Below are 72,089 nucleotides of genomic sequence, written 5' to 3'. Positions count from 1 at the left end.
ATACGACTAATTGCGTCATTCCAATTCATAACACAATCCTCGTCACCGAGGCTCGACCTTATAATCCATAACGACCTGCATCATCATAACCACGCCCACTCGCATAAATTAATACGATTATCTCTCGAATCAGCATAATTTAGGTGCATAATTACACTGATTAACATAATTTCGGATAAATTATGCAAATATCAAATTTCATTTAATTTTCATTATTTTCATCAATTTTCATAACACCTATATATACAACAGCTCACGCGAAAATGATTTCTGTAAGACGAAGGTACTTAGAAAACCCACTGATTATACTCTTTTAGAAATAGATTTTTACCCTTTTATCTGGCACGAAAACTAACACCTTTATACAAGGGATCATGTTTGCAAGAACCACAACACAAGCAGTCAAAATGCAAACAAAAAGAGACAACTCTGATAATGACATGCACTGTCCTAGAATTTGATTGGTCCACACCCGAGACGGCTTTTCTTAGAGCCTAGTCTCCACTGGTGTTGGACCAGAAGACGCCAAAAGGCGTACAACTCAAAAACAGCGCACTATCAGAGTATTGAGAGCTCGGGGTAAGCATTTACATTATGAGACCTCCTTTGCCAGTAGCAAGATATAATAACCATAACACAAGCAGACTGCTTGTGTTGTGGTTATTTCACACATCATCCCTTGTATAAAGGTGTCAGTTTTTGTGCCAGATAAAAGGGTAAAAACCTATTACTATATCTTGCTACTGGCAAAGGTCTCATAGTATACTCTTTAATATAAGTGTTGTGTCCTTAACTAATCACACGGAGAAGTCTGGTTGAGGCAACGCGTTTCTTATAACAACTCTTTCGAACTCGGCTCTACACACTACTGTAACACGAAGGGGTACGGCCCCCTCCACGACGATAGCCTCCGGGAGTGACAGCCTCCCTTCTATCGCAGCCTGCACACTCCGGGCTCTGCTACCCACGGGTCCCTTAGCCCGGCGTTAAGGGAGGACTGGACGACCCGTCCCAGCCAGGGCACGGGAGCTCACCTCTGGTCCACTACAACCCGGCTCTAACAAGAGCCTCGGTTGAGGGTCCCCAGGTGCTGGTCCAGTCTTCAAGTCTTCGGATGTCTTCAGGCTTGAGTTGGTGAACACTGCCCGGCCCGTCCAGAGGGCCGGGCTTTTAACCCCAGGACGGGGTCACCCCTCCCCTCCTGACCCCCCCCCCCCCTCCTAGAACCTTCTGGAAGATCTTATCTTAAGGGGCCTTAGGGACGGGTGGGGGGTCAGGGGTGTTAGTCTCCGGTCACGGGGGGGGGGGGCGGGGGTTTAACCTTTGGTCGACCCCTACGCACCTCGCTCTCTCTCTCGGCTGCTCCCTGTTGACCCGTGAACGTGGTGGCAGGTCAGCTTACAGCGCCTTGTTATGGCGCTTACGCACAACTTCGTGACTAACGCTGCACGTTCCGTCGTTTTCATGCAGAGGGCGCTACAAACCTTCGCGCCCCCTGCATGAACGACGGAGGTGCAGGGACAGACGTTCCATCGCGTTGGAATCGATCTGCAGACGGCGGTCTTCTCGCACGACCAGCTCTGTGTCACCTCATCTCGATCCCGCGATCCCAACCAGGTGAAAGTCCGCATCGAACCGAACCCCCGGCAAGGCCATCTACTTAACAACGAGAGAAAATTCACACGAAATGTCGTTTTAAATGAATAAGCTTTTAATGAAGAAATACAATCATCTAATTCAAAACATAATACAATTCAAAGTTATTTCAAAACTTCCAAATGGAGCATCAGGTGCCTGCGTAGAGGCGTCGTTCATGTGCAATTTTTTTTCGTTACTTTCCTGGCCCCAGGCCGTAAATGGTTGTGAGGGGCGCCGCAGGCGGTCAGGCTTGCTTCATGCCTCGGTTGTGAGCATCCAGACGTTAAATCAGCAAGGAGCATTTCTAGTCCTAGTTAGACAAAATCTACGTCAACACGTAACACAAAATTATAATTCGTGTTGTCGAGAATGTATCTCCTCTACGTGTAACTAATGAATGATCCGAGTGTGCTCCCTATTTCAAAGACAATGAGTTGCTCCAGAGGGAGATGCTTCCTGAAAACACAAAAATACCTTTTGCCCTGTATCACAAGAACAATGCGTCTCACCTGAGTTGTCTGTACAGGTTACATCCAAAGCACACACTTTGTCCTAACATGACTTATTTCATGTATGACCCTTATTGACAAAATGTTACATGTACGCACACAATCAGACAAGTATTCATTCTAAATTATTGAGTCATTTTAACAAAATTGTATTAAATTTTGATTTAAAGCTTTCGTGACTGCAGTAATTCATATTCTTAGTTTTTTCGGTAAAGTCACGTTGAAGAGAAACAACAAAATAATAAAATATATATAAAACAATAAAAAAATTCTCACGACGTTTCGACCATAACTCAAACGGTCATCTTCAGGTGTGTTGGTTTGCATAAATTTATTTTTAAACGGCGCATTTATTTAATTATAAAAAAACGTTGGCGTCACGCGCAGCGATTTGGCAGTTTGCCCAGGACTAGTCCATCTATTTTTTTTAAAGAGGAGGGGGGAGACGAAATTTTTTATAATGTATGCTGTCTGAAAGCCACTGTAAGCGTGAACAATCAATTAAGAACTGAAATGGTTTATCAAATCTTTCCAATGATTGCTAAGATAGAATCCATCTTCTCGGTTGAAATTGTCTCTGTGCTTGTAAATGTGGATAGCCTCATGAACGAATCTCTCATGGAAGCCAGATGGCTTACAAAGAACCTCTGTCTTGGAAAAGTCAATGGCATGTGAGCCTACTGAATTAGAACAATGATCTGCTACAGCCGAGGTGTTGGTCCTACCGTGTTTAAGGTCTGCTTTGTGTTCACGAATGCGGTCCGAGACATGGCGTTTGGTTTCTCCAATGTAACTACTACCACAGAGGCAACTTAGTTTGTAGACACCGGGTATTGTATGTCCGGAATCACATCTTTTACAGACGGAACCAGATCACGGATTTTATGTAATGTGTTGAAATGGACCTGGATCTTGTGTTTATTCAAGATTTTGGAGATCTTTTTTGTGATCCCAGCAATGTAGGGTAAAGTGATGGTTTTGAAAGGCTCCTCAAGAGGGTTCTTCTTCATGGTTTGAGTGATAGCTTTGCGGATTGTATAGTCGGAGTAACCATTAGCCCTAAGAGCTTGGTGTACGTGCTTGAGTTCACTGCTTATGTGTTCCTGGTCGGATATGCATTGGGCTCTATGATACAGAGTCTTGATGAGAGAATTCTTCTGTGATGGATGGTGGTGGGAATCCGGTTTCAGATAAGCATCCGTATGGGTAGCTTTCCTGTAGACAGAGTGGCTCATTGAACCATCAGGTCTCTTTTTAATTAGGACATCCAAAAAAGGTATCTTGCCATCTATTTCGACTTCCATGGTAAATCTGATGGCTGGGTGTATGGAATTGATGTGGTCGAAGAATTGGTCTAGAGCAGGCCGGCCATGTGGCCAGATGACAAAAGTGTCATCCACATACCTCTTCCATAAGGTTGGGCGCAGAGTGGCAGTCTGGATGGCGTCAGTCTGAAATTTCTCCATGAAAATGTTAGCTATAACTGGAGAAAGGGGGGAGCCCATTGGGGTGCCCTCAGTTTGTTTGTAGAAAGTTCCATTCCAAGTGAAGTATGTATTGGTTAAACAGTGTCTCACCAGGGGGGGTACCTCAGTGTTTAGTCCTTGATGAACCAAGTCTTCAATGATTGCAATGGTGTCAGGTACAGGAACCTTGGTGAATAAGGAAACTACATCAAAACTGACAAGCAGGTCGTCTGGGGACAGGGAAATGCCTTTGATTGTCGATACCAGGTGAGTAGAATTTAGTACCGCAGAGGTGGTTTTTCCAGTGAAAGGTCGCAGTATATCAGTAAGAAAATGTGCCAGTTTATAGGTGGGGGAGTTGATAGTAGAGACGATGGGACGAAGGGGTGTATCTTCTTTGTGTATCTTTGGAAGGCCATATAATCTTGGTGGTCTGGCAGCAGAGGGTTTCAACGATAACTCTTTGGTCTGATCAATTAATGCTGTTGAATTAGATGATTTTGTTCGTTTTGAAGGCCGCTTGTGTTGTGGCCGAAATGTCGTGAGAATTTTTATTGTGCTATTTTATTTTATCAATTATTTTATTCTCATTCTACGTGACTTTACCGAAAGAACCAAAGAAGATGAATCCTTGCAGTCACAAAAGCTTTAAATCGAAGCCTCCCTTCTATCGCAGCCTGTACACTCCGGGCTCTGCTACCCACGGGTCCCTTAGCCCGGCGTTAAGGGAAGACTGGACGACCCGTTCCAGCCAGGGTACGGGAGCTCACCTCTGGTCCGCTACAACCCGGCTCTAACAAGAGCCTCGGTTGAGGGTCCCCGGGTGCTGGTCCAGTCTTCAGGTCTTCGGATGTATTCAGGCTTGAGTTGGTGAACACTGCCCGGCCCGTCCAGAGGGCCGGCCTTTTATCCCCAGGTCGGGGTCACCCCTCCCCTCCTGACCCCCCCCCCCCCACCTCCCTGAACCTTCTGGAAGGTCTAATCTTAAGGGGCCTTAGGGATGGGTGGGGGGTCAGGGGTGTTAGTCTCCGGTCACGGGGGGGGGGGGGCGGGGGTTTAACCTTTGGTCGACCCCTAAACACCTCTCTGTCTCGGCTGCCCCCTGATGACCCGTGAACGTGGTGGCAGGTCAGCTTACACCGCCTTGTTATGGCGCTTACGCACAACTTCGTGACGAACGCTGCACACCTACGCGCCCCCTGCATGAATGACGGAGGCGCAGGGACAGACGTTCGATCGTGCTGGAATCGATCTGCAGACGGCGGTCTTCTCACACGGCCAGCTCTGTGTCGCCTCATCTCGATCCCGCGATCCCAACCAGGTGAAAGTCCGCATCGAACCGAACCCCCGGCAAGGCCATCTACTTAACGACGAGAGGAAATTCACACGAAATGTCCATTTCAATTAATAAGCTTTCAATGAAGAAATACAATTATCTAATTCTAATGAGTGTTGTTGTGGAGAATGTATCTACTGGATGTGCTCTGCCTTGTAACCGAATACAAATCTGTACCAAAAATGCATTCCAAATGTGCTCTTAAAATTACCTCCTTGCTATGAAGCAGATCAACAGACACGACATCTTTCATTTATCGATCTCTCCACGAAACAAAGGAATGTTTTACACAAACTATAACTAGCACAGCCTTCTGGGAGTGCATCATTGATTCAGTGCAAGCCACATGTGGACCCTTATTGGTGCACAGCGTCTCAACAGCAGCCGGGCTTGCTTCAACCGTTACGGACATCCAGACGTTAATCAGCAAGGACCATTTCTTGTCCTAGTTAGACAAAATCTACGTCAACACGTAATACAAAATTATAATTCGTGTTGTCGAGAATGTATCTCCTCTACACGTAACTTTTGAGTGGTATGCCTTGTAACTGATGAATGATCCGAGTGTGCTCCCTATTTCAAAGACAATGAGTTCATCCAGAGGGAGATGCTTCCTGAAAACACAAAAATACCCTTTGACCTGTATCACAAGAACAATGAGTCTCACCTGAGTTATCTGTACAGGTTACTTCCAAAAAACAATTTGTCCTAACATCACTTATTCAATGTTTGATCCTTATAGACAAAATGTTACATGTAGGCACTCAATCAGACAAGCATTAATTATAAATTATTGAGTCATTTTAACTAAATTGTATTACTGCACTGAAATATGCTGTATCAGGTTACATCGTATGAACATGAAGATATTTACAAAAATACACACCGTCTGCTTAACAGTGTATGTACAACATATTATTGTGTCATTCAAAACGAGTAGGCCATTGCATGCTGGCGTTTGGGTCAAAATTGATCAGATTCTAAACATTACCCACAAACTCCACAACTGAGATGCCACATTAACCATCGCCCCCTACTGACAGGCTCTTGTCCACATGCAGGCCCGTGCAGGACCACCACCTTGTGCCACACAGGGGCAGCTGCTACTTGGGCATGCTCTTCGAGTGTTTGAGACGAGATACGACACAAAACTCCGAGTTGCCGAGGCGATAAAGCAAGCACCATATAAATGCAATTATGATAACATAGTCAACGCTTCAGAGCTTATTGGCTTTCGCTCCTGGTTAGAGATCTACCCAACCCACAGGTCCACAAAGACTGGCCACTGTTACGCTGCAGGTTGATCCTAGGAATTGAGTGTTCAACTTCACATTCTTGTCATTAAAGACCTGTGACAAAGGTGCATCTATTGGAGCGACATAGTCTCCAGCTTACACATCTGTAGTGTTGTAAGGACGAGCAGACTTCTTTAGGAGGCACACTGTTTATTGTATTATTTACTTATACAACGCTTAACACACACAGAGGGATATTCGGTCCCCTCACCCGATACCCTAGGGAGGTACAGCCTCCGGACCTGGCGGGACTCACACGTCTACCGCTAACCTCCTTGATACCTAAGGAGGTACAACCTCCGGACTTGGCGGGACTCACACGTCTACCGCTATCCTAGTCCTCCGGCTAGGACCTAGGGGAGGCTATCTGACCCACCGCTGGCCCGGTGGGTCCTGACCACTGGGTATGCCGAGCCTTAGCCCTTAGAAGGGCTGGGAGGCTGGTCCAGGGTCCTAGCTAGGCTTCAGCCCAGTCTTCTGTCTTCGTGCAGGGAGAGAACTCCTCGAGGTCCGTTGGGTCACCCGTCTTATACCCCTTCGTGGCCAGGTAGAACCAATCATACATTCCCACGTGGAACCGTCTGATTGGTTCGCACCAAACCCTGGCCACGATCCGTTTCACCTCGACTGACCCCAACCGTTGTACCCAGGGGTAATGCTGCACCGCCCTGGTGGCAACGCGGGTTACGCAACAGCGCGTAGTTAACACCTCTACACATCTACCGGGTCTCCATTTGACATTGTATTGTCTCGGAGGAAGTCCACCCACACCTCCACTTCCACAAACTGCTGGGAGTTGCCTCGCTCTGCCTCACAGTCAGAATTCTCCTCCTGCTTCACGTTTCCTCCATCGATGTGAAGGTCCGATTTTGGAGTTGAATCTTCATCTTCACATTTCACCTTCACTTCTTCGCTCTTCACCAACACTTCTTCACATTTCACCTTCACCTCTTCGCTCTTCACCATCACTTCTTCACATTTCACCTTCACCTCTTCATGTTTCACCTCGATCCCTTTAAAAGTGTCCAAGCTGGGATTTTCTTCCAGTTCTTGTTTCATGAGGGATGGGCTCATTGCGGCACTTTGACTTTCACAAGCTGATTTCAGACTCCACTCCTTGTGGATCTTCTGCTGCTTTTGAGATCTCTGGTGTACATAAAGATTTGATGAATGTGCAAATGCCTTCCCACACACACTGCACTTGAAGGGTTTCTCTGCTGTGTGTGTTCTCTGGTGTACATGAAGATTTGATGAAAGTGCAAACACCATCCCGCACGGAGTGCACCTGAAGGGTTTCTCTCCTGTGTGTGTTCTCTGGTGTGTTACAAGAGCAGATGAACGTGCAAACGCCTTCCCACACACACTGCACTTGAAGGGTTTCTCTCCTGTGTGTGTTCTCTGGTGCCGTGTCAAGTCTCCAGTACGACCCGTGTTGTTTGCACGCCGGTCGCATTCATGCCTTTTTGCACCGAGCTGCGCCGAGTGCCTTTGCTCCATCAAACAAATTCTGCAGAGGAAGCAACAGAGGAAGCGTCAGCTGCAGAGAGAAAAAAAAATATCCACACAATCTACACGTCAGTATCGATGCACATACACAGTCACACGTGACTTACATGTCTATACTTATTCATATATTCATGTTGTAGTGAAAAAGCGTCCCAAATTCATCACACGGGCTGTTATGGCACACAATGCGAGGGCAAATGTCATAAACGTGCCTGGAAGCCCTCGTATCTTCAAAATGAATGTTAACCCAAAACTCCGAGCACACAATTTCGGCTGTCTGGCTTCAAAAGGAATATTTATAAAAGCTAAATTCAGGTGACATAGCAAAGGGTGTGGAAAATAATACTATTTGTGTTATGCAGAAATTCATAAATGTTCAATCACAACTTAGAGGTGTGAAGCCAGGCACGGATGTCCTTGAATGCTGGGATGAACAGTTCCGACTTCAGCTGCACGTTTGCTGTGATAACTTCCTGACTACATTCTTACAAAGAGTTCCAGAGGAAAACTAAAATAAACTGTTTTGATACAACCTCCGTGCTCAATACAGTTAATAGACTTTACTGAAAATGGACTCTTCACACTGTCACACACTGGCATGGTAAACAGTTGGTGGTGTGTCCAGACGCATGCCTGGCCACCTTCATCCACTCAGTATTAATGCTTCCTTACTCCACCAAGTAATTAATTGAAGATCAATCAACATCGCTGAGGCTGCGTGTCTCTCTCTCCATGTGGTGAGATGTTAACTACCTCTCCTGGCATACAGGAAGTCGTGGGTACGAACCCGACCCTGACGCTTGCTGTATATTTGGAGTTTGCGTGTCTCTCTCTCTCTCTCCCCGTGGTTGCGTTGATTTCCCTCTGGATCCCACTCCACATGCAGAGAGTTTTCATGCAGGAGGCGTTGCAAACCAATGCGCCCCCTGCATTAATGACGGAGGCGCAGGGACAGACGTTCGATCTGCGGACGGCGGTCTTGTCGCACGGCCAGCTCTGTGTCGCCTCATCTCGATCCCGCGATCCCAACCAGGTGAAAGTCCGCATCGAACCGAACCCCCGGCAAGGCCATCTACTTAACGACGAGAGGAAATTCACACGAAATGTCGTTTTCAATGAATAAGCTTTTAATGAAGAAATACAATTATCTAATTCAAAAAAATAATACAGTACAAAGTTGTTTCATTTTCAAACTTCAAAACGGAGCATCGGGAGCTTGCGTGGAGGCGTCGTTCGTGTGCAATTCTTTTCGTGACTTTCCTGGCCCAAGGCCGTAAATGGTTGTGAGGGGCGCCGCAGGCGGTCAGGCTTGCTCCAACCCTCGGTTGTGAACATCCAGACGTTAATCAGCAAGGACCATTTCTCGTGCTAATTCGACAAAACCTACGTCAACACGTAATACAAAATTATAATTCGTGTTGTAGAGAATGTATCTCCTCTATGTGTAACTTTTGAGTGGTATGCCTTGTAACTGATAAATGATCCGAGTGTGCTGCCTATTTAAAAAAACAATGAGTTGCTCCAGAGGGAGATGCTTCCTGAAAACACAAAAATACCCTTTGACCTGTATCACAAGAACAATGAGTCTCACCCGAGTTATCTGTACAGGTTACTTCCAAAACACACACTTTGTCCAAGCATCACTTATTCAATGTTTGACCCTCATAGGCAAAATGTTACATGTACGCACACAATCAGACAAGTATTAATTCTAAATTATTGACAGGAATATTAACAAAATTGAAATACTGCACTGAAATATACTGCATCAGGTTACATCGTACTAACAAGAAGCTATTTTAAAACATACACACCGTATGCTTAACAATGTATATACAACATTCTATTGTGTCATTCAAAACGAGTAGACCATTGCCTGCTGGCATCTGGGTCAAAATGTACCAAATTCTAAACATTACCTACAAACTCCACAACTGAGATGCCACATCAACAATCACCCCCTACTGACAGGCTCTTGTCCACATGCAGGCCGGTACAGGGCCACCACCTTGTGCCACACAGGGGCAGCTGCTACTTGGGGATGCTCTTCGAGTGTTTGAGACGAGATACGACGCAAAACTCCGAATTGCCAGAGGCGATAAAGCAAGCACCATATAAATGCAATTATGATAACATAGTCAACGCTTGGGAGCTTATTGGCATTCGCTCCTGGTTAGAGATCTACCCAACCCACAGGTCCACAAAGACTGGCCACTGTTACGCTGCAGGTTGATCCTAGGAATTGAGTGTTGAACTTCACATTCTTGTCATTAAAGGCCTGTGACAAAGGTGCATCTATTGGAGCGACATCGTCTCAAGCTTACACATCTACCGGGTCTCCATTTGACTTTGTATTGTCTCGGAGGAAGTCCACCCACACTTCCACTTCCACGAACTGCTGGGAGTTGCCTCGCTCTGCCTCAGTCAGAATTATCCTCCTGCTTCACGTTGCCTCCATCGATGTGAAGGTCCGATTTTGGAGTTGAATCTTCATCTTCACATTTGACCTTCACTTCTTCGCTCTTCACCATCACTTCTTCACATTTGACCTTCACTTCTTCGCTCTTCACCATCACTTCTTCACATTTCACCTTCACTTCTTCGCTCTTCACCATCACTTCTTCACATTTCACCTTCACTACTTCGCTCTTCATCATCACTTCTTCACATTTCACCTTCACCTCTTCATATTTTACCTCGATACCTTTAAAAGTGTCCAGGCTGGGATTTTCTTCCGGTTCTTGTTTCATGAGGGATGGGCTCATTGCGGCACTTTGACTTTCACAAGCTGATTTCAGACCCCACTCCTTGTGGATCTTCTGATGCTTTTGAGATCTCTGGTGTACATGAAGATTTGATGAATGTGCAAATGCCTTCCCACACACACTGCACTTGAAGGGTTTTTCTCCCGTGTGTGTTCTCTGGTGTTCTACAAGAGTACATGACTGTGCAAACGCCTTCCCACACACACTGCACGTGAAGGGTTTCTCTCCCGTGTGTGTTCTCTTGTGTGCTACAAGAGCAGATGAATCTGTAAACGCCTTCCCACACACACTGCACTTGAAGGGTTTCTCTCCCGTGTGTGTTCTCTTGTGTGCTACAAGAGCAGATGAATCTGTAAACGCCTTCCCACACACACTGCACTTGAAGGGTTTCTCTCCCGTGTGAGTTCTCTGGTGTGTTACAAGAGTAGATGACTGCGCAAACCCCTTCCCACACACACTACACTTGAAGGGTTTTTCTCCCGTGTGTGTTCTCTGGTGTTTTTTAAGAGTAGATGACTGTGCAAACGCCTTCCCACACACACTACACTTGAAGGGTTTCTCTCCCGTGTGTGTTCTCTGGTGTGCTACAAGACTTGATGACTGTGTAAACGCCTTCCCACACACACTGCACTTGAAGGGTTCATCTCCTGTGCGAGTTATCTGGTGCCGTGTCAAATCTCCAGTACGATCCGGGTTGTTTTCACGCCGGACGCATTTCTGCCTTTTTGCACCGAGCCGCGCCGAGTGCCTTTGCTCCATGAGACAAATTCTGCAGAGGAAGCGACAGCTGCAGAGAGAAAAAAAAATATCCACACCATCTACACGTCAGTATCGATGCACAGAGGAATGCATACACACAGTCACACGTGACTTACATGTCTATACTTATTCATATATTCATGTTGTAGTGAAAAAGCGTCCCAAATTCATCACACGGGCTGTTATGGCACACAATGAGTGGGCAAATGTCACAATCGTGCCTGGAAGCCCTCGTATCTTCAAAATGAATGTTAACCCAAAACTCCGAGCACACAATTTCGGCTTTCTGGCTTCAAAAGGAACATTTATGAAAGCTAAATTCAGCTGACATAGCAAAGGGTGTTGAAAATAATACTATTTGTGTTATGCAGAAATGCATAAATTAATGTTCAATTGCAACTTAGAGGTGTGAAGCCAGGCACAGATGTCCTTGAATGCTGGGATGAACAGTTCCGACTTCAGCTGCACGTTTGATGTGATAACTTCCTGACTCCATTCTTACAAAGAGTTCCGGAGAAAAACTAAATAAACTACTGTTTTGCGATAACCGCCATACTCTAATAGAGTTAATAGACTTTACTGCAAATACAAACTTGACACTGTCACACACTCAGAGGTGGAGCCAGGATTTTCAGGTAGGGGGGGCAACCCCTCCAGCAATGAAAAATGAGAGGAGTTGTTAGTAAGTAGAGAGTTGTTAGTAAGGAGTTGTTAGTAAGTAAAGAGTTGTTAGTAAGTAAGGAGTTGTTAGTAAGTAAGGAGTTGTTAGTAAGTAGGGAGTTGTTAGTACGTAAAGAGTTGTTAGTAGGGAGTTGTTAGTAAGTAGGGAGTTGTTCGTAAAGAGTTGTTACTAAGGACTTGTCCCTTATATTCTTAGCTCTTTCGGTAAAGTCACGTTGAAGGGAAACAATAAAATAATAAAATATATATAAAACAATAAAAATTCTCACGACGTTTCGACCATAACACAAACGGTTGTGTTATGGTCGAAACGTCGTGATAATTTTTATTGTTTTATATATATTAGTATTTTATTGTTTCCCTTCAACGTGACTTTACCGAAAGCACTAAGAATATGAATTACTGCAGTCACGAAAGCTTTAAATCAAAATTTGACTTGTCCCTTGCTTTTTAATCAACGCGTGTGAAAGGCATCACGCTCGCTGAAGGTGTTTGCCATCAGGGAAGTCGTGTACTGTATACGCAACTGCGCACAATTCTGTGAGTCGCTTGTAACTGCTTTGCCGTTAATTATTGCCAATTATGGACTCGCACTGTTGTCCTCTCATAGAGTCCCTGGCACGTAATAATATGCCACACGGTGGCAGTGGGGGTCGCAAAATGCTGATTTATCTATATATATAAAAAGGAAAATGTGTGGATATGTGTGTCTGGTCGAAATGTTTAGCATACTTCCCAACATGCTACACACTTGAGACTTGGCATGTCGGTAGGTTCCATATTGTACACAACGTAAAAAGAATAAAAATAGACTTTTAAATTCTGGGGGGGGGAGGAGGGTGGGGGAATGACCATGACGTTTGTGGAGTCAACCCGCAACACACCTGAGTTAAGCGCTCTGTAATGTTTACCCCTACCATATGGCTCTTCGTGCGCTGTACTTCTAGGAGGTGTTAACAGCGTGCAGGGAGATTTTAGGTGGCACTTCGCTCCTGGCTGATGAAGCCATTGGCTTCTCGGAGTTTCAATACATATCCGTGCGAAGAACAGGTACAACGGCTATCTTAAATATAAAGCAGAACATTACACCTGTTTGTGTGACGCAGCAAAACCTCTCCAACGCTGTGCTCTGGCGTCATGAAATTTTCACAGCTCATGCTGTCTGGAATTTCTAAGTGAACGCGACTATTTTCAGCTGGCCACGTCATTCCCTTCCCGAGTGGCCAAAATCGACCTTGCGTAGAAGTGGATTAAGGTTAAATTTCCATTAGTGAAAACATCCGATTTAGGTTACTTGATTTGTTTCGGCTTTTTTCCTTCGTGCGAGCATCAACATTTCCGGGTTTTTCAGTGAAATATAAAGGAATATGAAATGTATCCAAGACAAGAATCCAAGTCCCGGGCGAAGCCGGGTAGTGAAGCTAGTTACTAATAAACCCCAAGGATCCGATCGAAATTAGGGATTTCGATCGGATCGTTGGGGAGGAACGTGCCACCCCACCCCCACTGGCTCCACCACTGTCACACACTGGCATGATTCACAGGTGGTGGTGTGTCCAGACCCACGCCTGGCCACCTTCACCTGCTCAGTATTAATGGTTCCTCACTCCACCAAGTAATTCATTGAGGATAAATCAACACAGCCGAGGCTGCCTGTCTCTCTCACTCTCCCCGTGGTCGCATGGATTTCCTTCCCGATCCCCGGGTTTCCTCTCCACATGTAGAGAGTGAACACGGCCACGCGCCCAAAGTGAACACCGCCATGCATCCAGAGTGAACACCGCCACACGTCTAGAGTGAACACCACCACGCGTCTAGAGTGAACACCGCCACACGTCTAGAGTGAACACCGCCTTGCGCCCAGAGTGAACACCACCAGGCGTCTAGAGTGAACACCACCACGCGTCTAGAGTGAACACCACCACGTGTCTAGAGTGAACACCGCCACGCGTCTAGAGTGAACACCGCCACGCGTCTAGAGTGAACACCGCCACGCGTCTAGAGTGAACACCGCCACGCGTCTAGAGTGAACACCGCCACACGTCTAGAGTGAACACCGCCACACGTCTAGAGTGAACACCGCCACGCGTCTAGAGTGAACACCGCCACGCGTCTAGAGTGAACACCGCCACGCGTCTAGAGTGAACACCGCCACACGTCTAGAGTGAACACCGCCACACGTCTAGAGTGAACACCGCCACGCGTCTAGAGTGAACACCGCCACGCTGTTGACAAGCCCCACCTTGTTATTGTTGTTGTGGGCAGGTCGCTTCTGAAAACAAGAGCGGTACAGCAGCTCAACGTGGGCGTGGCCTGGTAAAAAAATAAAAAAAACTGTGAATATTTAAAACAAAACAAAGTTACAGAGTAGCGAGGCAGGTGAAGAGAAATTAAAACTTAAGCAAGATACTCTTCGGTTCTTTCGGTAAAGTCACGTAGAAAAAATAAAGAAGTGAAATAATAGTTTCAGTTTCATTTATTTGGTATAGCCCTGTGAGCCATTCGGCTCTTGAATCGGGTGCAACCGCAACAAACAAAAACATGAACAAGAAAACATCTTGAAGTGACTGTGACTGTGCAAACAGAAAATCCAGGGGAAAACAGCAAAATATTCCACAATAAGCACCGTACACCATCGCTGTGTGCAAATAGCATGCGACGTTTTGATTGCAACACAAGCAATCATCATCAGGTACAAGTGAAAAAGAGAGAACCTAGTAAAACTTAGAAACGTAATGCAATACAACACAGAGAGTCGGCTAACGTAGCAGTCAACAACACCCCAGCTGGTTGATAACGTTCTTCCAAAGATTGCTCAATTTGAGAGAGAGACAAAACACAGACACGGAGACACATAGACAGAGAGAGATAACACAGAGACACACAGAGAGAGACACACAGAGAGAGACACACACATAGGCACACAGAGATACAACGCCTCTGTGTCGAAGCCTTAAATAGAGAGAGAGGGGGGGGTAGAGAAATGAGCAAGTCAATGCAAGGCCGTAGCCATGGAGTCAACATTGGGGGGGACCAAATCTTCCAGGGGGTCTGGGAACCCCCCCCCAGAAAAAAATTTTAATTTGAAAACTTATTTCCTGCCATTTCCTGCATAAAATATTTTTAAAATTCACCAACACATGGGATGGAATTTATTTTATTTGATACAATAATGTCCACGAGTGTATTGTATTACATTGCTCTGTTTTTACTTTTTACACCTTTTCTTCTTTCATAGTATGTAATGGCAGAGATTAGGGATTCATAAAGTACAACGCAATCATATAAACAGAAATCTATGCATTGTTATATGAAGACAAGTCCAGATTTTGTGGCCAAGGTTTAGCAAATTGTTGTTTTTATTAACATAGCATAGCAATTATTATTTAGAAAACATTTTTATAGCAATATTATATATTGTATATTGCTATAGCAATATATTGGGGGGGGGGACATTTTGAGCATATTTGATCAATGGGAGGGTTGTGTCCCCCAATATATATAATTATTAAAATATATTATAATTATGGCCTTGTGTCAATGAGAGATTTGGAGCTTTGGTAACTGCAGTAAATAATAATAACACGAGGACACACACACAGAGAGAGAGAGAAAGCACACTTAATCAAACAAACTGAGTACATCTTCTTTGGTTCTTTCGGTAAAGTCACGTAGAATGAGAAAATAATAAATTGAAAAAATAAAATAACACAATAATATTTTCACGACGTTTCGGCCACAACACAAGCGGCCTTCATCAGGTGAAGGGACGAGACTGTCTGGTAGGACAGTGCTGGAGTGAAAGAGCCACGTTCAGATCACGACCTTTAAGCTGTATGAGAGGAAACAAAGCACCTTGACAAAGGAATTAGCATAGAATTTAGCATTGAAATGGCTGAGTGATTAGCTTGTGACTGGTCACAGAAATAGCTATGTTAAAGCATACACATCCGCAGTCACAAGCTAATCACTCAGCCATTTCAATGCTAAATTCTATGCTAATTCCTTTGTCAAGGCGCTTTGTTTCCTCTCACACAGCTTAAAGGTCGTGATCTGAACGTGGCTCTTTCACTCCAGCGCTGTCCTACCAGACAGTCTCGTCCCTTCACCTGATGAAGGCCGCTTGTGTTGTGGCCGAAACGTCGTGAGAATATTATTGTGTTATTTTATTTTATCAATTTATTATTTTATTCTCATTCTACGTGACTTTACGGAAAGAACCAAAGATGAATCATTGCAGTCACGAAAACTTTAAATCGAAACTGAGTACAATTACGAAATCTAATGCAATGCAACACAGAGAGTCGGTCAACACACAAGTAACGCATAGCCTGGTTGATTACTTTCTTACGAAGATTGCTCAAATAAGCAAGAGAATTGAAGCAAACGCGATCAGGCGAGGGCAGGAGGCAAGACGCCACGTGGCAAGGCCCCGCACTGTAAAGTTCCAACCTGGACATCGCTTCCAAGCTCGCTGCTACTCAATTGACATCCCTACGAGAGAGAGCGAGGCTCTACCTCGGTAAACAACAAACACCACCACAAACACAACAAACACCACCACAAACACAACAACCACCACAACCGTGATGAGAATTTCTCACCTCGGATTTCAGTTCACGCGCGGAGCGGCAGATTCCTGTTACTTCGTGACGTCACGTGGCAGCAGGAGGTGACATGACGTCACTTGCGGGGAACAAGACACTCCCCTCTCGCAACGAGCGGGTCTTAATTTAAATAAATTACGTTGGAGTAGCTTTGCCCAAATAAGGATTGTACTTGAACAGACAACGGAAGTGACTCAGGCAGAGGTGACGTCATGCTCAAGGGCACGGTGGACGGGGTGGGGTGAACACCTTGGTGACATGACGTCACTAGCGAGGTACACCTCACCCTGGCGTTTCACGCCGATGAGGTAATGCTGAGTGGTGACGGTGACGTCACAGAGCAGGATTCATTTTCCATTGCTCCCTCCCTTGATCAGAGACCCCTTGGGTGTGTGAGCTCAGCAACAACAACGTGGGCATTATTGTGTACACACACAGTGTGTGTGTGTACACTGTGTGTGTGTGTACACTGTGTGTGTGTGTACACTGTGTGTGTGTACGCTGTGTGTGTACACTGTGTACACTGTGTGTGTGTACACTGTGCGTACACTGTGTGTGTGTACACTGTGTGTGTGTGTACACTGTGTGTGTGTGTACACTGTGTGTATACACTGTGTGTGTGTGTACACTGTGTGTGTGTACACTGTGTGTGTGTGTACACTGTGTGTGTGTGTGTACACTGTGTGTGTGTACATTGTGTGTGTACACTGTGTGTGTGTACACTGTGTGTGTGTGTACACTGTGTGTGTTCACTGTGTGTGTGTGTACACTGTGTGTGTGTACACTGTGTGTGTGTGTACACTGTGTGTGTACGCTGTGTGTGTGTACACTGTGTGTGTGTACACTGTGTGTGTACACTGTGTGTGCACACTGTCTGTGTACACTGTGTGTGTGTACACTGTGTGTGTGTGTACACTGTGTGTGTACACTGTGTGTGTGTACTGTGTGTGTACACTGTGTGTGTACACTGTGTGTGTGTGTACAGTGTGTGTGTGTGTACACTGTGTGTGTGTACACTGTGTGTGTGTGTACACTGTGTGTGTACACTGTGTGTGTGTACACTGTGTGTGTGTACACTGTGTGTGCACACTGTCTGTGTACACTGTGTGTGTGTGTACAGTGTGTGTGTGTGTACACTGTGTGTGTGTACACTGTGTGTGTGTGTACACTGTGTGTGTGTACACTGTGTGTGTGTACACTGTGTGTGTGTACACTGTGTGTGCACACTGTCTGTGTACACTGTGTGTGTGTGTACACTGTGTGTGTGTGTACACTGTGTGTGTACACTGTGTGTGTACACTGTGTGTGTGTACACACTGTGTGTGTGTACACTGTGTGTGTGTACACAGTGTGTGTGTGTACACTGTGTGTGTACACTGTGTGTGTGTGTACTGTGTGTGTATACTGTGTGTGTGTGTACACTGTGTGTGTACACTGTGTGTGTGTACTGTGTGTGTGTGTACACTGTGTGTGTGTACACTGTGTGTGTACACTGTGTGTGTACACTGTGTGTGTACACTGTGTGTGTGTGTACACTGTGTGTGTACACTGTGTGTGTGTACTGTGTGTGTACACTGTGTGTGTACACTGTGTGTGTGTACACACTGTGTGTGTGTACACTGTGTGTGTACACACTGTGTGTGTGTACACTGTGTGTGTACACTGTGTGTGTGTACTGTGTGTGTACACTGTGTGTGTGTACTGTGTGTGTACACTGTGTGTGTACACTGTGTGTGTGTACACACTGTGTGTGTGTACACTGTGTGTGTGTACACTGTGTGTGTACACTGTGTGTGTGTACACTGTGTGTGTGTGTACTGTGTGTGTGTACACTGTGTGTGTACACTGTGTGTGTACACTGTGTGTGTGTACACTGTGTGTGTATGTACTGTGTGTGTATACACAGTGTGTGTGTACACTGTGTGTGTACTGTGTGTGTACACTGTGTGTGTGTACACTGTGTGTGTGTACACACTGTGTGTGTACACACACACAGTGTGTGTACACACACAGTGTGTGTGTACACTGTGTGTGTACACACTGTGTGTGTACACACACACAGTGTGTGTACACACACAGTGTGTACACACACTGTGTGTGTACACTGTGTGTGTACACTGTGTGTGTGTACACTGTGTGTGTACTGTGTGTGTACACTGTGTGTGTGTACACTGTGTGTGTGTACACTGTGTACGTGTACACACTGTGGGGGGACGCAGTCATCTCAGTCAGTTGACCAATGGCATCTTTTCATCAATTTATTATTTCCCAAAAAATGTTTTTCTTTTTTGTTTTCTATTTGCGTAACTTTACTGAAAGAACCAAGAATATGGTAGCACATTCTCTATTTATGGCAGAGGTTCAAGGTTCAAATCCGACAGACACATCTGGCTACCCCAGTAACATTCACCACAATATGCGCAGTCTGCTTCACGGCAGCTGTAAAACAGCGTTGTGTCATTCACAACGCACAGGTCATTGCATATTCTTAGTTTTTTCGGTAAAGTCACGTTGAAGAGAAACAACAAAATAATAAAATATATATAAAACAATAAAAAATTCTCACGACGTTTCGACCATAACTCAAACGGTCATCTTCAGGTGTGTTGGTTTGCATAAATTTATTTTTAAACGGCGCATTTATTTATTTATAAAAAACGTTGGCGTCACGCGCAGCGATTGGCAGTTTACCCAGGACTAGTCCATCTATATTTTGAAAAGAGGAGGGGGGAGACGAAATTTTTTATAATGTATGCTGTCTGAAAGCCACTGTAAGCGTGAACAATCAATTAAGAACTGAAATGGTTTATCAAATCTTTCCAATGATTGCTAAGATAGAATCCATCTTCTCGGTTGAAATTGTCTCTGTGCTTGTATATGTGGATAGCCTCATGAACGAATCTCTCATGGAAGCCAGATGGCTTACAAAGAACCTCTGTCTTGGAAAAGTCAATGGCATGTGAGCCTACTGAATTAGAACAATGATCTGCTACAGCCGAGGTGTTGGTCCTACCGTGTTTAAGGTCTGCTTTGTGTTCACGAATGCGGTCCGAGACATGGCGTTTGGTTTCTCCAATGTAACTACTACCACAGAGGCAACTTAGTTTGTAGACACCGGGTATTGTATGTCCGGAATCACATCTTTTACAGACGGAACCAGATCACGGATTTTATGTAATGTGTTGAAACGGACCTGGATCTTGTGTTTATTCAAGATTTTGGAGATCTTTTTTTTCGTGATCCCCGCAATGTAGGGTATCCGATTTACCATGGAAGTCGAAAAAGATGGCAAGCTACCTTTTTTGGATGTCCTAATTAAAAAGAGACCTGATGGTTCAATGAGCCACTCTGTCTACAGGAAAGCTACCCATACGGATGCTTATCTGAAACCAGATTCCCACCATCCCTTTGCTTTCCTGAGCGGGAGTGTGAGCGGGAGTGTGAGGGTGAGCGGGAGAGTGAACAGAGAGTATGGAGGGGGGTAGCTGAGAGTCGTAAAACACTTGAACTTTGAATTCTACAAGTTACCTGAATCGCACTCAGAAAGCCGTAGACTCATTACACAGAGACCCATAGACTCACCACACAGAGACCCACAGACTCACCACAGAGAGATCCACAGACTCACCACAGAGAGACCCACAGACTCACCACACAGAGACCCACAGACTCACCACACAGAGACCCACAGACTCACTACACAGAGACCCACAGACTCACCACACAGAGACCCACAGACTCACCACACAGAGACCCACAGCCTCACCACAGAGAGACCCACAGACTCACCACACAGAGACCCATAGACTCACCACACAGAGACCCACAGACTCACCACACAGAGACCCACAGACTCAGCACACAGAGACCCACAGACTCACCACACAGAGACCCACAGACTCACCACACGGAGACCCACAGACTCACCACAGAGAGACCCACAGACTCACCACAGAGAGACCCACAGACTCAGCACACAGAGACCCACAGACTCACCACACAGAGACCCACAGCCTCACCACAGAGAGACCCACAGACTCACCACACAGAGACCCATAGACTCACCACACAGAGACCCACAGACTCACCACACAGAAACCCACAGACTCAGCACACAGAGACCCACAGACTCACCACACAGAGACCCACAGACTCACCACACAGAGACCCACAGCCTCACCACAGAGAGACCCACAGACTCACCACACAGAGACCCATAGACTCACCACACAGAGACCCACAGACTCACCACACAGAGACCCACAGACTCAGCACACAGAGACCCACAGACTCACCACACAGAGACCCACAGACTCACCACACAGAGACCCACAGACTCACCACAGAGAGACCCACAGACTCACCACAGAGAGACCCACAGACTCAGCACACAGAGACCCACAGACTCACCACACAGAGACCCACAGACTCACCACACAGAGACCCACAGACTCACCACAGAGAGACCCACAGACTCACCACACAGAGACCCACAGACTCAGCACACAGAGACCCACAGACTCAACACACAGAGACCCACAGACTCACCACACAGAGCCCCTGTGAAAAAAGAGCATCGTAGCTCATTAGATTTCTCATGCAGTGTAAATATTCTGATTCACGCGGCGCTGGGGTAGTACTGCGTGGTGGCCACAGGGGGGCGCTGGGGTAGTACCGCGTGGTGGCCACAGGGGGGCGCTGGGGTAGTACCGCGTGGTGGCCACAGGGGGCGATGGGGTAGTACCGCGTGGTGGCCACAGGGGGGCGCTGGGGTAGTACCGCGTGGTGGCCACAGGGGTGCGCTGGGGTAGTACCGCGTAGTGGCCACAGGGGGGCGCTGGGGTAGTACCGGGTCGTGGCCACAGGGGGGCGATGGGGTAGTACCGCGTGGTGGCCACAGGGGTGCGCTGGGGTAGTACCGCGTGGTGGCCACAAGGGGGCGCTGGGGTAGTACCGCGTGGTGTCCACAGGGGGGCGCTGGGGTAGTGTCGCTGCTGCTGCGGGGTCCACGTTCTGCTCTGCTCCCCACCCCTCTTCTTCCTCCCCCCCTACTGCCGAGGCCTCTATAGCCTCGTGCCACGGCAGATCTCTCGCTGTGCTTGTCCCACCCGATGACGATTATTTTAATTATTTTATTTCTTCATAACTTTACCTAAAAAAACTAAAAGTATTTCCTGTAGTCACGACAGCTCCAAATCAAATTTTTGTTTTACCTACGCCGGTTTTAAGCCAAAAGAAGCCAAATTTTCAGCAGCAGCGGCACTGAGCGGCGTCTTCACGGCTCCCTCGCAGCCAACCGCGCTTGGGACTAACGCCAGGACGCCGCAGCACCAGCGACTCACAACTAGGGGGGGATGCGCGGGTGACGTCTGGCAGGGGCAACTGCTGTCGTACTGTGCTGGCCTGTACTGCACTTTGTCCACCAGAGGGCAGACTTAACCACGAATTGAATGCCTGTGGTACTGCACTTTGTCCACCAGATGGCAGACTTAGCCACGAATTGAATGCTCGTGGTACTAAATCTTGACCTGTGGCACTGCACCTGTCCACTAGAGGGGAGACTTAACCTCGAATTGAATGCTTGTGGTACTAAATCTTGACCTGTGGTACTGCACCGGTCCACCAGAGGGCAGACTTAACCACGAATTGAATGCTTGTGGTACTGCACGTTGTCCACCAGATGGCAGACTTAACCACGAATTGAATGCTGGTGGTACTGCACTTTTTCTTCTTTGGTTCTTTCGGTAAAGTCACCACTTAGAATGGGAATAAAATAATACATTGATACAATAAAATAATACAATGAAATTCTCACGACGTTTCGGCCACAAACACAAGCGCCCTTCATCAGGTGAAGGCTGTCTGGAGGACAGCGCTCGAGCGAAAAAAGCCACGCTCAGATCGCGACCTTTAAGCTGTGTGAGAAGAAACAGAGCGCCTTGACAAAGGAATTACCATAGAATTTAGCATTGAAACGGCTGTGTGATTAGCTTGTGACTGGTCACAGAACTGGCTATGTTAAAGTCAGAGCATACACATTCACAGAGGCACCTAGTACAAATCAAACAGGAGAATTTAGCACCTGTCCACCAGAGGGCAGACGTAACCACGAATTGAATGCTTGTGGTACTAAATCTTGACCTGTGGTACTGCACCTGTCCACCAGAGGGCAGACGTAACCACGAATTGAATGCTCGTGGTACTAAATCTTGACCTGTGGTACTGCACCTATCCACCAGAGGGCACACGTTACACGTCAAGCGCCGGTAATAAAAAGGAAACTCTGCGGCCGATTTGCTCTGCAATTCTTTATTTCTTCACGGATTTTCACGTAACAAACTACTGCGTTGACATGCCAAGCATGTCCCATACGTTTACCCCGTTGAATATTTGGTGAATATCGGTGCTGAAATTGCTTGGGAATGCAGTGCGTTTCACTGCGCCCTTCATATCGGCAACAATCAAATCCTTCATCGACTTCAATGCAAAATGCCGCCCCGGTTGCCCAAGTCACACAAGCAAGTGGCGTTTGCCTTTCGACTCTACTCGACAATTAGCGCCATAAACAATTCAACTCACCTCGCAGAGACACGTTTAAAGGCATATGGGTTAGGGTTAGGGTTACGGGTTTGGGTTATGTGTTAGCGTTATGGTTAGGGTGCGGGTTAGGCTTTATGGTTAGGGGTTTAGGTTAAGGGTTAAGGTTAGGGGTTAGGGTTTCGGTTTAGGGGTTAGAGTTTAGGTTTAGGGGTTAGAGTTTAGGTTTAGGGGTTAGGGTTTAGGTTTAGGGGTTAAGGTTAAGGTTTAGGGGTTAGGGTTTAGGTTTAGGGCTGAGGGTTGGGGTAGTTAGGGTTAAGGCACCTATGCAGTTTTTAGCCAAAATTATCCAAATTTTCATAGCTACATTTACCAATAAAAAGTGAATTCCTCCCATTTGTTTAGCATTACTATGCTCTATATTACATTAAAAGTGTGACATCTCACCATGAACATTTCATGTAAAAAAAAAGCAAATCGGATTACTAACTTATGCCGTTTTTGGTCAATATTGGGCAAATTTCTACAGCTTTATTTTTCAACAAAAGTGCAATCCTCTGGTGTGTTCCGCCTGAGTATTTATTTCGTTAAAAAGTTGGAAATTTTACCATGAAATTTTAAAGTAAAAAAAATAAAACCTCTGCAGTTCATGGCCAAAATGAGCCAAGTTTCCATAGCTTTATTTTTCAATAAAAAGTGCATTCATACATTGTGTTTGCTGTAGTAGGCTACATATTACACACATTTACAATTTCACAATAAAATTTTCAACTCACAGGAAAAAAATCGGCATACCTTTTTTGGCCAAAAAGCAAATTGGTATACTAACCTATGCCGTTTTTGGACAAAATTGTGTTAGGGTTTGGGTGAAGGTTAGGGGTTAGGGGTTAGGGTTAATGTTAGGGGTTAGTGTTAGGGATTATGGTTAGGAGTTAGGGTAGGATTAGGGTCAATGTTAGGGTTAGGGGTTATGGTTAGGGTTTATGGGTTAGGGTTAAGGGTTGGGGGTTAGAGTGTTGTTGTGGAGAATGTATCTACTAGATGTGCTCTGCCTTGTAACCGATTACAAATCTGTACCAAAAATGAATTTCAAATGTAGTCTCTTAAAATTACCTCCTTGCTATGAAGCAGATCAACAGACACGACATCTTTCATTTATCGATCTCTCCACGAAACAAAGGAATGTTTTACACAAACTATAACTAGCACAGCCTTCTGGGAGTGCATCATTGATTCAGTGCAAGCCAATGTGGACCCTTATTGGTGCACAGCGTCTCAACAGCAGCCGGGCTTGCTTCAACCGTTACGGACATCCAGACGTTAATCAGCAAGGACCATTTCTTGTCCTAGTTAGAAAAAAATCTACGTCAACACGTAATACAAAATTATAATTCGTGTTGTCGAGAATGTATCTCCTCTACGTGTAACTTTTGAGTGGTATGCCTTGTAACTGATTAATTATCCGAGTGTGCTCCCTATTTCAAAGACAATGAGTTGATCCGGAGAGAGATGCTTCCTGAAAACACAAAAATACCCTTTGCCCTGTATCACAAGAACAATGAGTCTCACCTGAGTTATCTGTACAGGTTACTTCCAAAACACACACTTTGTCCTAACATCACTTATTCAATGTTTGACCCTTATAGACAAAATGTTACATGTACGCACACAATCGGACAAGTATTTATTCTAAATTATTGAGTCATTTTAACTAAATTTTATAACTGCACTGAAATATACTGCATCAGGTTACATCGTACTAAGAAGCTATTTTAAAACATACACACCGTATGCTTAACAATGTATATACAACATTCTATTGTGTCATTCAAAACGAGTAGACCATTGCCTGCTGGCATCTGGGTCAAAATGTACCAAATTCTAAACATTACCTACAAACTCCACAACTGAGATGCCACATCAACAATCACCCCCTACTGACAGGCTCTTGTCCACATGCAGGCCGGTGCAGGGCCACCACCTTGTGCCACACAGGGGCAGCTGCTACTTGGGGATGCTCTTCGAGTGTTTGAGACGAGATACGACGCAAAACTCCGAATTGCCAGAGGCGATAAAGCAAGCACCATATAAATGCAATTATGATAACATAGTCAACGCTTGGGAGCTTATTGGCATTCGCTCCTGGTTAGAGATCTACCCAACCCACAGGTCCACAAAGACTGGCCACTGTTACCCTGCTGGTTGATCCTAGGAATTGAGTGTTCAACTTCACATTCTTGTCATTAAAGGCCTGTGACAAAGGTGCATCTATTGGAGCGACATCGTCTCAAGCTTACACATCTACCGGGTCTCCATTTGACTTTGTATTGTCTCGGAGGAAGTCCACCCACACTTCCACTTCCACGAACTGCTGGGAGTTGCCTCGCTCTGCCTCAGTCAGAATTATCCTCCTGCTTCACGTTGCCTCCATCGATGTGAAGGTCCGATTTTGGAGTTGAATCTTCATCTTCACATTTGACCTTCACTTCTTCGCTCTTCACCATCACTTCTTCACATTTGACCTTCACTTCTTCACATTTGACCTTCACTTCTTCGCTCTTCACCATCACTTCTTCACATTTCACCTTCACTACTTCGCTCTTCATCATCACTTCTTCACATTTCACCTTCACCTCTTCATATTTTACCTCGATACCTTTAAAAGTGTCCAGGCTGGGATTTTCTTCCGGTTCTTGTTTCATGAGGGATGGGCTCATTGCGGCACTTTGACTTTCACAAGCTGATTTCAGACTCCACTCCTTGTGGATCTTCTGATGCTTTTGAGATCTCTGGTGTACATGAAGATTTGATGAATGTGCAAATGCCTTCCCACACACACTGCACTTGAAGGGTTTTTCTCCCGTGTGTGTTCTCTGGTGTTCTACAAGAGTACATGACTGAGCAAACGCCTTCCCACACACACTGCACTTGAAGGGTTTCTCTCCCGTGTGTGTTCTCTTGTGTGCTACAAGAGCAGATGAATCTGTAAACGCCTTCCCACACACACTGCACTTGAAGGGTTTCTCTCCCGTGTGAGTTCTCTTGTGTGTTACAAGAACAGATGACTGTGCAAACCCCTTCCCACACACACTGCACTTGAAGGGTTTTTCTCCCGTGTGTGTTCTCTGGTGTTCTACAAGAGTACATGACTGAGCAAACGCCTTCCCACACACACTGCACTTGAAGGGTTTCTCTCCCGTGTGTGTTCTCTTGTGTGCTACAAGAGCAGATGAATCTGTAAACGCCTTCCCGCACACACTGCACTTAAAGGGTTTCTCTCCCGTGTGAGTTCTCTGGTGTGTTACAAGAACAGATGACTGTGCAAACCCCTTCCCACAAACACTGCACTTGAAGGGTTTTTCTCCCGTGTGTGTTCTCTGGTGTTTTTTAAGAGTAGATGACTGTGCAAACGCCTTCCCACACACACTACACTTGAAGGGTTTCTCTCCCGTGTGTGTTCTCTGGTGTGCTACAAGACTTGATGACTGTGTAAACGCCTTCCCACACACACTGCACTTGAAGGGTTCATCTCCTCTGCGAGTTATCTGGTGCCGTGTCAAATCTCCAGTACGATCCGGGTTGTTTTCACGCCGGACGCATTTCTGCCTTTTTGCACCGAGCCGCGCCGAGTGCCTTTGCTCCATGAGACAAATTCTGCAGAGGAAGCGACAGCTGCAGAGAGAAAAAAAAATATCCACACCATCTACACGTCAGTATCGATGCACAGAGGAATGCATACACACAGTCACACGTGACTTACATGTCTATACTTATTCATATATTCATGTTGTAGTGAAAAAGCGTCCCAAATTCATCACACGGGCTGTTATGGCACACAATGAGTGGGCAAATGTCACAATCGTGCCTGGAAGCCCTCGTATCTTCAAAATGAATGTTAACCCAAAACTCCGAGCACACAATTTCGGCTTTCTGGCTTCAAAAGGAACATTTATGAAAGCTACATTCAGCTGACATAGCAAAGGGTGTTGAAAATAATACTATTTGTGTTATGCAGAAATGCATAAATTAATGTTCAATTGCAACTTAGAGGTGTGAAGCCAGGCACAGATGTCCTTGAATGCTGGGATGAACAGTTCCGACTTCAGCTGCACGTTTGATGTGATAACTTCCTGACTCCATTCTTACAAAGAGTTCCGGAGAAAAACTAAATAAACTACTGTTTTGCGATAACCGCCATACTCTAATAGAGTTAATAGACTTTACTGCAAATACAAACTTGACACTGTCACACACTCAGAGGTGGAGCCAGGATTTTCAGGTAGGGGGGGCAACCCCTCCAGCAATGAAAAATGAGAGGAGTTGTTAGTAAGTAGAGAGTTGTTAGTAAGGAGTTGTTAGTAAATAAAGAGTTGTTAGTAAGTAAGGAGTTGTTAGTAAGTAAGGAGTTGTTAGTAAGTAGGGAGTTGTTAGTACGTAAAGAGTTGTTAGTAGGGAGTTGTTAGTAAGTAGGGAGTTGTTCGTAAGGAGTTGTTACTAAGGACTTGTCCCTTATATTCTTAGCTCTTTCGGTAAAGTCACGTTGAAGGGAAACAATAAAATAATAAAATATATATAAAACAATAAAAATTCTCACGACGTTTCGACCATAACACAAACGGTTGTGTTATGGTCGAAACGTCGTGAGAATTTTTATTGTTTTATATATATTAGTATTTTATTGTTTCCCTTCAACGTGACTTTACCGAAAGCACTAAGAATATGAATTACTGCAGTCACGAAAGCTTTAAATCAAAATTTGACTTGTCCCTTGCTTTTTAATCAATGCGTGTGAAAGGTATCACGCTCGCTGAAGGTGTTTGCCATCAGGGAAGTCGTGTACTGTATACGCAACTGCGCACAATTCTGTAAGTCGCTTGTAACTGCTTTGCCGTTAATTATTGCCAATTATGGACTCGGACTGTTGTCCTCTCATAGAGTCCCTGGCACGTAATAATATGCCACACGGTGGCAGTGGGGGTCGCAAAATGCTGATTTATCTATATATATTAAATGGAAATGTGTGGATATGTGTGTCTGTTCGAAATGTTTAGCAAACTTCCCAACATGCTACACACTTGAGACTTGGCATGTCGGTAGGTTCCATACTGTACACAACGTAAAAAGAATAAAAATAGACTTTTAAATTCTGGGGGGGGGGGGGGGAGGAGGGTGGGGGAATGACCATGAAGTTTGTGGAGTCAACCCGCAACACACCTGAGTTAAGCGCTCTGTAATGTTTACCCCTACCATATGGCTCTTCGTGCGCTGTACTTCTAGGAGGTGTTAACAGCGTGCAGGGAGATTTTAGGTGGCGCTTCGCTCCTGGCTGATGAAGCCATTGGCTTCTCGGAGTTTCAATACATATCCGTGCGAAGAACGGGTACAACGGCTATCTTAAATATAAAGCAGAACATTACACCTGTTTGTGTGACGCAGCAAAACCTCTCCAACGCTGTGCTCTGGCGTCATGAAATTTTCACAGCTCATGCTGTCTGGAATTTCTAAGTGAACGCGACTATTTTCAGCTCGCCACGTCATTCCCTTCCCGAGTGGCCAAAATCGACCTTGCGTAGAAGTGGATTAAGGTTAAATTTCCATTAGTGAAAACATCCGATTTAGGTTACTTGATTTGTTTCGGCTTTTTTCCTTCGTGCGAGCATCAACATTTCCGGGTTTTTCAGTGAAATATAAGGGAATATGAAATGTATCCAAGACAAGAATCCAAGTCCCGGGCGAAGCCGGGTAGTGAAGCTAGTTACTAATAAACCCCAAGGATCCGATCGAAATTAGGGATTTCGATCGGATCGTTGGGGAGGAACGTGCCACCCCACCCCCACTGGCTCCACCACTGTCACACACTGGCATGGTTCACAGGTGGTGGTGTGTCCAGACCCACGCCTGGCCACCTTCACCTGCTCAGTATTAATGGTTCCTCACTCCACCAAGTAATTCATTGAGGATAAATCAACACAGCCGAGGCTGCCTGTCTCTCTCACTCTCCCCGTGGTCGCATGGATTTCCTTCCCGATCCCCGGGTTTCCTCTCCACATGTAGAGAGTGAACACGGCCACGCGCCCAAAGTGAACACCGCCATGCATCCAGAGTGAACACCGCCACGCGTCTAGAGTGAACACCGCCACGCGTCTAGAGTGAACACTGCCACGCGTCTAGAGTGAACACCGCCACGCGTCTAGATTGAACACCGCCACGCGTCTAGAGTGAACACCGCCACGCGCCCAGAGTGAACACCGCCACGCGTCTAGAGTGAACACCACCACGCTGTTGACAAGTCCCACCTTGTTGTTGTTGTTGTGGGCAGGTCGCTTCTGAAAACAAGACCGGTTTCACCAGCTCAACGCGGGCGTGGCCTGGTAAAAAAATAAAAATAAGACTGTGAATATTTAAAACAAAGTTACAGAGTAGCGAGCCAGGTGAAGAGAAATTGAAACTAAAGCAAGATACTCTTTGGTTCTTTCGGTAAAGTCACGTAGAAAAAATAAAGAAGTGAAATAATAGTTTCAGTTTCATTTATTTGGTATAGCCCTGTGAGCCATTCAGCTCTTGAATCAGGTGCAACCGCAACAAACAAAAACATGAACAAGAAAACATCTTAAAGTGACTGTGACTGTGCAAGCAGAAAATCCAGGGGAAAACAGCAAATATTCCACAAAAAGCACCGTACACCATCGCTGTATGCAAATAGCATACGATGTTTCGATTGCAACACAAGCAATCATCATCAGGTACAAGTGAAAAAGAGAGAACCTAGTAAAACTTAGCCGACTCTCTGTGTTGTATTGCATTACGTTTCTAACGTAACAGTCAACAACACCCCAGCTGGTTGATAACGTTCTTCCAAAGATTGCTCAATTTGAGAGAGAGACAAAACACAGACACGGAGACACATAGACAGAGGGAGATAACACAGAGACACACAGAGAGAGATACACACATAGGCACACAGAGATACAACGCCTCTGTGATGAGGCCTTAAATAGAGAGAGAGGGGGGGGGGGTAGAGAAGTTAGCAAGTCAATGCAAGGCCGTAGCCATGGAGTCAACATTGGGGGGGACCAAATCTTCCAGGGGGTCTGGGAACCCCCCCCAGAAAAAAATGTAAATTTGAAAACTTATTTCCCGCCATTTCCTGCGTAAAATATTAATAAATTTCACTAACACATGGGATGGATTTTGTATTATTTGATACAATCATGTCTAATATTGTATTGTATTACATAGCTGTTTTTTTTACTTTTCTTGTTTCATAGTATGTAATGGCAGAGATTAGGGATTCATAAAGTACAACGCAATCATATAAACAGAAATCTATGCATTGTTATATGAAGACAAGTCCAGATTTTGTGGCTAAGGTTTAGCAAATTGTTGTTTTTATTAACATAGCATAGCAATTATTATTTAGAATTTTTTTTATAGCAATATTATATATTGCTATAAAAATATATTGGGGGGGGGGGGGACATTTTGAGCATATTTGATAATTGGGAGGGTTGTGTCCCCCAATATATATAATAATTATAATATATTATAATTACGGCCTTGTGTCAATGAGAGATTTGGAACTTTGGTAACTGCAGTAAATAATAATAACACGAGCACACACACAGAGAGAGAGAAAGCACACTTAATAAAACTGAGTACAATTAGGAAATGTAATGCAACACAGAGTCGGTCAACACACAAGTAACGCATAGCCTGGTTGATTACTTTCTTACAAAGATTGCTCAACTAAGCAAGAGAATTGAAGCAAACGCGATCAGGCGAGGGCAGGAGGCAAGACGCCACGTGGCAAGGCCCCGCGCTGTAAAGTTCCAACCTGGACATCGCTTCCAAGCTCGCTGCTACTCAATTGACATCCCTACGAGAGAGAAAGCGAGGCTCTACCTCGGTAAACAACAACAAACACCACCACAAACACAACAACCACCACCACAAACACAACAACCACCACCACAAACAACAACCACCACAACCGCGATGAGAATTTCTCACCTCGGATTTCAGTTTACGCGCGGAGCGGCAGATTCCAGTTACCTCGTGACGTCACGCGGCAGGAGGCGGTGACATGACGTCACTTGCGGGGAACAAGACACTCCCCACCCACAATGAGCGGCTCTGTAAATTAAATAATTTATGTTAATGAGCCTGGCCTATAAGTGGAGGGATGGGGCGTGGGTGTCAAACTCGTCGCAATAAACTCGCGACGGCTTTCACGAAGACATTATGTTAATGAGCCGCCAGTCACCGTGAGTACATGTGCCCAAATAAGGATTGTACTTGAACAGATAACGAAAGCGACCCAGGCATGAGTGACGTCACGCTCAAGGGCGCGGTGGACGGGGTGGGGTGAACACCTTGGTGACATTACGTCACTAGCGAGGTACACCTCCCCCTGGCGTTTCACGCCGATAAGGTAATGCTGAGTGGTGACGTCACAGAACGTGGTTGGAGTTTAAGTTGATTTAGATTAATTTTCCATTGCTCTCTCCCTTGAACAGAGACCCATTGGGTGTGTGAGCTCAGCAACAACGTGGACATTATTGTGTATACACTCTGTGTGTGTACACTGTGTGTGTGTACACTGTGTGTGTGTACGTACACTGTGTGTACGTACACACACACTGTGTGTGTACGTACACACACTGTGTGTGTACACTGTGTGTGTGTACAGTGTATGTGTACAGTGTATGTGTACAGTGTGTGTACACTGTGTGTGTGCACAGTGTGTGTGTACACATTGTGTGTACACAGTGTGTGTGTACACTGTGTGTGTACACTGTGTGTGTGTGCACAGTGTGTGTGCACAGTGTGTGTACACTGTGTGTGTACAGTGTGTGTGTACACTGTGTGTGTGTGTACACTGTGTGTGTGTACACTGTGTGTGTACACTGTGTGTACACACTGTGTGTGTACACACTGTGTGTGTGTACACTGTGTGTGTACACTGTGTGTGTGTACACTGTGTGTACACTGTGTGTGTGTACAGTGTGTGTACAAAGTGTGTGTACACAGTGTGTGTGTACACTGTTTGTGTACACTGTGTGTGTGCACAGTGTGTGTGCACAGTGTGTGTACACTGTGTGTGTACAGTGTGTGTGTACACTGTGTGTACACTGTGTGTGTACACTGTGTGTGTACACTGTGTGTGTGTGTATACACTGTGTGTGTACACTGTGTGTGTGTACACTGTGTGTGTACACTGTGTGTGTACACTGTGTGTGTTTGTACACTGTGTGTATACACTGTGTGTGTACACTGTGTGTGTGTGTACACACTGTGTGTGTGTATACACTGTGTGTGTGCACTGTGTGTGTACACTGTGTGTGTGTATACACTGTGTGTGTACACTGTGTGTGTACACTGTGTGTGTGTATACACTGTGTGTGTATACACTGTGTGTGTGTACACTGTGTGTGTACACTGTGTGTGTACACTGTGTGTGTACACTGTGTGTGTTTGTGAACGTGGTTGGAGTTTAAGTTGATTTAGATTCATTTTCCATTGCTCCCTCCCTTGAACAGAGACCCCTTGGGTGTGTGAGCTCAGCAACAACGTGGACATTATTGTGTATACACTCTGTGTGTGTACACTGTGTGTGTGTACACTGTGTGTGTGTACACACTGTGTGTGTGTACGTACACACTGTGTGTGTACACTGTGTGTGTGTACAGTGTATGTGTACAGTGTATGTGTACAGTGTGTGTACACTGTGTGTGTGCACAGTGTGTGTGTACACATTGTGTGTACACAGTGTGTGTGTACACTGTGTGTGTACACTGTGTGTGTGTGCACAGTGTGTGTGCACAGTGTGTGTACACTGTGTGTGTACAGTGTGTGTGTACACTGTGTGTGTGTGTACACTGTGTGTGTGTACACTGTGTGTGTACACTGTGTGTGTACACTGTGTGTACACACTGTGTGTGTACACACTGTGTGTGTGTACACTGTGTGTGTACACTGTGTGTGTGTACACTGTGTGTACACTGTGTGTGTGTACAGTGTGTGTACAAAGTGTGTGTACACAGTGTGTGTGTACACTGTTTGTGTACACTGTGTGTGTGCACAGTGTGTGTGCACAGTGTGTGTACACTGTGTGTGTACAGTGTGTGTGTGTACACTGTGTGTGTGTACACTGTGTGTGTACACTGTGTGTGTTTGCTGTGTGTGTTTGTACACTGTGTGTATACACTGTGTGTGTACACTGTGTGTGTGTGTACACACTGTGTGTGTGTATACACTGTGTGTGTGCACTGTGTGTGTACACTGTGTGTGTGTGCACAGTGTGTGTACACTGTGTGTGTACACTGTGTGTGTACACTGTGTGTGTGTATACACTGTGTGTGTACACTGTGTGTGTACACTGTGTGTGTACACTGTGGGTGTTTGTACACTGTGTGTATACACTGTGTGTGTACACACTGTGTGTGTGTGTACACTGTGTGTATACACTGTGTGTGTACACTGTGGGTGTTTGTACACTGTGTGTATACACTGTGTGTGTACACTGTGTGTGTGTGTACACTGTGTGTGTACACTGTGTGTACACTGTGTGTACACTGTGTGTGTACACTGTGTGTGTGTGTACACTGTGTGTGTGTGTACACTGTGTGTGTGTGTACACTGTGTGTGTACACTGTGTGTATACACTGTGTGTGTACACTGTGTGTGTACACTGTGTGTGTGTGTACACTGTGTGTGTGTGTACACTGTGTGTGTGTGTACACTGTGTGTGTACACTGTGTGTACACTGTGTGTGTACACTGTGTGTGTACACTGTGTGTGTGTGTGTACACACTGTGTGTATACACTGTGTGTGTACACTGTGTGTGTACACACACAGTGTACACACACAGTGTGTGCACACTGTGTGTGTGTGTGTACACACTGTGTGTGCACAGTGTGTGTGTACACTGTGTGTGTGTATACACTGTGTGTGTACACTGTGTGTGTACACTGTGGGTGTTTGTACACTGTGTGTATACACTGTGTGTGTACACTGTGTGTGTGTGTACACACTGTGTGTGTGTATACACTGTGTGTGTGCACTGTGTGTGTACACTGTGTGTGTGTGTACACTGTGTGTGTGTACACTGTGTGTGTGTACACTGTGTGTGTATACACTGTGTGTGTGTACACTGTGTGTATACACTGTGTGTGCACAGTGTGTGTGTACACTGTGTGTGTGTATACTGTGGTGGGCACAGTCATCTCAGTCAGTCGACCAATGCCATCTTTTCATCAATTTATTATTTTCCAATTTTTTTTTTCGTTTTCTACCTACGTGACTTCACCGACAGAACCAACAATATAAATGTTCATCAGCTGCGCCACGCTGTGTGGGAGCTCCCTGGCCTGTCGCTCCGCACGAAGCTGCGTGGAGCCGTCTGGAAGGAAGTTCTCTCAGGCTGACCCCCCCAACGCCTCCACGCAGATTGAGGCGAGCCGAGTGGAGGCGAATTCTATTTTGACTTGAAACTTTCGTGACTGCAGGAATTAATATTCTTGGTTCTTTCGGTAAAGTCACGTAAATAAAACAAAATGACAATTTAAATAATAAAAATAAATTATATTTTTTATTTGTGTTTTCTATTTACGTGACTTCTCCATGAAATTAAATTCTTTAATTTCATGGAGAAATTTGAGACTGACGCCATCCAGACTGCCACTCTGCGCCCAACCTTATGGAAGAGGTATGTGGATGACACTTTTGTCATCTGGCCACATGGCCGGCCTGCTCTAGACCAATTCTTCGACCACATCAATTCCATACACCCAGCCATCAGATTTACCATGGAAGTCGAAATAGATGGCAAGATACCTTTTTTGGATGTCCTAATTAAAAAGAGACCTGATGGTTCAATGAGCCACTCTGTCTACAGGAAAGCTACCCATACGGATGCTTATCTGAAACCGGATTCCCACCACCATCCATCACAGAAGAATTCTCTCATCAAGACTCTGTATCATAGAGCCCAATGCATATCCGACCAGGAACACATAAGCAGTGAACTCAAGCACGTACACCAAGCTCTTAGGGCTAATGGTTACTCCGACTATACAATCCGCAAAGCTATCACTCAAACCATGAAGAAGAACCCTCTTGAGGAGCCTTTCAAAACCATCACTTTACCCTACATTGCTGGGATCACAAAAAAGATCTCCAAAATCTTGAATAAACACAAGATCCAGGTCCGTTTCAACACATTACATAAAATCCGTGATCTGGTTCCGTCTGTAAAAGATGTGATTCCGGACATACAATACCCTGGTGTCTACAAACTAAGTTGCCTCTGTGGTAGTAGTTACATTGGAGAAACCAAACGCCATGTCTCGGACCGCATTCGTGAACATAAAGCAGACCTTAAACACGGTAGGACCAACACCTCGGCCGTAGCAGATCATTGTTCTAATTCAGTAGGCTCACATGCCATTGACTTTTCCAAGACGGAGGTTCTTTGTAAGCCATCTGGCTTCCATGAGAGATTCGTTCATGAGGCTATCCACATATACAAGCACAGAGACAATTTCAACCGAGAAGATGGATTCTATCTTAGCAATCATTGGAAAGATTTGATAAACCATTTCAGTTCTTAATTGATTGTTCACGCTTACAGTGGCTTTCAGACAGCATACATTATAAAAAATTTCGTCTCCCCCCTCCTCTTTAAAAAAAAATAGATGGACTAGTCCTGGGCAAACTGCCAAATCGCTGCGCGTGACGCCAACGGTTTTTTTATAATTAAATAAATGCGCCGTTTAAAAATAAATTTATGCAAACCAACACACCTGAAGATGACCGTTTGAGTTATGGTTGAAACGTCGTGAGAATTTTTTATTGTTTTATATATATTTTATTATTTTGTTGTTTCCCTTCAACGTGACTTTACCGAAAAAACTAATAAAAATTGTATTACTGCACTGAATTATGCTGTATCAGGTTACATCGTATTAACAAGAAGATATTTTAAAAAATACGCACCGTCTGCTTAACAGTGTATGTACAACATACTATTGTCATTCTAAACGAGTAGGCCATTGGATGCTGGCGTCTGGGTCAAAATGTATCAAATTCTAAACATTACCTACAAACTCCACAACTGAGATGCCACATCAACCATCGCCCCCTACTGACAGGCTCTTGTCCACATGCAGGCCGGTGCAGGGCCACCACCTTGTGCCACACAGGGGCAGCTGCTACTTGGGGATGCTCTTCGAGTGTTTGAGACGAGATACGATACAAAACTCCGAATTGCCAGAGGCGATTAAGCAAGCACCATATAAATGGAATTATTAGACTAGTGAATGCTTGGGAGCTTACTGCCTCTCGCTTCTGGTTAGAGATCTACCCAACCCACAGTTCCACAAAGACTGGCAGCTCTTACCCTGCAGGTTGCACCTAGGAATTGAGTGTTCAACTTCACATTCATGTCATTAAAGGGCTGTGACAAAGGTGCATCTATTGGAGCGACATCGTCTCAAGCTTACACATCTACCGGGTCTCCATTTGACTTTGTATTGTCTCGGAGGAAGTCCACCCACACTTCCACTTCCACAAACTGCTGGGAGTTGCCTCGCTCTGCCTCACAGTCAGAATTCTCCTCCTGCTTCACGTTGCCTCCATCGATGTGAAGGTCCGATTTTGGAGTTGAATCTTCATCTTCACATTTTACCTTCACTTCTTCGCTCTTCACCAACACTTCTTCATATTTCACCTTCACCTCTTCATGTTTCACCTCGATCCCTTTAAAAGTGTCCAAGCTGGGATTTTCTTCCAGTTCTTGTTTCATGAGGGATTGGCTCATTGCGGCACTTTGACTTTCACAAGCTGATTTCAAACTCCACTCCTTGTGGATCTTCTGATGCTTTTGAGATCTCTGGTGTACATGAAGATTTGATGAATGTGCAAATGCCTTCCCACACACACTGCACTTGAAGGATTTTTCTCGCGTGTGTGTTCTCTGGTGTTTTTTTAAGAGTAGATGAACGTGCAAACGCCTTCCCACACACACTGCACAAGAAGGGTTTCTCTCCTGTGTGTGTTCTCTGGTGCCGTGTCAAATGTTCAGTACGATCCGTGCTGTATGCACAACGGTCGCATTGATGCCTTTTTGCACCGAGCTGCGCCGAGTGCCTTTGCTCCATCAGACAAATTCTGCAGAGGAAGCAACAGAGGAAGCGTCAGCTGCAGACAGAAACAAAATATCCACACAATCTACACGTCAGGATCGATGCATAGAGGAATGCATATACACACAGTAACACGTGACTTACACGTCTATACTTATTCATATATTCATGATATAGTGAAAAAGTGTCCCAAATTCATCACACGGGCTGTTATGGCACACGAGAGGGCTAATGTCATAAACGTGCCTGGAAGCCCTCGTATCTTCAAAATGAATGTTAACCCAAAACTCCGAGCACACAATTTCGGCTTTTTGGCTTCAAAAGGAATATTTATAAAAGCTAAATTCAGGTGACATAGCAAAGGGTGTGGAAAATAATACTATTTGTGTTATGCAGAAATGCATAAATGAATGTTCAATCACAACTTAGAGGTGTGAAGCCAGGCACAGATGTCCTTGAATGCTGGGATGAACAGTTCCGACTTCAGCTGCACGTGTGCTGTGATAACTTCCTGACTCCATTCTTACAAAGAGTTCCAGAGGAAAACTAAAATAAACTGTTTTGATACAACCTCCATGCTCAACACAGTTAATAGACTTTACTGCAAATGCAAACTTCACACTGTCACACACTGGCATGGTAAACAGTTGGTGGTGTGTCCAGACGCATGCCTGGCCACCTTCATCCACTCAGTATTAATGCTTCCTTACTCCACCAAGTAATTAAAGATCAATCAACATCGCTGAGGCTGCGTGTCTCTCTCTCCATGTGGTGAGATGTTAACTACCTCTCTTGGCATACAGGAAGTCGTGGGTACGAACCCGACCCTGACGCTTGCTGTATATTTGGAGTTTGCGTGTCTCTCTCTCTCTCTCCCTGTGGTTGCGTTGATTTCCCTCTGGATCCCACTCCACATGCAGAGAGTTTTCATGCAGGAGGCGTTGCAAACCTATGCGCCCCCTGCATTAATGACGGAGGCGCAGGGACAGACGTTCGATCTGCGGACGGCGGTCTCGTCGCACGGCCAGCTGTGTCGCGTCATCTCGATCCCGCGATCCCAACCAGGTGAAAGTCCGCATCGAACCGAACCCCCGGCAAGGCCACCTACTTAACGACGAGAGAAAATTCACACGAAATGTCGTTTTCAATTAATAAGCTTTTAATGAATACAATTATCTTACTCAAAAATAATACAATTCAAAGTTGTTTCATTTTCAAACTTCAAAACGGAGCATCGGGAGCTTACGTGGAGGCGTCGTTCGTGTGCAATTCTTTTCGTGACTTTCCTGGCCCAAGGTCGTAAATGGTTGTGAGGGGCGCCGCAGGCGGTCAGGCTTGCTTCAACCCTTGGTTGTGAACATCCAGACGTTAATCAGCAAGGACCATTTCTCGTGCTAATTCGACAAAATCTACGTCAACACGTAATACAAAATTATAATTCGTGTTGTAGAGAATGTATCTCCTCTATGTGTAACTTTTGAGTGGTATGCCTTGTAACTGATAAATGATCCGAGTGTGCTGCCTATTTAAAAAAACAATGAGTTGCTCCAGAGGGAGATGCTTCCTGAAAACACAAAAACACCCTTTGACCTGTATCACAAGAACAATGAGTCTCACCTGAGTTATCTGTACAGGTTACTTCCAAAATACACACTTTGTCCAAGCATCACTTATTCAATGTTTGACCCTCATAGGCAAAATGTTACATGTGCGCACACATTCAGACAAGTATTCATTCTAAATTATTGACAGGAATATTAACAAAACTGAAATACTGCACTGAAATATACTGCATCAGGTTACATCGTACTAAGAAGCTATTTTAAAACATACACACCGTATGCTTAACAATGTATATACAACATTCTATTGTGTCATTCAAAACGAGTAGACCATTGCCTGCTGGCATCTGGGTCAAAATGTACCAAATTCTAAACATTACCTACAAACTCCACAACTGAGATGCCACATCAACAATCACCCCCTACTGACAGGCTCTTGTCCACATGCAGGCCGGTGCAGGGCCACCACCTTGTGCCACACAGGGGCAGCTGCTACTTGGGGATGCTCTTCGAGTGTTTGAGACGAGATACGACACAAAACTCCGAATTGCCGAGGCGATAAAGCAAGCACCATATAAATGCAATTATGATAACATAGTCAACGCTTGGGAGCTTATTGGCATTCGCTCCTGGTTAGAGATCTACCCAACCCACAGGTCCACAAAGACTGGCCACTGTTACCCTGCTGGTTGATCCTAGGAATTGAGTGTTCAACTTCACATTCTTGTCATTAAAGGCCTGTGACAAAGGTGCATCTATTGGAGCGACATCGTCTCAAGCTTACACATCTACCGGGTCTCCATTTGACTTTGTATTGTCTCGGAGGAAGTCCACCCACACTTCCACTTCCACGAACTGCTGGGAGTTGCCTCGCTCTGCCTCAGTCAGAATTATCCTCCTGCTTCACGTTGCCTCCATCGATGTGAAGGTCCGATTTTGGAGTTGAATCTTCATCTTCACATTTGACCTTCACTTCTTCGCTCTTCACCATCACTTCTTCACATTTGACCTTCACTTCTTCACATTTGACCTTCACTTCTTCGCTCTTCACCATCACTTCTTCACATTTCACCTTCACTACTTCGCTCTTCATCATCACTTCTTCACATTTCACCTTCACCTCTTCATATTTTACCTCGATACCTTTAAAAGTGTCCAGGCTGGGATTTTCTTCCGGTTCTTGTTTCATGAGGGATGGGCTCATTGCGGCACTTTGACTTTCACAAGCTGATTTCAGACTCCACTCCTTGTGGATCTTCTGATGCTTTTGAGATCTCTGGTGTACATGAAGATTTGATGAATGTGCAAATGCCTTCCCACACACACTGCACTTGAAGGGTTTTTCTCCCGTGTGTGTTCTCTGGTGTTCTACAAGAGTACATGACTGTGCAAACGCCTTCCCACACACACTGCACTTGAAGGGTTTCTCTCCCGTGTGTGTTCTCTTGTGTGCTACAAGAGCAGATGAATCTGTAAACGCCTTCCCACACACACTGCACTTGAAGGGTTTCTCTCCCGTGTGTGTTCTCTTGTGTGCTACAAGAGCAGATGAATCTGTAAACGCCTTCCCGCACACACTGCACTTAAAGGGTTTCTCTCCCGTGTGAGTTCTCTGGTGTGTTACAAGAGTAGATGACTGCGCAAACCCCTTCCCACAAACACTGCACTTGAAGGGTTTCTCTCCCGTGTGTGTTCTCTGGTGTGCTACAAGACTTGATGACTGTGTAAACGCCTTCCCACACACACTGCACTTGAAGGGTTCATCTCCTGTGCGAGTTATCTGGTGCCGTGTCAAATCTCCAGTACGATCCGGGTTGTTTTCACGCCGGACGCATTTCTGCCTTTTTGCACCGAGCCGCGCCGAGTGCCTTTGCTCCATGAGACAAATTCTGCAGAGGAAGCGACAGCTGCAGAGAGAAAAAAAAATATCCACACCATCTACACGTCAGTATCGATGCACAGAGGAATGCATACACACAGTCACACGTGACTTACATGTCTATACTTATTCATATATTCATGTTGTAGTGAAAAAGCGTCCCAAATTCATCACACGGGCTGTTATGGCACACAATGAGTGGGCAAATGTCACAATCGTGCCTGGAAGCCCTCGTATCTTCAAAATGAATGTTAACCCAAAACTCCGAGCACACAATTTCGGCTTTCTGGCTTCAAAAGGAACATTTATGAAAGCTAAATTCAGCTGACATAGCAAAGGGTGTTGAAAATAATACTATTTGTGTTATGCAGAAATGCATAAATTAATGTTCAATTGCAACTTAGAGGTGTGAAGCCAGGCACAGATGTCCTTGAATGCTGGGATGAACAGTTCCGACTTCAGCTGCACGTGTGCTGTGATAACTTCCTGACTACATTCTTACAAAGACTTTAATGCAAATACAAACTTGACCCTGTCACACACTCAGAGGTGGAGCCAGGATTTTCAGGTAGATGGGGCAACCCCTTCAGCAATGAAAAATGTTGGGAGTTGTTAGTAAGTAAGGAGTTGTTAGTAAGGAGTTGTTAGTAAGTAAGGAGTTGTTAGTAAGTAAGGACTTGTCCCTTGCTTTTGATTCAACGCGTTGATAGGCATCGCGCTCGCTGAAGGTGTTTGTCATCAGGGAAGTCGTGTACTGTATACGCAACTGCGCACAATTCTGTGAGTCGTTTGTAACTGCTTTGCCGTTAATTATTGCCAATTATGGAGTCCCTGGCACGTAATAATGTCAAACGGTGGCAGTGGGGGTCGCAAAATGCTGATTTATCTATATATATAAAAGGGAAATGTGTGGATACGTGTGTCTGTTCGAAATGTTTAGCAAACTTCCCAACAGGCTACACACTTGAGACTTGGCATGTGGCGAGGTTCCATACTGTACACAATGTAAAAAGTATAAAAATAAACTTTGGCATTTTGGGGGAGGGGTGGGGGAAATGACCATGGAGTGTGTGACGTCAACCCGCAACACACCTGAGTTAAGCGCTCTGCAATGCTTACCCCTTCCATATGCCTCTTCGCGCGCCGTACTTCTAGAGCTGTTAACAGCGTGCCGGGAGATTTTAGGTGGCGCTTCGCTCCTGGCCGATGAAGCCATTGGTTTCTCGGAGTCTCAATACAAATCCGTGCGAAGAACGGGTAGAACTGCTATCTTAAATATGAAGCAGAAATTACATCAGCTTGTTTGTGTGAAGCAGCAAAACCTCTCCAACGCTGAGCTCTGGCGTCATGAAATTTTCACAGCTCATGCTGTCTGGAATTTCTAAGTGAACGCGACTATTTTCAGCTCGCTACGTCATTCCCTTCCCGAGTGGCCAAAATCGACCTCACGTAGAAGTGGGTTAAGGTTGAATTTCCTTGAGTGAAAACATCCGATTTAGGAAACCTGATTTGTTTCTGCTTTTTTCTTTCTTGCAAGCATCAATTTTTTCAGGGTTTTTCAATGAAAGATAAGGGAATATGAAATTTAAAATTTATCCAAGACAAGAATCCGAGTCCTGGGCGAAGCTGGGAAGTGAAGCTAGTTACTAATAAACCCCAATGATCCTATCAAAATTAGGGATTTCAATCGGATTGTTGGGGGGGCACGTGCCACCCACTGGCTCCACCACTGTCACACACTGGCATGGTTCACAGGTGGTGGTGTGTCCAGACCCACGCCTGGCCACCTTCACCTGCTCAGTATTAATGGTTCCTCACCCCACCAAGTAATTCATTGAGGATCAATCAACACAGCCGAGGCTGCGTGTCTCTCTCTCTCTCCCCGTGGTTGCGTGGATTTCCTACCCAATACCCGGGTTTCCCCTCCACATGTAGAGTGTGAACACCACCATGCATCTAGAGTGAATACCGCCACGCGTCTAGAGTGAACACCGCCACGCGTCTAGAGTGAACACCACCACGTTGTTGACAAGCCCCACCTTGTTGTTGTTGTTGTGGGCAGGTCGCTTCTGAAAACAAGAGCGGTACAGCAGCTCAATGTGGGTGTGGCCTGGTAAAAAAATAAAAAAACTGTGAATATTTAAAACAAAACAAAGTTACAGAGTAGCGAGCCAGGTGAAGAGAAATTAAAACTAAAGCAAGATACTCTTTGGTTCTTTCGGTAAAGTCACGTAGAAAAAATAAAGAAGTGAAATAATAGTTTCAGTTTCATTTATTTGGTATAGCCCTGTGAGCCATTCGGCTCTTGAATCGGGTGCAACCGCAACAAACAAAAACATGAACAAGAAACCATCTTAAAGTGACTGTGACTGTGCAAGCAGAAAATCCAGGGGAAAACAGCAAAAATATTCCACAAAAAGCACCGTACACCATCGCTGTGTGCAAATAGCATACGACGTTTCGATTGCAACACAATCAATCATCATCAGGTACAAGTGAAAGAGAAATTAAACCTAGTTAAACTTAGAAACGTAATGCAATAACAACACAGAGAGTCGGCTAACGTAACAGTCAACAACACCCCACCTGGTTGATAACGTTCTTCCAAAGATTGCTCAATTTGAGAGAGAGACAAAACACAGACACGGAGACACATAGACAGAGATAACACAGAGACACACAGAGAGAGACACGCACACAGACAAACAACGCCTCTGTGTCGAGGCCTTAAATAGAGAGAGAGAGGGGGGTAGAGAAATTAGCAAGTCAATGCAAGGCCGTAGCCATGGAGTCAACATTGGGGAAGACCAAATCTTCCAGGGGGTCTGGGAACCCCCCCCCAGAAAAAAAATTAAATTTGAAAACTTATTTCCTGCCATTTCCTGCGTAAAATATTAACAAATTTCACTAACACATGGGATGGATTTTGTATTATTTGATACAATCATGTCTAATATTGTATTGTATTACATAGCTGTTTTTTCTTTTTTAACTTTTCTTGTTTCATAGTATGTAATGGCAGAGATTAGGGATTCATAAAGTACAACGCAATCATATAAACAGAAATCTATGCATTGTTATATGAAGACAAGTCCAGATTTTGTGGCCAAGGTTTAGCAAATTGTTGTTTTTATTAACATAGCATAGCAATTATTATTTAGAATTTTTTTTTAAAGCAATATTATATATTGTATATTGCTATAGCAATATATTGGGGGGATATTTTGAGCATATTTGATAATTGGGAGGGTTGTGTCCCCCAATATATATAATTATTATAATATATTATAATTACGGCCTTGTGTCAATGAGAGATTTGGAACTTTGGTAACTGCAGTAAATAATAATGAAATGAGCACACACACACACAGAGAAAGCACACTTAATAAAACTGAGTACAATTAGGAAATGTAATGCAACACAGAGAGTCGGTCAACACACAAGTAACGCATAGCCTGGTTGATTACTTTCTTACGAAGATTGCTCAAATAAGCAAGAGAATTGAAGCAAACGCGATCAGGCGAGGGCAGGAGGCAAGACCCCGCGTGGCTAGGCCCCGCGCTGTAAAGTTCCAACCTGGACATCGCTTCCAAGCTTGCTGATACTCAATTGACATCCCTACGAGACAGATAGCGAGGCTCTACCTCGGTAAACAACAACCACCACCACCACCACAACAACATCCACCACCACCACCACAACCACCACCACCACAACCACCACCATCACAACCACCACTACAACCACCAACCACCACGACCACCACCACCACCAACCACCACGACCACAACCACCACCACCACCACAACAACCACCACCACAACAACCACCACCACCACAACCACCAACTACCACAACCACCACCACAACAACCACCACCACAACAACCACCACCACCACAACCACCACCACAACAACCACCACCACCACAACAACCACCACAACCACCACCACAACCACCACCACCACAACCACCACCACAACAACCACCACAACCACCACCACAACAACCACCACAACAACCACAACCACCACAACCGCGATGAGAATTTCTCACCTCGGATTTCAGTTCACGCGCGGAGCGGCGGATTCCTGTTACCTCGTGACGTCACGCGGCAGCAGGAGGTGACATGACATCACTTGCGGGGAACAAGACACTCCCCTCCCACAATGAGCGGCTCTGTAACTTAAATAATTTATGTTAATGAGCCTGGCCCATAAGTGGAGGGATGGGGCGTGGGTGCCAAACTCGTCGCAATAAACTCGCGACGGCTTTCACGAACACATTATGTTAATGAGCCGCCAGTCACCGTGAGTAGCTTTGCCCAAATAAGGATTGGCACTGGAACAGATATCGGCAGGGGCCGAGCGACCCAGGCATGAGTGACGTCACGCTCAAGGGCGCGGTGGACGGGGTGGGGTGAACACCTTGGTGACATTACGTCACTAGCGAGGTACACCTCCCCCTGGCATTTCACGCCGATGAGGTAATGCTGAGTGGTGACGTCACAGAGCGGTGTTGGAGTTTAAGTTGATTTAGATTCATTTTCCATTGCTCCCTCCCTTGAACAGAGACCCCTTCGGTGTGTGAGCTCAGCAACAACAACGTGGACATTATTGTGTACACACACTGTGTGTGCGTGTACAAACTGTGTATGTGTGTACACTGTGTGTGTACACCGTGTGTGTACGTGTACACACTGTGTGTGTGTGTACACTGTGTGTGTAAACACTGTGTGTACACTGTGTGTGTACGTATACACACTGTGTGTGTGTGTACACTGTGTGTGTGTAAACACTGTGTGTGCACACTGTGTGTGTACATATACACACTGTGTGTGTGTGTACACTGTGTGTGTGTACACACCGTGTGTGTGTAAACACTGTGTGTGTACACTGTGTGTGTACATATACACACTGTGTGTGTGTGTACACTGTGTGTGTGTACACACTGTGTGTGTACGTGTACACACTGTGTGTGTGTACACTGTGTGTGTAAACACTGTGTGTGTGTACACTGTGTGTGTAAACACTGTGTGTAAACACTGTGTGTGTACACTGTGTGTGTGTAAACACTGTGTGTACACTGCGTGTGTACGTGTACACACTGTGTGTGTACACTGTGTGTGTGTGTGTACACATTGTGTGTGTACAGTGGGTGTGTAAACACTGTGTGTACACTGTGTGTGTGTACACTGTGTGTGTGTGTACACACTGTGTGTACACACACAGTGTGTACACACACACACAGTGTCGGGACGACAGGTCTGTTGAAGCTCTGACGACAGGTACGGTGCGAAAGAAGTTCCAGATACACACAGAGACTCACACAGAGACCCACAGATTTAGCATGGTTGGCTACGTATGGTGCGAAATAAGTTCAACGTACACACAGAGACTCGGAGCAAGTTTTAGTCGCGTGTAGTTGTGGGCGCATGTTGCTACTGACAGTAGTTGAACACGGTTGGAAAGATGCTGATAGAGACACACACAGAGACTGACAAGAGAGAGGTGGACAGACACAGACAAGAGGAACACAGATACAGAGACGACAGAGACACAGTCAGCGAGAGAGAGACACAGAGGGGAACAGAGACACAGACGGACAGAGAGATGTTGAATCGAACAAACTTAACTCGCTCCATTGAAAGAGATTCCTCGATCTTTGCCCATCCCCGGAAGTCGTTCTAGTTTCTATTTATTTCATTGTGTGTGGTGTGTACGTGTAAGCAATGTGGGATATCGATGTACACAGATATGAACAAGATCAGCAGACAAGACGTCTTCCATACTCTTTGGTTCTTTTGGTAAAGTCACGGAAGGTAGAAAAAATAAATTAAAATAATAAATCACGACGTTTCGAGCGGTCGTCCTCAGGCGAAAACATCCAGACATTGTCGTGGCAGAAGTCACGTGAGCTACGTCACGTGACTAAGATAAGGTGACCCCCTCCCCCCACGTGACTCGCCCCGCGTCTCGAGTGAACACCGCCACGCTGTTGACGAGCCTCACCTTGTGTGGTGGGCAGGTCGCTTCTGAAAACAAGAGCGGTACAGCAGCTCAACGCGGGAGTGGCCTGGTAAAAAACAAAGAATACAACACTGTGTGAATATGCAAAGTGAAACAAAGTAGTGAGCCAGGTCAAGACAAATTTAACTTAAGAGAATGGATGCGAATGCAATCAGGCGAGGGCAGGAGGCAAGGCCCCGCGTGGCTAGGCCCTGCGCTGTAAAGTTCCAACCTGGACATCGTTTCCAAGCTCGCTGCTACTCAATTGACATCCCTACGAGAGAGAGCGAGGCTCTACCTCGGGAAACAACAACAACAAGCACCATAACCACCACAACCACCACCACAACCACCACAACCGCGATGAGAATTTCTCACCTCGGATTTCAGTTCACGCGCGGAGCGGAAGCTTCCGGTTAACTCGTGACGTCACGCGTCAGGAGGTGCCGTGACGTCACTTCCGGAGTACAAGTCACACCCCTCCCACATCAAGGGGCTCCTCAACTTGAATAAATTATTCTAATTGGACCGGCCCATACCTGGAGGCGACGTCACGCTCAAGAGCGCGGTGGTCGAGGGTGAGGCGAATACCTTGGTGACATGACGTCACTAGCGAGGCCCACCGCCCCCTCGCGTTTGACGCCGATGAGGTCACGCTGAGCAGTGACGTCCGAGAGCGGGGTCAGAGTTCAAGTTTGTTGACAGAAGGGGAGCTGCAGTGACGTGTTGAGCGCTCCGCTCCCGACCAGCCGAGTTCCATTCCCGCTCGTGGCCAACACCGCCAGTGACGATTTTCTGAACCGGTCCTGAGCCTCTCCTACGTCGACTCAGCCTCAAACGAGTACCCCGGTGCGGTGTGTAAACATCGCCACTAGGGAGACAAAGGCGGCCGGGCGTGGTGCTGGCCACCCACCCCCTCGTGTGCCGTCCCACCCTTAATAGGTGCTCGCTAACATCACTTGCCGCTACATTCTGTGCAGGCTATACGGGGTATCTTTGTGTTAGGTGCTCACTAACTGCACTTGCAACAACATTCTGTCCAGGCTATACGGGGGATCTTTGTCTTTGTGATAGGTGCTCAATAACAGCACTTGCCCCAACAGTCTGTCCAGGCTATACGGGGGATCTTTGTCTTTGTGATAGGTGCTCGCTAACAGCACTTGCCGCTACATTCTGTGCAGGCTACACGGGGGATCTTTGTATTAGGTGCTCACTAACAGCACTTGCCCCAACATTCTGTGCAGGCTACACGGGGGATCTTTGTCTTTGTGTGTTGGGAGCAAGTTTGAGTGGCGTGTAGCCGTGGGAGCTGAACGGGCGCCTGCTGCTACTGACAGTCGTTGACTACGGTTGGACAGACGCTGATAGACAGACACAGACAGACAGACAAGACAGGCGGACAGACACAGACAAGAGGAACACAGAGACAGAGAAAGATAGACAGAGACAGAGAGACAGGCAGAGAGAGACACACAGAGGCGCACAGAGACACATGCGGACAGAGAGATGTTGAATCGAACACACTTAACTCGCTCCATTGAACAGGATTCCTCAATCGACGGCTTGTGCACCAGATCTTATTTATTCACGATGTACTTTCAAAAAAATCCGCAGACTACCTGCTGGGTCTCCTCTCTGTTTCAAAGAACAAATTTGACCTCAGGTCTTCGCTCATTTACCAGCTTCACATTCCCTATTGTCGTACAAAAACTGGTGGAAGGGCCTTTGCTATTGATGCCCCCAGAGTCTTGAATGCTATTGCAATAAACTGCAACTTGAATTGCTACCAATGAGAAATTCTCTCAAAACTGCTCTAGAGGAGTTGTACACCCCAAGCTGCCACTGCTATTCATTGGCGTAAAATAAAATGTTTATCTGTATTAATGATTTAGCGTGCTGATCTTAAAGGTGCATTTAAAAATTTGAAACTCCGACCGATGCTTCTGTTGTTGTGGAGTAACTCATGCAGCCAGCTATGGCCCTAGGGTTTGGTGTTACATGTTATTTATGCAGTTTATTGTAAAAATTCGGTCACAGTCCTTGTGATCACTGTTACGTTGCAATTATGGCTTTATTTTTTGGTGATTTGGAAAACGTTTTTGGTTTGGACATGTTTGTTTTGTTGTCGTACGCAGTTAGACTGATGGCCTTAATCTAAGTTTTTGTGGTTGTTGTTGTTCTAGATTTGAAGCTTTCGTGACTGCAAGGATCCATACTCTTTGGTTATATTCGGTAAAGTCACGTAGGTAAAAATAAAGTAGCAAAAAAATCACGACGTTTCGGCCACAACACAAGCGGCCTTCATCAGGTGAAGGGACCAGACTGTCTCGAGGACAGCGCTGGAGTGAAACACAGCCATGCTCAGACCGCGACCTTTAAGCTGTGTGCGAGGAAATAAGGTTCCTTGACAAAGGAATTAGCATAAACAAAAAAAATTCGCATTTAATTGGTGGACTTAGCATGATGAAAGGTGTAGAGAGGAGTTTGGGGTACCACTACTTGAAAAAATATACAGTAACATTGAAATTAGTTTAAAGTTTGGTTCGATTTAGAACATCTTTTCAATGGTTGCTTAATTTTAAACCATCTTCTCGGTTGAAATTGTGTCTGTGTTTGTAGATCTGAATTGCCTCGTGAACAAATCTCTGATATAAAAAAACCGTGGGTTTGCAAAGAACCTTGGTATCGGAGAAAATTATATCGTGATCACCCACAGCGTTGTAACAATGATCAGCTACGGCAGAAGAATTCGTTTTGCCGTGTTTCAAATCTGATTTGTGCTCGCGAATTCAGTCAGAGACATGTCGTTTCGTCTCCCCGATATAGCAATCAACCGAGAGAGAACAACTCAATTTGTAAACCCCGGGGTACTGTAAGTCAGGAATGACATCCTTCACGGATGGGATCAGATCACGAATTTTGTGTACTGTATTGAACCGGACCTGGATCTTGTGTTTAGAATTTTGGAAATCTTTTTAGTAACGCCTGCTATATATGGTAGTGTGATGGTTTTGACCGGAGTATCAAGTGGTTGTTTCTGTATGGAGGGAGAAACAGCTTGGCGGATGGTACGGTCAGAGTATCCATTCCTTTTTATATTCTTAGCTCTTTCGGTAAAGTCACGTAGAAGGGAAACAATAAAATAATAAAATATATATATAAAAAAATAAAAAAAAATCTCATGACGTTTCGACCATAACACAAACGGTCGTCATCAGGTGTGTCGGTTTGCATTCATTTATTTATTTTTAAACGGTGTATTTATTTACTTATAAAAAAAACGTCAGCGCCACGTGCAGCGATTTGGCAGTTTATTTAGAAGGACTAGTCCATCTATATTCTCAGAAGAGGAGGGGGGAGACGAAAAATTAATGTATGCTGTCTGAAAGCCACTGTAAGCGTAAACAATAAATTTAGACCTGAAATGGTTTATCAAATCTTTCCAATGATTGCTCAGCCAGAATCCATCTTCTCGGTTGAAATTGTCTCTGTGCTTGTATATGTGGATAGCCTCATTAACGAATCTCTCATGGTAGCCAGATGGCTTACAAAGAACCTCTGTCTTGGAAAAGTCAATGTCATGTGAGCCTACTGAATTATAACAATGATCTGCCACGGCCGTGGTGTTGGTCCTACCGTGTTTAAGGTCAGCTTTGTGTTCACGAATGCGGTCCGAGACATGGCGTTTGGTTTCTCCAATGTAACTACTACGACAGAGGCAACTTAGTTTGTAGACACCAGGGTACTGTATGTCCAGAATCACATCTTTTACAGACGGAACCAGATCACGGATTTTATGTAATGTGTTGAAACGGACCTGGATCTTGTGTTTATTCAAGATTTTGGAGATCTTTTCTTCGTGATCCCCACAATGTAGGGTATCCGATTTACCATGGAAGTCGAAAAGGATGGCAAGCTACCTTTTTTGGATGTCCTAATTAAAAAGAGACCTGATGGTTCAATGAGCCACTCTGTCTACAGGAAAGCTACCCATACGGATGCTTATCTGAAACCGGATTCCCACCATCACCTTGCTTTCCTGAGTGGGAGTGTGAGCGGGAGTGTGAGGATGAGCGGGAGAGTGAACAGAGAGTATGGAGGGGGGTAGCTGAGAGTCGTAAAACACTTGAACTTTGAATTCTACAAGTTACCTGAATCGCACTCAGAAAGCCATAGACTCATTACACAGAGACCCACAGACTCACTACACAGAGACCCACAGACTCACCACACAGAGACCCACAGACTCACCACACAGAGACCCACAGCCACACCATAGAGAGACCCACAGACTCACCACACAGAGACCCATAGACTCACCACACAGAGACCCATAGACTCATTACACAGAGACCCACAGACTCATTACACAGTGAGACCCACAGACTCACCACACAGAGACCCACAGACTCACCACACAGAGACCCACAGACTCACCACACAGAGAGACCCACAGACTCACCACACAGAGACCCACAGACTCACCACACAGAGACCCACAGACTCACCACACAGAGAGACCCACAGACTCACCACACAGAGTCCCATAGACTCACCACACAGAGACCCACAGACTCACTACACAGAGACCCACAGACTCACCACAGAGAGGCCCACAGACTCACCACAGAGAGACCCACAGACTCACCACAGAGAGACACACAGACTCACCACACAGAGACCCACAGACTCACCACACAGAGACCCACAGACTCACCACACAGAGCCCCTGTGAAAAAAGAGCATCGTAGCTCATTGGATTTCTCATGCAGTGTAAATATTCTGATTCACGCGGCGCTGGGGTAGTACCGCGTGGTGGCCACAGGGGGGCGCTGGGATAGTACCGCGTCGTGGCCACAGGGGGGCGCTGTGGTAGTACCGCGTGGTGGCCACAGGGGGCGCTGGGGTAGTACCGCGTTGGTGGCCACAGGGGGGCGCTGAGGTAGTACCGCGTGGTGGCCACAGGGGGGCGCTGGGGTAGTACCGCGTGGTGGCCACAGGGGGGCGCTGAAGTAGTACCGCGTGGTGGCCACAGGGGGGCGCTGCGGTAGTACCGCGTGGTGGCCACAGGGGGGCGCTGGGGTAGTACCGCGTGGTGGCCACAGGGGGGCGCTGGGGTAGTACCGCATGGTGGCCACAGGGGGGCGCTGGGGTAGTACCGTGTGGTGGCCACAGGGGGGCGCTGGTGTAGTACCTCGTGGTGGCCACAGGGGGGCGCTGGGGTAGTACCGTGTGGTCGCCACATGGGGGCGCTGGGGTAATACCGCGTGGTGGCCACAGGGGGCGCTGGGGTAGTACCGCGTGGTGGCCACAGGGGGCGCTGGGGTAGTACCGCGTGGTGGCCACAGGGGGGCGCTGTGGTAGTACCGCGTAGTGGCCACAAGGGGGCGCTGGGGTAGTGTCGCTGCTGCGGGGTCCACGTTCTGCTCTGCTCCCCACCCCTCTTCTTCCTCCCCCCCTACTGCCGAGGCCTCTATATAGCCTCGTGCCACGGCAGATCTCTCGCTGCGCTTGTCCCACCCGATGACGATTATTTTAATTATTTTATTTCTTCATAACTTTACCTAAAAGAACTAAAAGTATTTCCTGTAGTCACGAAAGTTTTTTTTTACCTACGCCGGTTTTTAGCCATGGAAGCCAAATTTTCAGCAGCAGCGGCACTGAGCGGCGTCTTCACGGCTCCCTCGCAGCCAACCGCGCTTGGGACTAACGCCAGGACGCCGCAGCACCAGCGACTCACAACTAGGGGGGATGCGCGGGTGACGTCTGGCAGCGGCAACTGCTGTCGTACTGTGCTGGCCTGTACTGCACCTGTCCACCAGAGGGCAGACTTAACCACGAATTGAATGCCTGTGGTACTGCACTTTGTCCACCAGATGGCAGACTTAACCACGAATTGAATGCCTGTGGTACTGCACCTGTCCACCAGAGGGCAGACTTAACCACGAATTGAATGCTTGTGGTACTGCACTTTGTCCACCAGAGGGCAGACGTAACCACGAATTGAATGCTTGTGGTACTGCACTTTGTCCACCAGATGGCAGACTTAACCACGAATTGAATGCTTGTGGTACTGCACTTTGTCCACCAGATGGCAGACTTAACCACGAATTGAATGCTTGTGGTACTGCACTTTGTCCACCAGATGGCAGACTTAACCACGAATTGAATGCTTGTGGTACTGCACTTTGTCCACCAGATGGCAGACTTAACCACGAATTGAATGCTTGTGGTACTGCACTTTGTCCACCAGATGGCAGACTTAGCCACGAATTGAATTCTCGTGGTACTAAATCTTGACCTGTGGTACTGCACCTGTCCACTAGAGGGCAGACTTAACCTCGAATTGAATGCTTGTGGTACTAAATCTTGACCTGTGGTACTGCACCGGTCCACCAGAGGGCAGACTTAACCACGAATTGAATGCTTGTGGTACTGCACGTTGTCCACCAGATGGCAGACTTAACCACGAATTGAATGCTGGTGGTACTGCACTTTTTCTTCTTTGGTTCTTTCGGTAAAGTCACCACTTAGAATGGGAATAAAATAATACATTGATACAATAAAATAATACAATGAAATTCTCACGACGTTTCGGCCACAAACACAAGCGCCCTTCATCAGGTGAAGGCTGTCTGGAGGACAGCGCTCGAGCAAAAAAAGCCACGCTCAGATCGCGACCTTTAAGCTGTGTGAGAAGAAACAGAGCGCCTTGACAAAGGAATTACCATAGAATTTAGCATTGAAACGGCTGTGTGATTAGCTTGTGACTGGTCACAGAACTGGCTATGTTAAAGTCAGAGCATACACATTCACAGAGGCACCTAGTACAAATCAAACAGGAGAATTTAGCACCTGTCCACCAGAGGGCAGACGTAACCACGAATTGAATGCTTGTGGTACTAAATCTTGACCTGTGGTACTGCACCTGTCCACCAGAGGGCAGACGTAACCACGAATTGAATGCTCGTGGTACTAAATCTTGACCTGTGGTACTGCACCTGTCCACCAGAGGGCACACGTTACACGTCAAGCGCCGGTAATAAAAAGGAAACTCTGCGGCCGATTTGCTCTGCAATTCTTTATTTCTTCACGGATTTTCACGTAACAAACTACTGCGTTGACATGCCAAGCATGTCCCATACGTTTACCCCGTTGAATATTTGGTGAATATCGGTGCTGAAATTGCTTGGGAATGCAGTGCGTTTCACTGCGCCCTTCATATCGGCAACAATCAAATCCTTCATCGACTTCAATGCAAAATGCCGCCCCGGTTGCCCAAGTCACACAAGCAAGTGGCGTTTGCCTTTCGACTCTACTCGACAATTAGCGCCATAAACAATTCAACTCACCTCGCAGAGACACGTTTAAAGGCATATGGGTTAGGGTTAGGGTTACGGGTTTGGGTTATGTGTTAGCGTTATGGTTAGGGTGCGGGTTAGGCTTTATGGTTAGGGGTTTAGGTTAAGGGTTAAGGTTAGGGGTTAGGGTTTCGGTTTAGGGGTTAGAGTTTAGGTTTAGGGGTTAGAGTTTAGGTTTAGGGGTTAGGGTTTAGGTTTAGGGGTTAAGGTTTAGGGGTTAGGGTTTAGGTTTAGGGCTGAGGGTTGGGGTAGTTAGGGTTAAGGCACCTATGCAGTTTTTAGCCAAAATTATCCAAATTTTCATAGCTACATTTACCAATAAAAAGTGAATTCCTCCCATTTGTTTAGCATTACTATGCTCTATATTACATTAAAAGTGTGACATCTCACCATGAACATTTCATGTAAAAAAAAAGCAAATCGGATTACTAACTTATGCCGTTTTTGGTCAATATTGGGCAAATTTCTACAGCTTTATTTTTCAACAAAAGTGCAATCCTCTGGTGTGTTCCGCCTGAGTATTTATTTCGTTAAAAAGTTGGAAATTTTACCATGAAATTTTAAAGTAAAAAAAATAAAACCTCTGCAGTTCATGGCCAAAATGAGCCAAGTTTCCATAGCTTTATTTTTCAATAAAAAGTGCATTCATACATTGTGTTTGCTGTAGTAGGCTACATATTACACACATTTACAATTTCACAATAAAATTTTCAACTCACAGGAAAAAAATCGGCATACCTTTTTTGGTCAAAAAGCAAATTGGTATACTAACCTATGCCGTTTTTGGACAAAATTGTGTTAGGGTTTGGGTGAAGGTTAGGGGTTAGGGGTTAGGGTTAATGTTAGGGGTTAGTGTTAGGGATTATGGTTAGGAGTTAGGGTAGGATTAGGGTCAATGTTAGGGTTAGGGGTTAGGGGTTATGGTTAGGGTTTATGGGTTAGGGTTAAGGGTTGGGGGTTAGAGTGTTGTTGTGGAGAATGTATCTACTAGATGTGCTCTGCCTTGTAACCGATTACAAATCTGTACCAAAAATGAATTTCAAATGTAGTCTCTTAAAATTACCTCCTTGCTATGAAGCAGATCAGCAGACACGACATCTTTCATTTATCGATCTCTCCACGAAACAAAGGAATGTTTTACACAAACTATAACTAGCACAGCCTTCTGGGAGTGCATCATTGATTCAGTGCAAGCCAATGTGGACCCTTATTGGTGCACAGCGTCTCAACAGCAGCCGGGCTTGCTTCAACCGTTACGGACATCCAGACGTTAATCAGCAAGGACCATTTCTTGTCCTAGTTAGAAAAAAATCTACGTCAACACGTAATACAAAATTATAATTCGTGTTGTCGAGAATGTATCTCCTCTACGTGTAACTTTTGAGTGGTATGCCTTGTAACTGATTAATTATCCGAGTGTGCTCCCTATTTCAAAGACAATGAGTTGATCCGGAGAGAGATGCTTCCTGAAAACACAAAAATACCCTTTGACCTGTATCACAAGAACAATGAGTCTCACCTGAGTTATCTGTACAGGTTACTTCCAAAACATACACTTTGTCCTAACATCACTTATTCAATGTTTGTCCCTTATAGACAAAATGTTACATGTACGCACACAATCGGACAAGTATTTATTCTAAATTATTGAGTCATTTTAACTAAATTTTATAACTGCACTGAAATATACTGTATCAGGTTACATCGTATGAACATGAAGATATTTAAAAAAATACACACCGTCTGCTTAACAGTGTATGTACAAGATATTATTGTGTCATTCAAAACGATTAGGCCATTGTATGCACGCGTTTGGGTCAAGATGTATCAAATTTTAAACATTACCTACAAACTCCACAACTGAGATGCCACATCAACCATCGCCCCCTACTGACAGGTTCTTGTCCACATGCAGGCCGGTGCAGGACCACCACCTTGTGCCACACAGAGGCAGCTGCTACTTGGGGATGCTCTTCGAGTGTTTGAGACGAGATACGACGCAAAACTCCGAATTGCCAGAGGCGATAAAGCAAGCACCATATAAATGCAATTATGATAACATAGTCAACGCTTGGGAGCTTATTGGCATTCGCTCCTGGTTAGAGATCTACCCAACCCACAGGTCCACAAAGACTGGCCACTGTTACCCTGCTGGTTGATCCTAGGAATTGAGTGTTCAACTTCACATTCTTGTCATTAAAGGCCTGTGACAAAGGTGCATCTATTGCAGTGACATCGTCTCAAGCTTACACATCTACCGGGTCTCCATTTGATTTTGTATTGTCTCGCAGGAAGTCCACCCACACTTCCACTTCCACAAACTGCTGGGAGTTGCCTCGCTCTGCCTCACAGTCAGAATTCTCCTCCTGCTTCACGTTGCCTCCATCGATGTGAAGGTCCGATTTTGGAGTAGAATTTTCATCTTCATATTTTACCTTCACTTCTTCGCTCTTCACCATCACTTCTTCACATTTCACCTTCACTAATTCGCTCTTCATCGTTACTTTTTCACATTTCACCTTCACCTCTTCATGTTTCACCTCGATCCCTTTAAAAGTGTCCAGGCTGGGATTTTCTTCCGGTTCTTGTTTCATGAGGGATGGGCTCATTGCGGCACTTTGACTTTCACAAGATGATTTTAGACTCCACTCCTTGTGGATCTTCTGCTGCTTTTGAGATCTCTGGTGTACATGAAGATTTGATGAATGTGCAAATGCCTTTCCACACACACTGCACTTGAAGGGTTTTTCTCCCGTGTGTGTTCTCTGGTGTTTTTTAAGAGTAGATGAACGTGCAAACGCCTTCCCACACACACTGCACAAGAAGGGTTTCTCTCCCATGTGTGTTCTCTGGTGTGTTACAAGAGTAAATGAATGTGTAAACGCCTTCCCACACACACTGCACTTGAAGGGTTTCTCTCCCGTGTGTGTTCTCTGGTGTTCTACAAGAGTAGATGAACGTGCAAACGCCTTCCCACACACACTGCACAAGAAGGGTTTCTCTCCCATGTGTGTTCTCTGGTGTGTTACAAGAGTAGATGAATCTGTAAACACCTTCCCACACACACAGCACAAGAAGGGTTTCTCTCCCATGTGTGTTCTCTGGTGTTTTTTAAGAGTACATGATTGTGCAAACGCCTTCCCACACACACTGCATTTGAAGGGTTTCTCTCCTGTGTGAGTCTCTTGTGCCGTGTCAAATGTCCAGTACGATCCGTGCTGTATGCACAACGGTCGCATTGATGCCTTTTTGCACCGAGCTGCGCCGAGTGCCTTTGCTCCATCAGACCAATTCTGCAGAGGAAGCAACAGAGGAAGCGTCAGCTGCAGACAGAAACAAAATATCCACACAATCTACACGTCAGTATCGATGCACAGAGGAATGCATACACACAGTAACACATGACTTACACGTCTATATATTCATGATATAGTGAAAAAGTGTCCCAAATTCATCACACGGGCTGTTATGGCACACAATGAGAGGGCTAATGGTCATAAACGTGCCTGGAAGCCCTCGTATCTTCAAAATGAATGTTAACCCAAAACTCCGAGAACACAATTTCGGCTGTCTGGCTTCAAAAGGAATATGTATAAAAGCTAAATTCAGGTGACATAGCAAAGGGTGTGGAAAATAATACTATGTGTTATGCAGAAGTGCATAAATGAATGTTCAATCACAACTTAGAGGTGTGAAGCCAGGCACAGATGTCCTTGAATGCTGGGATGAACAGTTCCGACTTCAGCTGCACGTGTGTTGTGATAACTTCCTGACTCCATTCTTACAAAGAGTTCCAGAGGAAAACAAAAATAAACTGTTTTGATACAACCTCCGTGCTCAATACAGTTAATAGACTTTACTGAAAATGGAAACTTCACACTGTCACACACTGGCATGGTAAACAGTTGGTGGTGTGTCCAGACGCATGCCTGGCCACCTTCATCCACTCAGTATTAATGCTTCCTTACTCCACCAAGTAATTAATTAAAGATCAATCAACATCGCTGAGGCTGCGTGTCTCTCTCTCCATGTGGTGAGATGTTAACTACCTCTCCTGGCATACAGGAAGTCGTGGGTACGAACCCGACCCTGACGCTTGCTGTATATTTGGAGTTTGCGTGTCTCTCTCTCTCTCTCTCCCCGTGGTCGCGTTGATTTCCCTCTGGATCCCACTCCACATGCAGAGAGTTTTCATGCAGGAGGCGTTGCAAACCAATGCGCCCCCTGCATTAATGACGGAGGCGCAGGGACAGACGTTCGATCTGCAGACGGCGGTCTTGTCGCACGGCCAGCTGTGTCGCGTCATCTCGATCCCGCGATCCCAACCAGGTGAAAGTCCGCATCGAACCGAACCCCCGGCAAGGCCACCTACTTAACGACGAGAGGAAAATTCACACGAAATATCGTTTTCAATGAATAAGCTTTTAATGAAGAAATACAATTATCTAATTCAAAAACATAATACAATTCAAAGTTGTTTCATTTTCAAACTTCAAAACGGAGTATCGGGAGCTTGCGTGGAGGCGTCGTTCGTGTCCAATTCTTTTCGTGACTTTCCTGGCCCAAGGCCGTAAATGGTTGTGAGGGGCGCCGCAGGCGGTCAGGCTTGCTCCAACCCTCGGTTGTGAACATCCAGACGTTAATCAGCAAGGCCCATTTCTCGTGCTAATTCGACAAAACCTACGTCAACACGTAATACAAAATTATAATTCGTGTTGTAGAGAATGTATCTCCTCTATGTGTAACTTTTGAGTGGTATGCCTTGTAACTGATAAATGATCCGAGTGTGCTGCCTATTTAATAAAACAATGAGTTGCTCCAGAGGGAGATGCTTCCTGACAACAGAAAAATACCCTCTGACCTGCATCACCAGAACAATGAGTATCACCTGAGTTATCTGTACAGGTTACTTCCAAAATACACACTTTGTCCAAGCATCACTTATTCAATGTTTGACCCTTATAGGCAAAATGTTACATATACGCACACAATTGGACAAGTATTCATTCTAAATTATTGACAGGAATATTAACAAAATTGAAATACTGCACTGAAATATACTGCATCAGGTTACATCGTACTAACAAGAAGCTATTTTAAAACATACGCACCGTCTGCTTAACAGTGTATATACAACGTACCATTGCACCATTCAAAATGAGTAGGCCATTGCATGTTGGCGTCTGGGCCAAAATGTATAAAATTCTAAACATTACCTACAAACTCCACAACTGAGATGCCACATCAACCAACACCCCCTACTGACAAGCTCTTGTCCACATGCAGGCCGGTGCAGGGCCACCACCTTGTGCCAAACAGGGGCAGCTACTACTTGGGGATGCTCTTCGAGTGTTTGAGACGAGATACGATACAAAACTCCGAATTGCCAGAGGCGATTAAGCAAGCACCATATAAATGGAATTATTAGACTAGTGAATGCTTGGGAGCTTACTGCCTCTCGCTTCTGGTTAGAGATCTACCCAACCCACAGGTCCACAAAGACTGGCCGCTCTTACCCTGCAGGTTGAACCTAGGAATTGAGTGTTCAACTTCACATTCTTGTCATTAAAGGCCTGTGACAACGGTACATCTATTGGAGCGACATCGTCTCCAGCTTACACATCTACCGGGTCTCCATTTGACTTTGTATTGTCTCAGAGGAAGTCCACCCACACCTCCACTTCCACAAACTGCTGGGAGTTGCCTCGCTCTGCCTCACAGTGAGAATTCTCCTCCTGCTTCACGTTGCCTCCATCGATGTGAAGGTCCGATTTTGGAGTAGAATTTTCATCTTCACATTTGACCTTCACTTCTTCGCTCTTCACCATCACTTCTTCACATTTCACCTTCACTTCTTCGCTCTTCACCATCACTTCTTCACATTTCACCTTCACCTCCACATATTTTTACCTCGATACCTTTAAAAGTGTCCAGGCTGGGATTTTCTTCCGGTTCTTGTTTCATGATGGGCTCATTGCAGCACTTTGACTTTCACAAGATGATTTCAGACTCCACTCCTTGTGGATCTTCCGATGCTTGTGAGCTCTCTGGTGTACATGAAGATTTGGTGACTGTGCAAACGCCTTCCCACACACACTGCACTTGAAGGGTTTCTCTCCCGTGTGTGTTCTCTGGTGTGTTATCAGAGCAGATGAAAATGTAAATGCCTTCCCACACACACTGCACTTGAAGGGTTTATCTGCTGTGTGTGTTCTCTGGTGTACATGAAGATTTGATGAAAGTGCAAACACCATCCTGCACGGAGTGCACCTGAAATGTTTCTCTACCTTACTCTTTGGTTCTATTGGGTAAAGTCACGTAGGTGAAAATAAAATAACAAAAATCACGACGTTTCGGCCACAACACAAGCGGCCTTCATCAGGTGAAGGGACGAGACTGTCTGGAGGACAGCACTGGAGTGGAAGAAGCCACGCTTAGATCACGACCTTTAAGCTGTGTGTGAAGAAAAAGACCAAGCGCCTTGACAAAGGAATTAGCATATAATTTAGCATTGAAATGGCTCATTGAAATAGCTAAGTTAAAGTATACACATCCACAGAGGTACCCTTTGACAAAGGAATTAGCATCGAATTTAGCATTGAAATAGCTGAGTGATTAGCTTGTAACTGGTCACAGAAATATCTGTGTTAAAGTTAATGCTAAATTCGATGCTAATTCCTTTGTCAAAGGGTACCTCTGCGGATGTGTATACTTTAACTTAGCTATTTCAATGAGCCATTTCAATGCTAAATTATATGCTAATTCCTTTGTCAAGGCGCCTGGTCTTTTTCTTCTCACACAGCTTAAAGGTCGTGATCTAAGCGTGGCTTCTTCCACTCCAGTGCTGTCCTCCAGACAGTCTCGTCCCTTCACCTGATGAAGGCCGCTTGTGTTGTGGCCGAAACGTCGTGATTTTTTGTTATTTTATTTTCACCTACGTGACTATACCCAATAGAACCAAAGAGTATGGATCCTAGCAGTCACGAAAGCTTTAAATCTAGAATTGTTTCTCTACCGTGTGTGTTCTCTGGTGTCTTACAAGAGCAGATGAATGTGCAAACGCCTTCCCACACATACTGCACTTGAATGGTTTCTCTCCCGTGTGTATTCTCTGGTGTGTTACAAGAGTATATGACTGTGCAAATGTCTTCCCACACACACTGCACAAGAAGGGTTTCTCTCCCGTGTGTGTTCTCTGGTGTTTTTTAAGAGCAAATGATTGTGCAAACGCCTTCCCACACACGCTGCACTTGAAGGGTTTCTCTCCCGTGTGTGTTCTCTGGTGTGCTACAAGATTAGATGAATGTGCAAACGCCTTCCCACACACACTGCACTTGAAGGGTTTATCTCCCGTGTGTGTTCTCTGGTGTGCTACAAGATTAGATGACTGTGTAAACGCCTTCCCACACACACTGCACTTGAAGGGTTTATCTCCCGTGTGAGTTCTCTGGTGTTTTTTAAGAGTAGATGATTGGGCAAACGCCTTCCCACACACACTGCACTTGAAGGGTTTCTCTCCCGTGTGAGTTCTCTGGTGCTGTGTCAAATGTTCAGTACGATCCGTGCTGTATGCACAACGGTCGCATTGATGCCTTTTTGCACCGAGCTGCGCCGAGTGCCTTTGCTCCATCAGACCAATTCTGCAGAGGAAGCAACAGAGGAAGCGTCAGCTGCAGACAGAAAAAAAATATCCACACAATCTACACGTCAGTATCGATGCACAGAGGAATGCATACACACAGTAACACATGACTTACACGTCTATATATTCATGATATAGTGAAAAAGTGTCCCAAATTCATCACACGGGCTGTTATGGCACACAATGAGAGGGCTAATGGTCATAAACGTGCCTGGAAGCCCTCGTATCTTCAAAATGAATGTTAACCCAAAATTCCGAGCACACAATTTCAGTAGTTTTGCTTGAAAAGGAATATTTATGAAAGCTAAATTCACATGACATAGCAAAGGGTGTTGAAAATAATACTATTTGTGTCATGCAGAAATGCATAAATGAATGTTCAATCACAACTTAGAGGTGTGAAGCCAGGCACAGATGTCCTTGAATGTTGGGATGAACAGTTCCGACTTCAGCTGCACGTGTGCTGTGATAACTTCCTGACTCCATTCTTACAAAGAGTTCCGGAGAAAAACTAAATAAACTACTGTTTTGCGATAACCGCCATACTCAATAGAGTTAATAGACTTTACTGCAAATACAAACTTGACACTGTCACACACTCAGAGGTGGAGCCAGGATTTTCAGGTAGGGAGGGCAACCCCTCCAGCAATGAAAAATGATAGGAGTTGTTAGTAAGTAAGGAGTTGTTAGTAAGTAGTTGTTAGTAAGCAAGGAGTTGTTAGTAAGTAAGGAGTTGTTAGTAAGGAGTTGTTAGTAAGTAAAGAGTTGTTAGTAAGTAAGGAGTTGTTAGTAAGGAGTTGTTAGTAAGTAAGGACTTGTCCCTTGCTTTTTATTCGACGCGTGTGATAGGCATCGCGCTCGCTGAAGGTGTTTGCCATCAGGGAAGTCGTGTACTGTATACGCAACTGCGCACAATTCTGTGAGTCGTTTGTAACTGCTTTGCCATTACTTATTGCCAATTATGGACTCGGACTGTTGTCCTCTCATAAAGTCCCTGGCACGTAATAATATGCCACACGGTGGCAGTGGGGGGTCGCAAAATGCTGATTTATCCATATATAAAAGCGAAATGTGTGGATATGTGTGTCTGTTCGAAAGTGTTTAGCATACTTCCCAACATGCTACTGTTGTGTGTCTGAGCCTTTTCCAAAATTAAGATTAACAATAATATTTGCCGTTTTATATATATCTCATTTTTTGACAAAAATTAATTAATAAAACACGTAAGCCAGTCACACAGGGAAACCAGATGTCGATCATAAACAAAGCCATAAATAAATAAGGAAATAATAAACTCTCGAGGCGAGGATGTTAACAGCTATCTGCGAAGATCTCCAGATGAACAAGTGTATGATTTGCCCCTAAGGAAGGGTCTCTCAGAGGGGAGATGCGTCAGGCAGGTAGACACATTGACGCCAACGAGTTCAACACATTTCCCTCTTATTTGCTATTAAATCAACAGTTAAAATAAAAAAATGCAATTACAAGAATAAGCTAAAATTAGCGATCCTCACGCTCACTCCAATTAAGACCAGGCCACCAGATACATCAGTGAATCATTACCCAATTATTAATTCGATATCAAATGATTTTCACCTTTAATACTTTTACTGTTAAATCACAAGCTTGGCGACAGAAATACCGAGTCATGTCAAAGGTTTTCGAGAAGGAATGATGCGAACGGGCAAACTTACGAAACGAGTTAAACAATATTCCAAGAGACTCCCGACCGTTTTTGTCTCTCTCGCAGCGCGGAGAAGCAGGGATTACACCTTATCATAAGGGGCCATCTGGAGCGAGCCAGCCGGGTTTAATGAGAAAACAACAACAACAACAACCGCCATTCGCCACTAAGTGGCGGTGACGTCACCACGACGCTTGTGCCAGGCTATGTGCACCCTGAGGCCACGTGAAGTGTCGAACGCCCGCTGGCAGGAGGTCACGGGGCAGACCCAGGTGCCACGGGTCGACTGACTGAGATGACTGGCTGATGCACCACCTGTGCCCCCTACTGTGCCAACCTGCTGTGCTTTAGCCACCCGGCGCTCCGCTCGCTGTTGTGAGCGTCGCTCCTCCGCCCTCCGTTGTTGTTGGAGGGCGACTGCCTCCAACTGCCCAGTAGCATCCTTCACGAGCCTCCTCCACAGAGGCCGATCTTGACACCGCTGGTACCAGTCATCGGCAAGTCCACTCAGCTCCACGTCCTCCTGTACCACATCACTCCATCTCTTCTCTAGCCCGTGCCGCGCCCGCTTAGCCCCCTCAATCCGGCCAAACAAAAGCTGTTTCGGCATGCGGTGGCTGGGCATGCGGGCTACATGACCCAGCCATCGCAGCCTTGCCTGCCGGAGGAGCTCACCGATGGGACCCTGCCCAGATCTTTCAAGGATTTGTGAGCTCCTCACACAATCCAGTCTGGTTAAACCCAGGATGGATCGTAGGCAGGCCAGCCTAAATGTTTCTAACCGGCGAAGATGTTCCATTAGGGGGGTCCACGTTTCGCAAGCATAGAGAAGGGAGGGAATGACCGTGGCCGAGAAGACCTGAAGCTTAGTGCGGAGCGACAGACCAGGTAGCTTCCACACAGCGTTACGCAACCGATGAAAAGATATTGCCGCTCGACTGATTCGGAGTGAGACCTCTGCTGTTAAACTGGAGCCAGTCATAAGCACACTGCCCAGGTATGGGAAACTCTCCACTCTCTCCACAACTGCCCCATCACCGATTGGGAGTTGTGGGGGTGGAGTGTCCGATGGTACAAAATACCCAGGCAGGTGCTTAGTTTTGGTGGGGCTGATGGTAAGGCCCCACCTCTTAGTGGCATGCTCCAGTCTCAGCAGCAGCGTCTCCAACTCCTCCTCTGACTGAGCAGCTATTACCAAGTCATCAGCATACATAACGTGGTTGAGCAATAGGGAGCCATCCCTTGACCGCACCCGGGCATCGATTAGCCTCCCATTATATCTGTACCATATGGAGATTCCCCCGGTACAGCTATTGAAGGCTTCATGAACTACGTGGTCAAAATAGATGTTAAATAATGTGGGAGCCAAAGGACATCCCTGTCGCACCCCAAGGTGTACAGGGAATGGCTCTGACTCCCGGCCACGTAGTTTTACCCGGGCCCGCTCACCATCATGAAGGTCCTTAATGATCGTGAGCAGAGGGTCAGGTACTCCAAAAGCACGAAGAACGACCCAGAGCCCAGGCCTACTGATGGTATCATAGGCCTTGACCAGGTCAATAAAGCAGAGATGTAGGTCTTGTTGGAATTCCCTACACCTCTGCTGTAGCAGACGGACAGAAAATATGGCATCTGTGCAGGACCGCCCTTTCCTGAAACCGCATTGGGGCTCCGCAAGCCTCTCCTCAGCGTGCCTGGCAAGGCGATGCTGAATAATCCTTGCCAGGACCTTTCCCGGCACACTGAGGAGTGAGATGCCCCTGTAGTTGTTACAGTCTGTGCGGTCCCCCTTCTTAAAAAGGGGGACCACCAGGGCATCCTTCCAATCCTGCGGAACCCGTCCAGTGGTCCAGACTGTTGTTATGATGTCATATAGGGCAGTCTGTGCACAAACGCCACCCTCCCTCAGCATTTCGCTTGGGAGATCATCTCTGCCCGCTGCCTTTCCTGGTCTCAGACTCCGGATCGCCTTCAATACTTCCTCAGCAGATGGCACCTCAGCCAGCCACTCACAGGGGGTGACTTCATCCAATATTTGAGGCACCGCAGCCTCAGCAGGGTCATCCTCACTTTGTGCCGCGATGTTTTCCTGGCTGAGGGATTTTCCCTCCCCCAGGACCTCACAGAAATGCTCAGCAAATCTGCGAACCTGTTCCTGGGGGTCGGAAATTGGATCACCGTTTTTTCCCCTAATGATGGTAATAGGTGTGGCGCTGCAGGTTACTTTTTTGATGGAGTTAAATAGAGATTTGTGATCACGGGCCACTGAGGCAGACTCCATCTCCTCAGCAACCCGCGACCACCACCCATCCTTGCAGCGCCTCACGGCTCTCCGAACCTCCGAGCGAAGGCTGCGGTAAGCCTCCTCATTCTCTGACGTGGGATTCTGTAGCCGATGACAGTGGGCCTGTCGCTTTTTCTCAACCATCCTGAACAACTCCTCTGTCATCCAGGGTGTCTGGGGAGGTCTGGACCGCGTACCCAAAGCAGCCATTGCAGCTGCATGAGTCACAGTCCTAAACCTCGCCCATTTACCCTCGACATCAGGAGGAGTCGGGGACGATGCCAATCCCAGCCGCAAGCGATGATGAAATTCTCGCTTGCAACTTTCATCAGATAACTGAGACCAGGCCACTTTAGGTTGGAATGGGGTCCTGGGTGTACACCCACCACCGGAGTGGAAGAATGGCAGGCGCATCTTACAGATGACTAGTCGATGGTCAGAGGGCAGATCAGCTCCACGGTAGGTCCTGGTGTCAAGGACATGGGCTCGCATTCGCTGGTCCGTCACTATGTAGTCCAGCAGATGTTCTTGCTTGGACCCGGCATGCATCCATGATGTTGTGTGGATGCGCCGATGCCGGAACAGCGTGTTGGTAATTACAAGCCCATGGGCTGCACAAAAATCTAGCAGCCTCCTACCGTTGTTATTGAGCTGATCTGGCCCATGCCCTCCAATCACTCCAGACCAGGTGCCAGTATCATGACCAACTCGGGCATTGAAGTCACCCAACATGATGACTCTATCCCGAGGGGCCACTTTAGCCAGCACCTGTGACAGGAGGTCATAGAAGGCATCTGACTCATCGGCTTTGCCTGCATCCCTCCACGGATGTTCATCTTCGGTGGGGGCATAAGTAACCACGACCACCATTCCTCGCCTCCGGTTGATGGGAAGGCGAGCCCAAAGTAGCCTGGGGCTTACAGCTTCCCACACCTCACCGCCACGCTCCCACGCCCCCTTCATTCTTTTGTTCAAAAGAAGACCCACACCCTGTTGTTTGGCAGTCTGCTGCCCCGAGTAGAGGACTGTCCACCCCTCATGGTGGCAGGAGCCAGAGCCGGTCCACTGGACCTCCTGAATGCCGCATAGATCCAGGCGGTACCGGTCCAGCTCCCGACAGAGGAGTGGCAGCCTCTCCTCTGCAGTGAGCGTTCGAACATTCCACGTGGCCAACCGTAGTGGCTTTTCGTTGTTTCTGGAGTAGCCCCGAGGGTAGGTATTCAATCTCCTGGCTCCGCCAATTGGGGTTTGGCCAGGAGACGTCATAGACGCCTGCCCCCCCGGGGCCTCCGGCACAAGCTTAGTTGTTACATATTTCAGTTTAATTCGTAGTTTCGTGGTAATTAATTGAAGGTGGAGGGGTTACCAGCCCCTCGCACCCGTCCAGAGCCCCCGTTTAGCCCCTGTGGTGGACACATATGCCATGAGGGGAGGAGCCAATCAAAATTGGATCTCCCCCCACAGCGCTGTCCACGACAGAGTTGCCCGTCCGGCACCGCGAGGAGGTAGGGGGTTGTTTTGCCGGACTAATGAGAAAACACACCCCACCCCACACGCAAACTTACCCCCCACGATACCCTTCGGAAACAAAGGAGGATGGGGACGGGGGGATGACTCTCCAAAATGCCATAGCTGCCAGCGAGCAAGCTTTAAGTTAAAGAAAAATACAAAATACCTGTGGCATACATAACATTCATAATAACGTGTTCACCTTAAACGATATCCCATTATAGAACCTTACAGAACCAAGGGATATGTCACAGACAATCAAGAAACGGACCTCTTAAACTCAGGATAAACATTATTTTTCGTTATTATAACTCCATCATAACAATGCGAATCTCGGTAACCCGAGAGGTGCGTCGGGAGGACAGAGTTACAAATCACGAGCCTTGGTGAACACAAGACCAAATGGTATTTGAGAAACATTAAACCGAAAACAGCCAGAGAGAGAGGGACTCCCGTCCGCCTTTGTCTCTCCCGCAGAGCGCGAGAAGGAATTTCACACCAGAGCAAGGAGATTATTATCGCAAGGGCCATCTGCACACCCGACGCGGGGCTTAATAATGGCCCCACCCCGCAACCACGGGCAGCAAAGCCAGGCGAGCAAGCTTTAAGTTAAAGAAAATCGCAATACATCTATATGATGATAAGACACACAGAATGACGAAAATTAATAAAACTGAGTAAGAGGCAAGATAACGGGGTGGATCAAACTGGTCGAATATAAAATCGAAGTGATATTTGAGCGATGTAAACTCAAGGTATAGAGAGATAGAAAGATCCCGGCCACCTTTGTCTCTCCACGCAGCACGTGATAAGAATATGCATGCGCTCGAGAGAGCATCTTCACTTGGAAATAAAATCAAATACCCTGAATCACAGGCAGGATCATAACTGTGGGTGACACGATACCAACTGTGATGAGAAATGTTAAACTTTAAAACCTAACCATTTCTTTGTGCGTCGGAAACTTGTAATAAAAGGGGGAGGGGGGGGGGAACCCGCCCCTGCCTCCGGATGGATAGCGTAGACAGACAGACGCCTTCGAGATGAATCGAAGCGTCTCTTTCCCTTGATGGTTTATGACTCGAGGAAGACCCGACCAGAACCATGTCATAAATGACACACACACACAAACATGCACTCTGACACACGAACCCTCACCACCGACACACAACCAGATCAAAGGTAGCTCCGCCTCGTGAGGAGGAGCTAAAGGGGAGAAATTTTGGCATAAAAAGAGAGCGCTCCAGCATTGAATTCAACTCATCAGCCTGCGGGACCAGCTCAACCCAGAAGACTCATCTCACCAGAAGACCAGCTCAACCCATCTCAGCAGAAGACCAGCCACCACCGACGCAGGAGAAGCCTCTACAAACTCGCCAGATTGGCGAGTGTCGCCGATTGGCGACACGCTGCCCGCTGCTGGTGGCCAGCGCCGCTGTGAGCGAGCCGTGTGCGCCACCGACCCACGACCATCGCAACTACAACTACGTCAGCCAGACCCGAATGGACCACTGCGAAGGAGGAATCGACCACACGTATGATGCACTGCCCCTCACCGCACAACAACCAGGGGGGGGGGGGGGGGGGTGAATAGCGTGTTCAACCGGTTTCCCAGTCAGGGATCTGGCCACAATTAATTAAAAGATTGGTCCAAGATAAGAATCTCAAAGGAAAATATTGTGGCCATTGAGTTACTTGGATACGGTCACTTGGGAGTATTTGAGTCGTTCATTTTAATTGCATAATCTTGCTGATGTATCCATGAATGAACATGACGAATCAATGAACGCATAGTTGTGCCTTTAGGAATAATAATGGTTTGAGTGTCTTTTCATATGAACAGCGTTGCATAATAATCAATCTAGCTAGAAAATAAAATTGATTAAAGCGGAAGGGTTGTGTGCGATTCTTTCCGTGATTCTGCTTAAGAATTGTTCTGTGATTGAGATTTAAACTTTGGGGGACCTATCATAAGCACACTAACACACATAATCAATAAACATTAAAGCGAGAATAATCGTATCCTTATTGATAATACGGAGTTAAACGACGGAGTCGAGTTGACTCATTCATGCTCACAACACCTGCATAACTGCATATGATTAATTGCATTATTCTAATTGATAACCAACCTTCGTCACCGAGGCTGGGCCCGATTATCATAACGACTGGCATTATCATAGCCACACCCACTCGCATAAATTAATACGATTATCTCTCAAATTAGCATAATTTAAAAGCATGATTACACAAAATAACATAATTTCGGATAAATAATGCAAATTTCAAATTTCATCTAATTTTCATTATTTTCATCAAATTTTCATAACCACATATACAACACTACACACTTGAAATTTGGCATGTGGGTAGGTTCCATACTGTACACAATGAAAAAAGTATAAAAGTACACTTTTGTATTTTGTATGACCATGAAGTTTGTGGCGTCAACCTGCAACATACCTGAGTTAAGCGCTCTGCAATGCTTAGAGCTGTTAACAGCGTGCCGGGAGATTTTAGGTGGCGCGTCGCTCCTGGCCGATGAAGCCATTGGCTTCTCGGAGTTTCAATACATATCCGTGCGAAGAAACGGTAGAACTGCTATCTTAAATATGAAGCAGAACATTACATCTGTTTGTTTGCGTGAAGCAGCAAAAACTCTCCAAAGCTGAGCTCTGGCATCATGAAATTTTCACAGCTTATGCTGTCTGGAATTTCTAAGTGAACGCGACTATTTTCAGCTCGCCACGTCATTCCTTGAGTGAAAACATCCGATTTAGTACATTTATTTGTTTCGGCTTTTTTCTTTCTTGCAAGCATCACATTTATTAAGGGTTTTTCAGTGAAATATGAGGGAATATGAAATTTATCCAAGACAAGAATCCAAGTCCCGGGCAAAGCCGGGTAGTGAAGCTAGTTACTATTAAACCCCAATGATCCTATCAAAATTAGGGATTTCGATCGGATCGTTGGGGGGCACGTGCCACCCCACCCCCACTGGCTCCACCACTGTCACACACTGGCATGGTTCACAGGTGGTGGTGTGTCCAGACCCACGCCTGGCCACCTTCACCTGCTCAGAATTCATGGTTCCTCACTCCACCAAGTAGAGTGAACACCACCACACGTCTAGAGTGAACACCGCCACGCGTCTACAGTGAACACCGGCACGCGTCCAGAGTGAACACCGCCACGCGTCTACAGTGAAAACTACCACGCGTCTAGAGTGAACACCGCCACGCGTCTAGAGTGAACACCGCCACGCGTCTAGAGTGAACACCACCACGCGTCTAGAGTGAACACCGCCACGCGTCTAGAGTGAACACTACCACGTGTCTAGAGTGAACACCACCATGCGTCTAGAGTGAACACCGCCACGCGTCTAGAGTGAACACCGCCACGCGTCTAGAGTGAACACCGCCACGCGTCCAGAGTGAACACCGCGACGCATCCAGAGTGAACACCGCCACGTATCTAGAGTGAACACCGCCACACGTCTAGAGTGAACACCGCCACGCTGTTGACAAGCCCCACCTTGTTGTTGTTGTTGTGGGCAGGTCGCTTCTGAAAACAAGACCGGTTTCACCAGCTCAACGTGGGCGTGGCCTGGTAAAAAAATAAAAAAAACTGTGAATATTTAAAACAAAACAAAGTTACAGAGTAGCGAGGCAGGTGAAGAGAAATTTAAACTTAAGCAAGATTCTCTTTGGTTCTTTCGGTAAAGTCACGTAGAAATAAATAAAATAATTAAATAATAGTTTCAGTTTCATTTATTTAGTATAGCCCTGTGAGCCATTCGGCTCTTGAATCGGGTGCAACTGCAACAATCAAAAAACTAAAACATGAACAAGAAAACATCTTGAAGTGACAATGTGACTCTGCAAACAGAAAATCCAGGGAAAAACAGCAAAATATTCCACAAAAAGCACCGTACACCATCGCTGTGTGCAAATAGCATACGACGTTTCGATTGCAACACAAGCAATCATCATCAGGTACAAGTGATAGAGAAAACAAACCTAGTAAACTTAGAAACGTAATGCAATACAACACAGAGAGTCGGCTAACAGTCAACACCCCACCTGGTTGATAACGTTCTTCCAAAGATTGCTTAATTTGAGAGAGAGACAAAACACAGACACGGAGACACATAGACAGAGAGATATAACACAGAGACACACAGAGAGAGACACACACATAGGCACACAGAGATGCAACGCCTCTGTGTCGAGGCCTTAAATAGAGAGAGAGGGGGGGTAGAGAAATTAGCAAGTCAATGCAAGGCCGTAGTCATGGAGTCAACATTGGGGGGGACCAAATCTTCCAGGGGGTCTGGGAACCCCCCCCCCAGAAAAAAATAAAAATTTGAAAATTAATTTCCTGCCATTTTCCTGCATAAAATATTTTTAAAATTCACCAACACATGGGATGGAATTTATTTTATTTGATACAATAATGTCCAAGAGTGTATTGTATTACATTGCTCTGTTTTTACTTTTTACACCTTTTCTTCTTTCATAGTATGTAATGGCAGAGATTAGGGATTCATAAAGTACAACGCAATCATATAAACAGAAATCTATGCATTGTTATATGAAGACAAGTCCAGATTTTGTGGCCAAGGTTTAGCAAATTGTTGTTTTTATTAACATAGCATAGCAATTATTATTTATAAAACATTTTTATAGCAATATTATATATTGTATATTGCTATAGCAATATATTGGGGGGGATATTTTGAGCATATTTGATAATTGGGAGGGTTGTGTCCCCTAATATATATTATTATAATATATTATAATTATATTATAATTATTATAATATATAATTACGGCCTTGTGTCAATGAGAGATTTGGAACTTTGGTAACTGCAGTAAATAATAATAAAACGAGCACACACACAGAGAGAGAGAAA

At 45.8% G+C, this 72,089-nt stretch overlaps 4 protein-coding genes and 1 pseudogene across 4 annotated transcripts; all 5 read right to left on the bottom strand.

The window, feature by feature from the left end:
* Nucleotides 1–8,859: 8,859 nt before the first annotated feature.
* On the bottom strand, nt 8,860–16,729 carry LOC142908289 (uncharacterized). Its single transcript, XM_076058775.1, has 3 exons — nt 16,560–16,729; nt 14,198–14,268; nt 8,860–11,302 (listed from the first exon to the last, which is right to left on the bottom strand). The coding sequence occupies exon 3, from the start codon at nt 11,272–11,274 to the stop codon at nt 10,171–10,173; it is 1,104 nt and encodes a 367-aa protein (XP_075914890.1). The 5' UTR covers nt 11,275–11,302; nt 14,198–14,268; nt 16,560–16,729; the 3' UTR covers nt 8,860–10,170.
* A 7,015-nt stretch (nt 16,730–23,744) lies between these two features.
* On the bottom strand, nt 23,745–47,152 carry LOC142908285 (uncharacterized). The gene is made up of 5 exons (XM_076058765.1): nt 47,073–47,152; nt 46,698–46,761; nt 31,110–31,232; nt 29,396–29,467; nt 23,745–26,771 (listed from the first exon to the last, which is right to left on the bottom strand). Exon 5 carries the CDS (start codon nt 26,741–26,743, stop codon nt 25,493–25,495), a length of 1,251 nt encoding a protein of 416 aa, XP_075914880.1. The 5' UTR covers nt 26,744–26,771; nt 29,396–29,467; nt 31,110–31,232; nt 46,698–46,761; nt 47,073–47,152; the 3' UTR covers nt 23,745–25,492.
* Nucleotides 38,464–42,811, bottom strand: LOC142908293 (uncharacterized). Its single transcript, XM_076058780.1, has 2 exons — nt 42,725–42,811; nt 38,464–40,713 (listed from the first exon to the last, which is right to left on the bottom strand). The coding sequence occupies exon 2, from the start codon at nt 40,683–40,685 to the stop codon at nt 39,687–39,689; it is 999 nt and encodes a 332-aa protein (XP_075914895.1). The 5' UTR covers nt 40,686–40,713; nt 42,725–42,811; the 3' UTR covers nt 38,464–39,686.
* An 8,858-nt stretch (nt 47,153–56,010) lies between the features above and the next one.
* Nucleotides 56,011–57,554, bottom strand: LOC142908292 (uncharacterized; annotated as a pseudogene).
* A 907-nt stretch (nt 57,555–58,461) lies between these two features.
* LOC142908299 (uncharacterized) lies at nt 58,462–61,861 on the bottom strand. The gene has a single exon (XM_076058795.1). It carries the CDS (start codon nt 61,683–61,685, stop codon nt 61,053–61,055), a length of 633 nt encoding a protein of 210 aa, XP_075914910.1. The 5' UTR covers nt 61,686–61,861; the 3' UTR covers nt 58,462–61,052.
* Nucleotides 61,862–72,089: the final 10,228 nt, after the last annotated feature.

Source organism: Petromyzon marinus (genome assembly GCF_048934315.1).
Source record: "Petromyzon marinus isolate PM22_M1 ecotype Great Lakes invasive population chromosome 78 unlocalized genomic scaffold, UKy_Petmar_22M1.pri1.0 chr78_unloc.1, whole genome shotgun sequence".
NCBI classification, from domain to species: Eukaryota; Metazoa; Chordata; class Hyperoartia; order Petromyzontiformes; family Petromyzontidae; genus Petromyzon; species Petromyzon marinus.
This window is presented reverse-complemented; position numbering and strand designations above follow the sequence as displayed.

Bases quoted from the DNA above. Each gene is read 5' to 3' on its own strand.
- LOC142908285 (XM_076058765.1), bottom strand. From the start codon at position 26,743: ATGGAGCAAAGGCACTCGGCGCGGCTCGGTGCAAAAAGGCAGAAATGC.
- LOC142908289 (XM_076058775.1), bottom strand. From the start codon at position 11,274: ATGGAGCAAAGGCACTCGGCGCGGCTCGGTGCAAAAAGGCAGAAATGC.
- LOC142908299 (XM_076058795.1), bottom strand. From the start codon at position 61,685: ATGGAGCAAAGGCACTCGGCGCAGCTCGGTGCAAAAAGGCATCAATGC.
- LOC142908293 (XM_076058780.1), bottom strand. From the start codon at position 40,685: ATGGAGCAAAGGCACTCGGCGCGGCTCGGTGCAAAAAGGCAGAAATGC.